Below are 72089 nucleotides of genomic sequence, written 5' to 3' on the forward strand. Positions count from 1 at the left end.
CTATTTGATCTTTAATTAAAGAGAAGGTGATACAACAATGGATTATTAATTTATTGGTGAATTGAAAAATGTGCTTGCATTACCATTTAGGCTCTTCTTTGTGTGCTTGTGAATGGTTGGTGAGTGATAGCACTTTCAACACTGTACACATCCAAAATGAACGGAATATATGCCTTCAAAATTTTCTAGCAAATTTGGTTTCAAACACCTCGTAGATTACGAGATATTTTACAGTTGGTGCACGCCCAACCGAGACAATTGAAGCAAACAGGAGAAATAAAATTTCAAATTGTGACTAGAAGCGAATACGTTCTGCCTATAAGCATGTTTAGGAATTAAGCGGCGAAGAGTTTCAAGAGGAGGGATGTCAGTGAGCTCTACTGTAAAGCATGAAAGGGCATGGTGATAGGCATATAAATATCATACAAGTGTACAACCAATCAACCATAAAAAGTTTCAGCAACCCCGTACTAAAGATATTGTGCGATTACTATGGGTACAAAGTGGGAGGCCGCAAACAATTTTTATTTTTTAGATTGACAGTCGCGATGAAGGTGGTGAGAATGCAAAGGGAGAGATTAGTGGCTTTTTCTAAGTTTAAATGAGTCAACAATGAAACAAGTCATCAAATTATTTTTATTTAAATTTCATGTTAACATTATATGGAAGGATTACTTATGAAAACCTGGAGAAAATGCTGAGCGAACACAATTTTAAAAGTAAATGTGGTCAATTCTATCTTATTTTAGAACAAGACCAGGTTAATTGAATACTTGCAAGTGGTAGATGGAGCTATTTGGCACTTCTCCCTAATCTCATCATCTCCAACTATTGGTGGGCAAAGAAATTATTTGATTGACTAAGATTTACTTCTAAATTGATTGATTATTAGATGCATTCATTGTAACAACTGGCCTGGCCTGCAGGTCTCCTATCCTAATCTTAATAATACAGGAGACTTTCGATCCCCAACTTGGAAGACTTGTACAGTTTCATCTCTATGCATGCATAAAAAAGTCATTCTGGTCTCCTTCCATTGCATGGCTGCGCTTTTCAATTTCCAGAATTCTTCTTCCAAAAGGTTGAATTCCCAACACCAAAGGCCCCCACTCCCGGGCCTGACAAAACTTCTGAGAGGATGTAAATTTATCATGGTAAATCAATTGAACACAGAGGTTAGAATTTTGCTCACTGCACACAAGGAGCCCTCACTTTGAGAGGTTTCAATTTCCACCCTGACATTACTTGTTGTCTCCTGTCTCTCACATTTATACTATTTTTAATTTATCATACAAGATCACCTTAGGCAAGATAGAATCATAATATCGTGAATCATGATTCGCAAAACAATATAAATCATATTAGAAAATTATTTTTATAATACAACAAAAAATGCAGAGACAAGGGAATAAAAAAAGAATCATATGATATCTTCATACATACATACATGCATTTATGAATTCACTATGCACGTATTACCTTGCGGCAAGATACTTTGCGGTTCTAAGTTTTCGGTTCTTACTTTGGGGTTTCAACTATGCTATTTTAGGCGAATTATTCTGAGGACTCGGGTCCACCATCCACCTTACAAATTGAACCTAGTTTAAAATACACAATTTACATACTGAATATTTACAATTTATATATTAAAGGTTCACAACTAACATTCAGTATGCAAATGAACATGGATCCAGGTCACCTTGCAAGGTGGATCCAGGTCCATGGTACATGTAACTATTGGCTATTTTAACTTTATTTTCATAAACTTAATCTAGGAGATTGTTCTAGGCAAATTATGCTATGGGCCATGTTCACAATTTTAGAACTCTATGTTCACAATTTTAGAACTCTATATTCACAATTTTAGATCTCAATATTCACAATTTTTGAACTCTATATTCACAATTTTTATTATATAAATTCAAAATTTGTGTTATACGGTTGAATATAGAGTTATGTAATTGTGAATATAGAGTTATTAAATTGTGAATATAAAATTCTGTAATTGTACTGTGAATATAGAGTTCTAAAATTGTAAACATGGAGTTCTAAAATTGTAAACATAGAGTTCTAAAATTGTGAACATGCACCCGAGTCCACCTTGCCAGATGGACCCGAGTCCATGGCATAACAACCTATTATTTTCTCTCCTCAAAATCTTGCGTAAAGTCAATTTAGGATATTCTTCTCTCTTCTCTTTTTTTTCAAACAAAATTGAATAACTTTTAATAAAATTTCCTCTAATATGAGTGTGGTACGAGCTTAAAGGTATCTCCGAGAGCATACTGAAGACACCTGGTGGACTAACAAAAAATAAAAAATAAAAAATCTTCTAAATTTAAAAATAATATTTAACTCCACAACTCCCAAAATATTATTTAAGTTTAATAACATGTTTGAAATCCCCAAACACATATATACACTTATAATAAGAGCCAATAATGTTAAATCACTAACTGGAACTAAAAAAATGTTGGTGTAATAGTCTTTTATAACATATTGTACTTTGTGTTCTTCTTATTGTGCAACCTCCAATTAAATTCCTAATATATCCTAATCCTTTATAATTTTACCAGATTCTTTCCGTTAAATATAACGGAAGTTTAACATTAAATTTTTTAGGCAATTTATTTCTTTATTGCAGTTTTCAAACAAATTGGCAATATTATATAATACAATTCTTTATAGATTCCTAACTCAAAATTAGAATATTGAAGTCTTAATAGGATTCTATAATACAACTTTGTATAGATTATTAACTAAACCACTATTTTACCCAAAACAACAGTATATAAACCCCTTCCCTTCTCACTAGTATTCATCCAAAACTAAACCTAACATCTTCTGCAACACACCATCTACTTGACATTCTATAGGTATGATTGTCAAAATATTATCATGCTAATTCTATTATTTGTATTTGTACTTATAATGATTACAATTTTTTTTATAAAAAAAATCAATATTGGTATACTCATTAATTAGTATAACTTCAATATCGTTATGTAAATATATCTATTGTATAATCTGTTCATCAATACTTGTATCCTTGTATGTAATGTTGTGGTTCTCATTATATTCCTCATTATTATTATTATTATTATTATTATTATTTTATTTTATTTTATTTTATTTTTATCATTATTAGTATTATTATTATTATGAAAATGCTCGCATTCACCACCAACATCATTGAAAATGCTATATCTAAATGCAAGGAACTCGGGTTCAATCGATAGTGTTTGATAATGACATTGGAATGTATAATATTAGTTTACAAACCAACAAATGGTACATCATTTAAAATGTCATTGTCAAACCTGTCCGGACGAACTATAAAGTACTTGATCACAAATACAATTACACATGGGTTTTAAATGGTCGGACTGGTGTTCAAACAAGTGACAATGATGACTCGCCATTTGCTCCCATGTAAGTGGTTTATTTGTTTCTACTTACTTTAGTTGCAATTTAGCTATTTACAATTTCGTTATGTTTTATTAAAATATATAAGCATCGAGACTATTTCTTTGATTTTTATTAATTTAGCATTTTTTCTCTCATTATTATATGACTACTTTAACCAATTAAGAAACACTAATTTAACAATACGCATTAGGCATTGGTATAATCGCGCAACGCGCGTGTGATAACTAGTTTACTGTATAAATCTACAACAAACCACTGATATATAAATTTAGTATTAGTATATTCATTTTTAGTGTAACACAAGTTCATCTAAAAAATATACATTCAGTCCATTAAAAATGAACACCCATTATACTAAAATGAGCATTTATTAATGATATATTATACAATGTGTGAATAATGGTCCATAGTATAATCTGCCCACAAGATAACGTAGCTTCATGTCATGTCATTAAATTTCTTTAATTAATATTTAGGTATATTACAATCCTTGCTAATTTAGTTAGTATTAACAATTGATAAATGCCAACCAATCTTGTATTTAGTGAGCCTTTTATTTTTTCTATTTGATAAATATTTTTATTATTTTATTTTGTTTTTGTACTAATGTGATATGAAAGTAGAATCACTACTTTTGATTTTTGAAATTGATTTGAAATTGCAAAAGATGTAGATAAAATAGTGAGTAAATTACACATAATAATGACAATAAAACTCACTTTTAAAAGTGAGAGTATTATAGGGTTAAACAAAGTATTATTAAATTAATAAGATAAATATATCTTTGCAATACTCTCTCATTTCAAAAATAGATTATTATGTCATATCCTTATATTTGTAATTATTTCACCTTTTTTTTTTTCTTTCACATCCCTATCATTCTATATCACTTTCAATAATAAATAAAGGGAAAATTATATTTTTTTGTCCCTAAGTTATAATATATTATAGATTTCGTTCCTAAGTGTTGGTCATGCTCAATTTTTGTACCTAAGTTATCATTAGCGTTGTACTTTTTGTCCATTTATTGACAAAATATTAGGGACGAAATTTACAACTTTAATATAACTTATTGAAAAAAAGTGAGAACAAAAAGTTAATAAAAGGACGAAAAATGCAACCCCAATGATAACTTAGGTGCGAAAAGTGAGCACAACCAACACTTAGTGATAAATTCTACAATTACCCTATAACTTATGAACGAAAATTATAATTTTCCAAATATAAATAAATAAAAGGAGCAAATTTCACTTTTAGTCCTTTACGATTGTGGCATTGAGACATTTAATCCTATTCTTTTAATTTTAATTTGTCATATTACATCCATGACTTTGAACAACTTTCACATTTAGTCCTTGACTATTGTGCATTGCCACATTTAGTCCTATTCTTTTAATTTTGTCATATTACATCCATGACTTTGAACAACTTCCACTTTTAGTCCTCAACTATTATGGCATTGACACATTTAGCCTTATTCTTTTAATTTTGTCATATTACATCCATGACTTTCTGTTAAAAATTTCATTATTTTATCATTAGAATTAACAAATAACAAAGAAAAAAAATACTTACACATATTGTAATTTATATTTTAAACACATTAGAAATATCGTAAATATTAAAGGATGTAATATCATAACTCATAGAAAGGTGTCACTTAACTGCTGCTGCCAAAAGTAACAAATGTGAATGAAAGGTTGCAAAAAATTAATACAAGTCTTTCATTTCATTTGGATTTTATCTAAAATAAATAAATAAATAAGTGACAATGGTTAATCCATGTCATAATGGAAAGAGTCAAATTGCTGGGGTAAACTTTTTCGAAATTATTAAAATAAAATGACCGAATTGAAACCTTATAATTTAGTGGGTATAACATTTTATTTAAAAGATCTCAAAATGAAACGCCATTCTCTGGTTAATGAAAACCAACAAGATAGACAGCATATCAATATACTTTGACTATCAATATACCTGAATCCTTGACTATATTGAAGTGGTGGGAAAAGATGCATTGCATGTGTTGACTGTTGAATATATACTTTGATTTCTGGGTCAAGTCATCACCACTTTGCAAAAAAGTTATAGTAAATGGAAAATGATGGGAAATTATCAAATGCTATTTGATGTGTGGACTCACTTTAATACACCAATAATGCATAACTATTTGTTTGGTGGAATAGATGCATGAGGTTGCTCGGAAGCACACTAGCTGAAGGTAGTTGGCTGGATCTTTTCTGTAGAGAGTATTAATTACTATTCTTTTCTTTTTATTTTATTGAAAAATATAAAATTAAAAATGTGAGTCAATTGTCTTAGTTAGTGGATTTTCTTCAGTTAAGATTTTGTCAATGGGCGTCATATTTTTTTTAGGAAAGTTCCTTAACAACCACCATGCCGTTGATACTCAGGTTGTTATGCTATAGTCCCAAATTTACCTTGCAATGTGGACTCATGTTCATGTTCACAATTTTAGTACTCTATGTTCACAATTTTGGAACTGTTAGCAGTTTTTAAACTCTATGTTCACAATTTTTTAACTATATATTCATGATTTTTGAACTCTATATTCACAATTACAGAACTCTATGTTCACAATTTCATAACTCTATATTTACAATTTCATAATTCTATATTCAACCGTAATATCCTAATTTGTGGACGGCTTATTGTGAGGGTGAGACTGATCATTATTTTATGAATCATAATCTACATAGTTGTGTAGACCATAAATAAAATTATGTGTCTATATAAAATATATTATTTAAAAGTATACTATTTGAATATTGAAAGTACATTATTTGAATACTGAAAATATATTATTTTGTATACTATTAAATATGTGCATAAAGTACACAAATAATGTAATTTTAATATACTAAAAATGTACCTTATATTCATGAAAAGTGCTTTATTTTATATATCAGAGTATCAAATATGAAGTAATATATATTCAATACATAAATAATATACTTTTAATATATTAAAAATATACATTGTATTTCTGGTTCACACAATGTTGATGTGACCGAAAAATTTGCCTTGTGAGACCGAGTCCATGGTTGAATATCGATCCATGTCGTTGGTCCATTGGATCACCACCGTGATCGATGACGACGGATACTTGTTTGAGGCCATGAATAATTACAACTGGTTGAGAATAATTGAAACGCCATTCTCTGGTTAATGAAAACCAACAAGATAGACAGCATATGCATGTGGGGTTGGACGACTTCTGTACTAGGACTCTAGCATCAATAATGTTTTTGCTCTTGTCTTTTTCCTTTTTATTTCTACACCAAATTACACGCACGATTGAAGTCGTCAATGAGATTACGTGTGAAAAGTTTCACCTCTAAATGAGTTTATTACCAAAATGGTCCCTCGACTATTGCAAAATTATCAATTTGGTCTTCGACAATTTTTCGTACTCAATTAAGTCTCTTAACTTTGAAAATTTTAACCAATTTGGTCCTCCGTTTATTTTGCGGTTAAAATTGGGACCAAATTGGTAATTTCTCTATAGTCAATGGACCAAATTGGTAATTTTTTTCATAGTCAAGGGACCAAATTGGTAGTTAATTTTTCACTGAAATAGTCACTTGACTATAGAAAAATTATCAATTTGGCCCCTTAACTATAACAAAATTATTAATTTAGTCCCGATTTTAACGGTAAAATAAATTGAGGACCAAATTGGTTAAAATTTTCAAAGTCGAGGGACTTAATTGGGCACGAAAAATTGTCGATAACTAAATTGATAATTTTGCAATAGTCGAGGGACCATTTTAGTAATAAACTCCCTCTAAATTATAGAAAAATAGCATTCTTTTAGCAATTTTTTTTCTCAATTACACATGACATCAATTGTTAAGTCATTCTGTAACAGTAAGTTTGGTGAATTTTGAGGTAATATGAATGTTATTCCATCCTGATGAAATAAATAAGGAAAAAATATAAATTATATGTTACAATTATATTATCTAACATAAACATAAAGAAACATATATACGAGAAACCTGACCTCATAACAGCGGAAGCTTTAGGAACATCTGATATCTGAATATCCCTAGCCATAGTTGTTGAAATTGCGGATGGTAAACCTGCATAATAATGTTTTGACTACCACTTTCTCCTAATACTAGATGGTGTGTGTATTCTGAATAAGGGAACAGTGGGAGGACTATATTGCTTAAAAACCTGCATGCCATCAATATAGACAGATATTCAATTAGCTAAACTGAATATCCTAAGTTGCCTAACTGACTAAATCACTAACTGACTTAGTCATCTACTTGCAATACAACCACTTAATAATATAATATAATATTAGAGTTAATATCAGCCAAGGTCCCTCGAGTATAGTGGTTCCGCCATCTATGGTCCTAAACTTTCAAATCAACCCTCCGTCATCCTCATTTTTTCGAATTTGACCTGCCCTAGTCCTCTGGTTAGTTTTCTCCGTTTGAGCCGTGAAGTGTGAGGGCAAATAAGACATTTTACATTTGGTATTCGCAAAATAATTATCTGTTCTTGAACTGCAGCTGCGAGAAGGTGATCGTGGAGCGTTCCTGGCCCGGAGCGGTGCGACTCGACGTGAGACAGCGACAGCTTCCTGTGTCGCCACTTGCCGGAGTGCCCTTCCGCCCTGAACCGCGACAGCTCCTATGTGCTCGTATTACCCCTAGGAGGCATATCCCAATCTACTATTTCTTGAGGGAACCCATTTCCTGTTCTTTCCTTATTCCAGTATTTCTTGAGGGTCACTTTTCCTTCTCAACCATTTTCTGTCTGTGGTAAAAACCCAGTCTTGAGTCTTGAGTCTTGACTGCTTTACAATTCCAATTTCTATTCTTCATCTCATTGCTCCGCGTCATTGCGTCTTTCTAATTTAAGTACTTTCCTTTGCCCGAAAGCAAATCATAATTTCCAGACCCAAAAAAGGTGATAACATACAGAAGATGAGGAAGAGTAAAGAAGAAGAAGAAGAAGAAGAGAGGAAGAGGAGGAAGAATAAAGAAGAAGAAGAGGAGATATGAAGCTTGTTTGGTCGCCGGAAAAGGCATCCAAAGCTTATATTGATACTGTGAAATTTGTTAGTTTTTGTAAGAAAAGAAAAAGAAATCTTTTTTTTTTGGGTTATCTTGATGATGATGGACTTTTGCTTATTTTTGGGTGTAGTTTGAGTTGTTTCATGAATTAGTGTGGCGGAGTTGGAGTTAATACCAGCCAACTTCCAGTGCCGTTGCCTGCCGAATTGGGATTGAGCCTAGCAGCAGGGGTAGTTTAAGATTTGAGCAAATTCGCACAGTCAAATCCGCAGCAGCACTCATAACTCTCAAATTAAACAGATAGATAAGCTTCCAGAGCTTCACCTGCCCAGTAACCCCTTCAAAAATGTCAGAACCGCCGGTGACGGTGAGATAATACTCATCGTAGGTGAGGTAGGGCCCCTGAACGACGATGTGGCCGTAATCCCCAAAGTAGAAACTGAAAATGGCTTCTGAAAAGGGTAAGGACACCCATTCTGATAGTCTTGTTGAAGACACAAATACATCTGCGAAGCTTTCACTTAAGAGTAGCTTAAGGAAACCAGCAAATAGCATAGCAGTTCCTGGTGGTATGGGTGAAACGAGTAATGATGCCCCTGATCATATCCTTAGAAGGAAGGTTCAGTGGACAAATACATCTGGTGGGGAGCTTTTCGAGATCCGGGAATTTTAGCTTAGCGATGAAGACGAATCAGGCGATGAGTATGGTAGCGGGAACAAAAGGAGTTGTTTGTGCAAGATTATGTAGTTTAAGGTTGCAAAGGAGGTTTCAACCAGGTTGTTTTTGGATAGAAAGACTAGGCGAAATGTGAGGCCTTGCATTCAACCATAGCCTGATGAAGAAGATGAAATCTGTTGCCATATGTTGCTGAGAGAGGTCGATTTTTGCTGGCAAATAAATGAAAAGACTATTATGCCCTTACATTTCACGGTTGAGACGGAAAATTTTAACGGAAGGACTACGACAGGTCGATTTTGAAATTCGGAGGATCACGGAGGGTCGATTTGAAAGTTTAGGACTATAGGTTGCGAAACCAGTAAACTCGGAGGACCTTGGCTGGTATTAACTCTATAATATTATATCATATTATATATGTGGAATAAACTTACATTCTCCACTTGGTGCAAGTACTGGCACAACCTTCACTAAAGAACAAAATACACGAACCATAGTAATATGTCCTCTGCTTAAGAAAGTAATATCTTCTATGTTGACATGCATTTAAATTCTCTAACTTAGGTTACTTTATGAACAAACCCTACGTTTATTCTCAGCCCCTTAATGGATGTTTCTCAAATAAAATGTATATATATGAGCAACTGAAAAAAGAAATCATCCAAATTTGCATAAGAAAATATGCACACTGTATGATCCCTAAAATCTTTAAAGCATGCCCTAAAGTAGGAATCTCTTAGCATAATGCTAATTATATTCTATGACTAGTTTATAACTCTAACATTATCTCTAATATGGCTAAGAGTTTAGAATTGACACGTCTGTCACTCCTACTCATCAAAATAACCAAAAGATAGTTTAGTCACAGAAACATTATGAATCTTAAGTTTGAACTCTTAAACATACACCATAACTTCCCAAATAATCTCAAGGTCCACCTCAAAATAAACTGGACATTATGAGTTTTATGTGTCTTGCAAAATTGTTTTGAGCTTTCACAAACCAAAGCGGCCCAGGATCAATTTTGAAAAAACTAAAGACTCTATTAATCGCTAAAGAATTTATTAATTGGCAGTGCACCACAAGTTAAATATTTTTGTTTTAATAAACTCATTATTATTGCTACAACATTTTCATAAATATGTTGTACAACCAAATGTTAATTTGAACTTATGAATTTATGTGAACAAATACAAGCTAGATTAATACTTGTGGAACCTTTTGGACTTATTGTTTGACATACAATCCAATTTGGGATGTATGAACGACAACAAAATCCATAATCTTTAGTGGAGCATCTTAATGACCTTTTTCTAAATGATCACTCCCACTGATTAAGATATTCTTCAGTTTTTCTAAATGATCACTCCCACTGATTAAGATATTCTTCAGCAAAATTAATGATATACAAATTAATTTATCATACATGTACCATAAGCCAAAAATAATATACAAATTAATTAGGGTAGTATGATAATATTAAACCACATAATTATCATTTACCAAAATTAATATGTATTTTTTTTGGTGAATGAAAGGGGCCAGGAGACCCCAAAGATTATCTAATTCTTCTAAAAGCCACTGCTATCGCATCGCGATCCAAGAGCGAAGTCAGCCCCTCTGGAGGGGAGTCAAGCACCAAGGTGCCCCAGACCGAAGATTGAGCCAAATTGGCCAGAAAATCCGCGCATTGGTTGCCTTCACGAAACACATGCATTAATTTGAAGCTCTGAAACTGAGTGATGAGATGTCTGCAGTCAGCTATCAGGGTATTAGTTACCCGTGTGGAATTCAAATCATTACCCAGAGCATTAACCGCGGCTTCTGAATCAGTTTCGAGGATGATGGAGTGGAGATCGTTTCTGAGTGCCAACCTCAGCCCGTAATATATAATATGAAATTGTAACATTTTCCATTCAAATGTGGTGCAATTATGGCCTTCAATGGTCAAAATGTGGTACCTTATTAATTAGATGTTGTAATGGTTACTGTTACAACCGTTACAAAGCCTATATTGATGGCTCTATAGGCTATATAAGCAGGGGTCCCCCACTGCTCAGGTTACTGTCTTTGGACATTACATACACCATCTATACTAAACTTGAGACCAAGTGGGAGACATTCTACTACAACAATCTACAGCATCTACAGCACATTCCAAGGCAATTTCTAAGAACAACTATGGTTGGAGATTAGTACTATTTACAATTTTCTAACATTTGGTATCAGAGACTATTAATCTCTGCCTAGTTGTCTATATTGCATGATTTGTATTTTAAAGAATATAATATGTAATATGGTTTTCTTGAAAATCTAGATGTCATGTCTGTATGAATGCATATAAATGTATATTTTCGTAGATGTATGAATTGTAATAATTTGTACACTGCAATACTTTTACATTTTGGAAATTATATACATACTTTCGCATAATATTTGTATATATATTCTATTTTTTCGACATATCAAAAAAAAAAGTGGGAGAAGGGGATTCTGACCGGCGACCGTGAAGGATTGGACAGCCGCCGGTGCGTCCCCATTTCCTTTTCCGCGACCTCGACCGCCATTACGCGGCAGTCGCTGATGCATTTTCTTTTCCGGCCACCTCCATTGGGCGGCGGTGGATCAGCGAAAACATTTTTTAAAAAATGGTTTTGTTCGTTTGGACTCCGATCTATCGATCGGGTCCGGTGAGCAACGGATGGCGGAGGGATGACAGCGGCATTGGCTCTCGCATTTGGGTAGTGAGCGGTGGCGACGCTGGTTTTCGGTGGGAAGGCAGTGGCGAGGTCAGGCTTCCTGGCCTTCGATCGCTGCTCTCTTTCTCTCTGCTTGACGATAGTGGCTGGTTGGAGATGGCGAAAGGTCAGCGGCGTTGGGTCGCGAGTGAGGGAGGCGAACGGCGGTGCTTCGGCCAACCGACTCATCTACGATGATCCTTCCCTCTTCGTTCGCGTTGATCTGGAACGACAGCACCACGGCAGCTAGGTTTTGGAATTAACTCTTTATTTATTTATTTATTTTTTGTTTTAAGTGTAAGGCTGATAAGGGTGGATTGGGTCGGGTCTAGTCTTTTGGGCCTGACCCATTTTATTGATAACAATAATAGTTTTTGGGTCTGTGTTTATTTTATTAATTCTTTGTTTATATATTGATTTGGCCTTTAATTTATTTGTTTATATGAATCCTGATTTATTATATGTTATATATATATTTGTTTAATTAATTGGGTCTATTATTTATATCATATTTTTTATTCAAATTGCAATTTGAATTTAAATTTTATTGTTTAATATGTTCATATTTTCAATTGCTATAATGTTTTATGTAATTTGTTGTTTAATATGAAATTTATATTTTTGTAATATGTGCTTTTATGTCCAATTAGCATAATATTTAGTTTTAATTATGCAATTTATATTATGCGTTAGAAAAGCACATTTAGGAATTAGTGAAATTACTTAGGATATTGGACTTTAACATATTACATAGTACATACGGTTTAGTACAACTACGATAGTGCCTGAAGGTTAGTACATTAAGTTCAAAAAGTTCACTGACAACACTTGTTTTGTATAGTGGTGGTTGTGCGTGGTATGTCAAAAGATGAAAAAGAATTAAAACGAAGAGTTTTGACTCCCCGAGTGTCGATCTCGAAGGAGGCAATGCGGGAGATTTCTTTGCTTTTATTTAAGGGAATGCGTGATGGAACATACGAGGTTGTTGATAAAAGTGTAGTGGCATTTAGCAAGTGTGTGATCAAATGAAGTAAATAAAATGAAAGTAACAAGTAATAGAAAGTAAGGGAATGAACTATGCTATCTATGTTGCCTCATGGTGTGTCATAGGTAATGGAACAGTGATTCAATCGTGTTGGCTATTCAAGAGTGTGCTCTCTTAATCCTCTTCCACATTTATGTACTAAGGTTTCTTAGGCTTAGGAGTACCATTTAGCAACCAAAAGCCCTAAGAGACATTTTATCAAACACCTAAGCTTCACACATTCCTACTATTCCCAATCATGAAATTGCATAGGATCTAAGGTTGCAAAAACTATATCCTAACTCAAATCAATATCATGATAGAGTCAAGATCTCAAACTCTCAATAGATTGGCCAAATCTACTCAAGATCTAATCACATCAACAATCAATAGACAAGAATAAATCTCCAACATCAAATGAATCAAAATCCACAATAAGAAATGAGAAATCACACTAAGCAAGCATAGATTCACACAACTCAATCCCTAGATAGAATTAGCTAAACATATTCATGTATTCAAAATCATAAATCTAATTCAATCTAAGAATATAAATTGCAAAATAGAAATAGAAATTGGAAATAAGATTCAAGATAGAAATCACCTAGTAAATGGAATTACATAACTTCAATCCAATCTTTGTTCTTCACTTCTTCCACCAAATTGGAAATCTCTAAATGTAAATCTAAGGAATTGTGTAAGAGAGAATTCTCCAATATGAAATCTAACTTCTAAAAGGAACTTTTTGGAACTCTTCTTTTGAAACCTCTTGAAAAATCCTAATTAGCTTCCTTAAATAGCCTCCCCAAAATTTCCCTACTTTAATTTCCTCCGCATGTCTCATCTATGTGCTAATCCACGCGTGGATGGGTACTAGAATTCATCCATGTTGGCTCCACGCGTTGATGGTACTCCCTAGCTATCCTTGGACTTCTTTTCTGCTCCGATTGCACGTTATGCCCATATACCTTGCCGAGTGGCTCCCGGGACCTGTAAAATGTTCTAAAACATACAAAAGGTAGCTTTGCACGCGGTTAACTTATTAATGCACAAATTATCATGGATTAGTCATAAAAAGACACTAAATCGCTATTAAACTACCCCGATATAGACCTATATAATTAGTCATCTTGGGAGCTTATCATTCACCTATCCTTAAAACCTTTTCAAGCCGTGAACATCAAAGTTTTGAATAACACCTTCAAAATAATTATGCTATAATGTGAAATTGCATGAACCGGGGAAAGTTTCTTGGGAAGAAAACTTGAAAATAGCCAATGTGCTGCAAGTTCCCTTGAAATCCTACTCTGTCTAAGGAGTTGGTTTTTAATGGGCCTTAGCCCAACCAACTTTCCTAGGAATATACTTGGGAATTGCATATCATGTTAATTGCATAATTTGTTTTGCCTTTTCAAAATCTATGTCGATGTGATAGTACAATTTTAGTTGATTAAGGAGTAGCCACAGCATCCTTAATTTAATTAATATTGTGCATCAAGTTTTTCCCAAATCGCATAAAGTTTAGGCATAAATTGTGATTAATTATACTTGATATAATGAAATTTAGCCCACAGGCAATTTTGTTTTATTTGTATGATTGATAAGGTTAAAATACCAAACTATGACCATTATTTAGCCCACAGGCAATTATGTGTCGGCATATAGTTTTTGGATTTAGCCCACAGGCAATTATGTGTCGGCATATAGTTTTTGGTAGTTGCCCACAGGCAATTATGTGTCGGCATATAGTTTTTGGTAGTTTTTTAACATTGAGAATAGAAATTCAACCTTGTACCCATCTCATTTCTATTCTAATATTCCAAGGTCCCTTTTGCGTAAAAATTTAGCCCATAGGCAATTTTTATGGCATTTGGATCTAGTACATGCATCATTTACATTGGTAATGTATGTAATTCAGTTCTATCTATGCCTCAAAATTATAAAATCCAAAGCTTTACCTTTACAGCATCTCAATCCGTTACTCACATAGATTTGAACATCGAAGTTCCAGAACTTATGGGCAACAACTATAAGATGTGGAAGGAAACCATTCTTCTTAATTTATGGTGGAAAGACTTGGACTACGCTATTCACAATGAGAAACTGTCAGTTCCAACTAAAGACAGTACCCAAGATGAAGTTGCGCTATATGAGCGATGGGATAGATCGAATCGGCTAAGCACAATGTACATCAAGGCGAAAATTTCTAATGGGATTCGGGGTTCCGTTAGTGAGAAGCATAAGGATGTCCAAGCATTGCTCAAGGCTATTAACGACCAGTTCGTCACTTCAGAAAAGGCTTTAGCAAGCACCCTCATCATGAGATTCTCTTCTCTTCGTCTCACTTCCATCAATGGTGTGCGTGGGCACATCAAGGAATTGCCATTTAAAATCTCTTACAACACACATAAGGAAAAATGGTCTATAAATGATTTAATGACCATGGGTGTTCAAGAAGAAGGTAGATTGGTGATGGAAATGGGTGAAAGTGCCATGCTGGCTACGGCACGTGAGAAGTCTAAATCTGGAAAATTTCGAGGTTCCATGCACTTCTAAGGTTAAGGGGAAAGGAAACATTCCACCTCAAGCTGACATAAAGAAGGTGCATAAGTGTTTCTTCTGTAAAAAGAAGGGACACATGAAGAAAGATTGCATCAAGTACAAGAAGTGGGTCGAGAAGAAAGGTAATCTATCCTCATTCGTTTGTTATGAATCTAATATGTCTGAAGTTAATGCTAATACTTGGTGGATTGATTATGGTTCAACAATCCACATTGCAAACTCTTTACAGGGAATGCAAGATCTGAGGAAGCCGGTGGGAAATGAACGGACCATCTTATCAGGAAACAAGATGGGGTTGCAAGTGGAAGTTATTGGAACATGCAAGCTGGTTTTAAGTAGTGGTTTTGTTTTTGTTTTGAATAAGACATTTTATGTACCAAGTTTCTCCCGAAACTTGATTTCAATTTCAAGACTTGTGCCGTTGGGTTTCTCCTTTAATTTTCAAGACAAGTGTTTTGATATTTTTAATAAATCAACTTGTGTTGGATACGGTACAATGTCTTATGGTCTTTATCGTTTGCATTTACAAGACAATACCACTTACAGTTTATTGCATGTTCATTCCGGTTCCAAAAGATCGAGTATTATTGAGAACTCCTCCATGTTATGACATCGGAGATTAGGTCATATCTCCCTTGAACGTATAAAGAGATTAGTAAATGATGGGGTATGTACTTGGTACTCTTGATTATACTGATTTCGAGACTTGTATATACTGCATTAAGGGAAAGCAGACAAACAAGTCTGAGAAAGGTGCCAAAAGGAGTTCAAGCATATTGTAAATCATACACACTGACATTTGCTGTCCAGATATGGATATGCCAGGTCAGAAGTATTTCATCACTTTCATTGATGATTACTCTCAATTTACTTATGTGTATTTAATTCATAATAAAAATGAAGCATTGGATGCCTTCAAGTCTTTTAAGGCTGAAGTTGAGAACCAATGTGGGAAACAAATACAGATAGTAAGATCCGGCAGAGGTGGTGAATACTATGGTAGGTACACTGAAAGTGGATAGGCACCTTGTCCATTTGCTAAGTTTCTTCAAGAATATGGGATTGTTGCCCAATATACCATGTTTGGTTCTCCGAACCAAAATGGTGTTGTTGAAAGAAGAAACTGAGCACTTATTGACATGGTGTGAAGTATGCTTAGCAACTCCAAACTTCCTAAGTTCTTGTGGACCAAAGCACTTAAGACGGCAACGTATATATTAAACCGCGTTCCAACCAAGGTTGTCCCAAAGACACCATTTGAGTTATTTAAAGGTTGGAAACCAGGTTTGCTACAAATGCGTGTTTGGGGATGCCCGTCTGAGGTAAGGATATATAACCCACGAGAAAAGAAGTTGGACCCAAGGACTATTAGTGGTTTCTTTATTGGATACGCACAGTCCTCCAAAGGGTATAGATTTTACTATCCATCTCATTCAACTAGGATCGTGGAATCAAGAAATGCTAAGTTTCTTGAAAATGACATGATTAGTGGGAGGGATAGATTCAATGATTTGATTTATAATCATGATCATATTGAATCATATCCTTCTAGATCATCACATAGGTTGATAATAAATTCAACNCAATGGTGTGCGTGGGCACATCAAGGAATTGCCATTTAAAATCTCTTACAACACACATAAGGAAAAATGGTCTATAAATGATTTAATGACCATGGGTGTTCAAGAAGAAGGTAGATTGGTGATGGAAATGGGTGAAAGTGCCATGCTGGCTACGGCACGTGAGAAGTCTAAATCTGGAAAATTTCGAGGTTCCATGCACTTCTAAGGTTAAGGGGAAAGGAAACATTCCACCTCAAGCTGACATAAAGAAGGTGCATAAGTGTTTCTTCTGTAAAAAGAAGGGACACATGAAGAAAGATTGCATCAAGTACAAGAAGTGGGTCGAGAAGAAAGGTAATCTATCCTCATTCGTTTGTTATGAATCTAATATGTCTGAAGTTAATGCTAATACTTGGTGGATTGATTATGGTTCAACAATCCACATTGCAAACTCTTTACAGGGAATGCAAGATCTGAGGAAGCCGGTGGGAAATGAACGGACCATCTTATCAGGAAACAAGATGGGGTTGCAAGTGGAAGTTATTGGAACATGCAAGCTGGTTTTAAGTAGTGGTTTTGTTTTTGTTTTGAATAAGACATTTTATGTACCAAGTTTCTCCCGAAACTTGATTTCAATTTCAAGACTTGTGCCGTTGGGTTTCTCCTTTAATTTTCAAGACAAGTGTTTTGATATTTTTAATAAATCAACTTGTGTTGGATACGGTACAATGTCTTATGGTCTTTATCGTTTGCATTTACAAGACAATACCACTTACAGTTTATTGCATGTTCATTCCGGTTCCAAAAGATCGAGTATTATTGAGAACTCCTCCATGTTATGACATCGGAGATTAGGTCATATCTCCCTTGAACGTATAAAGAGATTAGTAAATGATGGGGTATGTACTTGGTACTCTTGATTATACTGATTTCGAGACTTGTATATACTGCATTAAGGGAAAGCAGACAAACAAGTCTGAGAAAGGTGCCAAAAGGAGTTCAAGCATATTGTAAATCATACACACTGACATTTGCTGTCCAGATATGGATATGCCAGGTCAGAAGTATTTCATCACTTTCATTGATGATTACTCTCAATTTACTTATGTGTATTTAATTCATAATAAAAATGAAGCATTGGATGCCTTCAAGTCTTTTAAGGCTGAAGTTGAGAACCAATGTGGGAAACAAATACAGATAGTAAGATCCGGCAGAGGTGGTGAATACTATGGTAGGTACACTGAAAGTGGATAGGCACCTTGTCCATTTGCTAAGTTTCTTCAAGAATATGGGATTGTTGCCCAATATACCATGTTTGGTTCTCCGAACCAAAATGGTGTTGTTGAAAGAAGAAACTGAGCACTTATTGACATGGTGTGAAGTATGCTTAGCAACTCCAAACTTCCTAAGTTCTTGTGGACCAAAGCACTTAAGACGGCAACGTATATATTAAACCGCGTTCCAACCAAGGTTGTCCCAAAGACACCATTTGAGTTATTTAAAGGTTGGAAACCAGGTTTGCTACAAATGCGTGTTTGGGGATGCCCGTCTGAGGTAAGGATATATAACCCACGAGAAAAGAAGTTGGACCCAAGGACTATTAGTGGTTTCTTTATTGGATACGCACAGTCCTCCAAAGGGTATAGATTTTACTATCCATCTCATTCAACTAGGATCGTGGAATCAAGAAATGCTAAGTTTCTTGAAAATGACATGATTAGTGGGAGGGATAGATTCAATGATTTGATTTATAATCATGATCATATTGAATCATATCCTTCTAGATCATCACATAGGTTGATAATAAATTCAACCACCCCTCAAGATCAAACAGGTATTGAACAACCTATTGAAGAAATTCGACAAGATGCTAATATTATCTCAACAGATCAACCAATTCAGGAAATTCCTAAGGCGGTAGTTGAACCACTAACTTCTCAAGGAGATGGTAGCTCAACTTTGAGGCGATCTGTTCGAGATAAAAGATTGGCAGTTCCTAGTGATTACATAGTGTATCTGCAAGAGTCTGATGTTGGAGCCGAAAATGATCCAGAAACGTTTTCACAAGCCATAAATTGTAAAGAGTCAGATTTATAGCATGAAGCCATGAAGGAAGAAATGAATTCCATGCAGAGCAATGGGGTTTGGGACCTTGTTAAGTTGCCTAATGGGGCCAAGGCCATTGGCAGTAAATGGGTCTATAAGACTATAAAGGACTCATTAGGTAACTTCGAGCGATACAAGGCTAGGTTCGTTGCTAAAGGATTCACTCAAAAAGAAGGAATCTATTACACGGAGACCTTTTCTCCTGTATCAAAGAAAGATTCACTTCGCATGGCTTTGGTTGCACATTTCAATCTTGAATTGCAACAAATGGATGTGAAAATGGCATTCCATAATGGTGATCTAGAAGAGGTGGTTTATATGAAATAACCTGAAAGATTCTCTTATAGTGAAGGCAATCATTTGGTTTGCAAGCTCAAAAAGTCCATTTATGGTTTAAAACAAGCCTCCCGCTAGTGGTATGTCAAGTTTGACGGAGTTATTTCATCATATGGTTATGTTGAAAGTATCTTAGATCATTGCATATACCAGAAGACAAATGGGAGTAAAATTTGTTTTCTTTTTTTGTATGTGGATGATATTTTGCTTGCATCAAATGATAAGGGAATGCTGCACGAGGTTAAACAATTCCTTTCTAAGAACTTTGATATGAAAGATATGGGCGAGGCATCTTATGTCATTGGTATAAAGATCCATAGGGATAGATCCCGAGGCATTCTGGGACTATCGCAGGAAACCTATATCAACAAAGTCTTAGAAAGATTTCGGATGAAGGATTGTTCACCGAGTCCAGCTCCTATCGTGAGAGGTGATAAATTCAGTTTGGACAAGTGTCCAAAGAATGATTTTGAAAGAGAATCCATGAAGAATATTCCCTATGCTTCGGTTGTCGGTTGTCTCGGGTATGTTCAAGTTTGTACTAGGCCGGACATCGTCTTTGCTGTTAAAATGCTGGGACGATATCAAAGTGATCCGGGTTTAGACCATTGGAGAGCTGCAAAGAAGGTTTTGAGGTATCTCAAAGGTACCAAGGATTATAAGCTTGTGTTCAGGAAGATGAACACTTTGGACATTGTTGGGTACTCTGACGCAGACTTTGCCGGTTGCATTGATTCTCAGAAATCAACTTCGGGAAACATTTTCATTATGACCGGTGGAGCTATTTCACAGAGAAGTGTTTAACAAACTCTTGTCACCACTTCAACCATGGAAACCGAGTTCATTTCTTGTTTTGAGGCTACATCTCAAGGTGTATGGCTTAAGAATTTCATTTCAAGGCTTAAAATTATGGATTCTATTTCTAAGCCGTTAAAGGTTTATTGTGACAACTTAGCTGCGGCCTTCCTGACTAAGAACAATAAGAGTGGGAGTCGAAGCAAACATATCGACACCAAGTACTTAGCCATCAGGGAGCGTGTTAAAGATAAGAAATTGGTCATTGAGAACATAAGCACTGAGTTGATGATTGTTGATCCCCTGACTAAAGGCATGCCACCATTCAAGTTTAGGGATTTTGTTGAGAAAATGGGACTTGCGCCCACTTTGTAAAATTTGTATACATTAAGTTCTTATATGAAATTCTTAAAACATTCAGATATTTTCTCATTATTGTATTGTGCACATATTTTGTTGAGAAAAATATATTTTTGGACCTGGAAAAGACATAAGGTTTATCCATTAAGTTTTGATTATCACAAGAAATGCTTAGAGAACAAGTTACATTGTGATTATAATAGATGCTACTCACTTTAAGAGGACGTATCTCTATAGTTCATGTTTTTTTGTTTTCTTTGAGTTTGTAATTGCATCAAGTGGGAGAATGTAACATTTTCCATTCAAATGTGGTACAATTATGGCCTTCAATGGCCATAACGTGGTACCTTAATTAGAGGTTGTAACGGTTACCGTTACAACCGTTACAAAGCCTATATTGATGGCTCTATAGGCTATATAAGCAGGGGTCCCCCACTGCTCAGGTTACTATCTTTGGACATTACATACACCATCTATACTGAACCTGAGAACAAGTGGGAGACATTCTACTAGGACAATCTACAGCATCTACAGCACATTCCAAGACAATTTCTAAGAACAGCTATGGCCGGAGGTTAGTACTATTTACAATTTTCTACAATATGGTAATATTAATATGGCAATATTTAAACTGACATAATTACCATTTACCAAAATTAATGTTATACACACTCATAATTGATTTGACCAACTAATAAATGAACATACAATTTCCCACCATTAGTTGGGCATACTAAATAATCAATATTTGGTTTCAATTAAAGTCCAACTAAATAATGAAGATATAATTCCCCACCATAGTTGGACATGCTAAAAAACAAAATACACCTTCCAAAATCAAGTTGGAATTTGGCTCAAAATATACATTTTATTCTTGGAATCCAAAAAAGATGTATATTATATATATCATGTAACTTACTACAGTTAGTTCAAAGAACCGAGCAAGATTCGTGAAACAATTAATAAAGGTGACCGGGTGGATATCTTGGTGTAAAAATGCACTCACGCCTACCCTCGATGCATCACATTCAACCATAAATAATGTCGAAAAATCCAAAAGTCGCAACACTAGAGTGTGGTAAGCGCAATCTTAAACACATAAAAGGCCGATGTCGCTTCCTCTGTCCACAGGAAATTGTGTTTGCGAAGTAGCGACATTAAAGGAGCGACTATGACTCCAAAGTCCTTGATGAACTCACGATATAAGCCAACTAGTCCAACGAAGCAGCGTAGTTTTGGGAAGTAACTAGACACATGTTTTGCCAATGCAAACCATGAAACTTAGAATTATAATTGAACTAAATTTATAAATTCTAAGAAATTGGTACAATTATTATCTTATGGGTTGAAGAATTTATTGACATAAAACCTGCCTGTGAGCTGAAGTTTTAATTCTATTAAATTCAATGAAACCCCGATAATACTTTTATTATGAAATACATAGAAGAATCAAGTAACATTAAACTTGGTGGGCTAAAGTTTTACTCACATTAGATCCAACTGCAATTTTATGATGAAACAATTATCAAATGAGTTGAAGAATCAAGTGACATAAAACTTGCATGTGGCCTAAAGTTTTAATTCAGCTAGATTCATTACAACCATTATGATAAAAACTTAAGAAATCGTGTTCTTTTTCTTAATCCCTGTGGGCAAATTAAGAAATATGATCCAAAGTTTACACCATAAAATTAAGCTTCATGATAGGGATGGAAGTTATCTACAAATGAGCTTAAAGTAAATAAAATTCTTTGTTTCTATCATCACTGATAAAACTACTAAACTACATTCCGATACATAATTGCTTGTGGGCTAAATTATGATCATAGGCTAGTATTTCATCCTGATTAATCATACAAATATAACGAAATTGCATATGCGCTAAATTCCATCATATTACATACAATTAATCACAACCGATATGTCTAAAACTTTATGTGATCTAACAACTCAATATATAACTTTAACTTATTAAGGATGTTGTGGCTACTCCCCAACTAATTAAAATTATAAGATCACTAGACAATTATCATTGTCATCTTTATGTGATTTGAACTTTAGACAATTTTTAGTAAATTAAAGATGTTGTGGCTACTCTTTAATGAACCAAAAAAATTGTAATCACTCGACAAAAGGGAAATTTAAAGCCTAACAAACAAACAATACTGACATGTGATAAACAATTCCCAAGTATACTCCTAGGAAAGTTGGTCAAGACGAAGCTTAGTTAAATACCAACTCCTTAGACAGAGTAGTGTCTCAAGGGGACTAGTAGCAATATGGCGGTTTAAGCCATGGCCAGAGAACTAGTATTCCTCCCCAGGAAACTTCCCCGGTTCATGTGTTCTCACATTCAATGTATAGTAGTTTGAGAGTTCTAAATCAAAATAGAGGTTCACTCATGGTTTAGGCTTAAATTGGTGGACTAAATTAACGGACTAAACGTGCTTAAATTCAGGCACTACCGCAACTAATTTTATGCATAAAGTTCTAATTAATAAGGATCTAAATTCATTCTCAAACTATGCTTTCTAAAGGCATAATAAAATCGCATAATTTAAAAATAAAATATTATGCTTAGAACAGATATACATAAAATTAAATAGTAAACTCATATATCACAAATAAATTGCATAACTGAAAACAATTTTTAATATGAGCAATATCACCAAAGTATACAACTAATATTCAAAACTAGTATGACTTCAAACCAAAAGAAATCCAAATATTTGAATATGGATATATACGTTGAAAGGTCCAAGACTATAAGCCCACGCGAAAATGTTTTAATGCATAAAATCAAATTAATGAGAAATAGGTTGAACTCACAAATTCTAATTACATACTCCGTAATTAAACTTAATATTATGTACTTAATGTGATTGAATGCATAAAACAATCTAAAGAGTATAAAAAACACCAAATATTCAATTATTCATACTTACTAAATCATAATTCAAATACTAAATAAATTATGTGATAGATGTACAATAATGACAATAGTCAGTTGCCTAAAAAACATGTTTTTTCCAAAATTCTGAATTAATTCAGAATCACTCTCCAAAACTCAATTAATAGTATTGTTAATGGCATAAAATTGCAAATGATCTAAAACAAAAAAAAAAAGCAATAAATAGCCATAATAATATTATTATGTTAATTTAGAGACTAAATATGAAAAAACAATAGTTAAACCATTAAAACATTTCCAGATATATACTTTAGAATTTAATAAAACTTAAAGTCTAAAAAATATTAATGGCTAGAAAATAATAAAGTCTATAATATTTTCTTAACCGAAACAATGCCACATAAATCGATTTGGAAACAATTTTGACTTAATACCACAAAATTAATGTTATCATCAATTAAAATATTAATAGTAATAAGGAGCATTATAATCTCCATTAACATTTAATGATGACAACCATAACATGGTAATACATATCTTAATGTTCCTATATTCTTAAAGATAAAATGTGACTATTTCAAAAAACGGTTAACAACTATAACAGTAATTAGCAATAATAATAAACGGTAATTAATGATTTACGTACCTTAATGATACAAATCACATATCTCAGTAGTGTTGGCATCAATTGCGAAGAAACCTTCAAAATTCTCCACGGAAAGTTGAGTTGGCCTCGATGAATCGCCCAACGGGACGTAACAGTTTATTGGTAGGACTTAATTACCAACATTAATATTTTTTTATTTTTTTTTTATTTATAATAAATAATATTTTTAATAAATAAAAATATTTTTTTGAACTGAAATAAATAAAAAATATTTGTTTTGAAAAATAAAATTAAAAATGAAAAAGTGTCAAATTGGCCCCTAAGTTGGGTGGATAGTGCAATTTGGCCCCCTAATTGAATTTGACCTGATAAACAAGTCATTTAGGACTCAATTGCACTTTTTTACCGGTTTAGGGGGCTTGAATGGAGCTTTTTTCAGTTAGGGTGCCTAATTGCACTATCCACCCGATTTAAGGGGCCAATTTGACACTTTTCCCAAAATTAAATTAGGTAAAACAACTACTATAGTTGAAGACTAAATTGAGTATTAATAGATATGAAATTGCCAAGTTATTTTATCAGGGGACTCAATTAAGAAAAAACCATCAAAGTCAAGGACTTAATTAAACACAAAAAATCTTTTAGAATTAAATTGAAAAAAAATGACATAATCGAGGACTAAATTAAGTATAACTCAGAAAATTACAAAATTGATTTTTAAAAAGTTATTTTTTCGAGTTTCTCAATAAGCCTTAATTATTACTTCCTCTGTCACATTTTACATGTCCTATTTACTATTCAGAGGTCAAACCAATTATTTATTCATTGCTTATTTTCTTTAGTAATTTTTTATTATTTTTAAATTTAATTTTTTGTGTTTAATAGTACTTTTAATGTAGTTTTAAATATATAAATTTTATATATTAATGCTAAACTTAATATTACAAAAAATTGAATTAAAAATAATTTTAGTCAAGTCTTGTTAAACGAACTAAACAACAAAAATGGGACGAAGGTAGTATTATATAAGTAGAGACTGAATTGAGAAAAGATGAATTGCTTGCCCTCAGACTTTCGTCGTAGCAACTCAAGCTAGCCTCCTTGTACACAAAGTAGTTCTGTTAGTTCAGTAGTTGTAATCCGAATCCGAAAAGTAAAAGTAACCCATTCCAGTTCTCCTTGTTTTCATTTTGTTTTTTCTTATGAAAATCTTGTTTTGAAATTCCAGTTTTTATGTTCCTTTGTACAGGAATCCATGGAAACCAAAGTCCTATCCAGCGGAATCCGGCACACTTCCCTCCCTGAAAACTACGTCCGGCCTGAATCCGACCGGCCAAGGCTATCGGAGGTCGCCGACTGCAACAATGTTCCGGTCATCGATTTGGGCTGCGGAGAACGAAAGCTAATAGTCAAACAAATTGCGCAAGCCTGCTCCGAATATGGATTTTTCCAGGTCAATTTTCCAATTTCCGACACGCCATTTAATTTTAATTTGGACCGACAATGTCGCATTTTCTTGTACTTATCGCTAATTATTTTAAAATTAAGGTTATAAATCATGGGGTACCAAAGAAAGCGATAGAGGACATGCTAAAAGTAGCCCAAGAATTTTTCCAGTTGCCAGTAGAGGAGAAGATGAAACTCTACTCCGATGACCCATCAAAAACCATGAGACTTTCCACCAGTTTCAATGTCAAAAAAGAAACTGTTCATAACTGGAGAGACTATCTTAGACTTCACTGCCATCCATTGGAGAAATACTCACCAGAATGGCCTTCAAACCCGTCTTGTTTCAGGTCAGTTCTCTCTCTATCTTATTTTTGGTTCCAATCAAGTCCAATTTTGGGTTCCATGCAATTATTTGTGCAATTTGGTTTTAAATTAGGGTTCCTCATGCAACACATGACATGCAGTTGTTTTTTTGTCTAGACTGAAATACCTTAAAGTAATTCCATTATAGTCAAAGTTTTAAAATTTTTTATGTGTTGTGGGGACACTAATATAATTATGAAATCATTACACTATTAACATTTTTATTTTTCAATTTTAATTGCTAATTAAGGAATTAAGTAATAGATTTGTGACTTTGCTTGAGATTCCATATTAAAGTAATTGTATCAGCTGATTTCAGCACCAACTAATAACACTTTTGGACTTTTGGTTGGTGAAAAGCTTTGTCTGAATCCACCAAACTAGACCCATGAACACCCGAATATGCAGTGATTAAAGTAATCTTTTTCAAAACACTTTATACTAAAAATTTGAAAATCAAGTTAAAAATTTGGGATCCAGCCCTCCTAACTCAACCACACCACAATAAATTTTTAACTGTGTCCGTGTCATATGGTCCCCAAACATGTGACTCTTTTTGATCTGGTCGCTTATTGTTTATATTTATTTCTTGATTTGAGTACATCACAAATCTTACTTCAACACAAAAAATAGGGTAATTCTAGTCAAAATGATTAAGGATACAAATTTGTAACTACAAAGTCACGAGCTCAAATCCTAGCCTTGTCGGTTTAAGCTGATGGGCAACGTGGCTGGTTTAACTCATTGTGGACCTTTGGTGGTTAGGATCACAAGGCGTGATTTGCCTAGTATACATCTTCAGGTAGTGATTGTCGGTTCCCCTCGTCACCCAAAAAAAATAGTATATCACACCAAGTGTTTTTATCTTAACATATAATAATGATATGAAAATTCTATAATATTAAAAGGCGTTATACTATAATACTATCATAATATGCTGCATAAAAATAATTTAGATCAATAATTTGAATTTCTATTCTCACCAAAAAAAAATAAAAATTGAATCTCTATGGGGAAATTAGAATGATAAAAATTGTATTCACCAAAAAAAAAAAAAGAATGATAAAAATTGTATCGCTCTCACCAAACCGGTGATTATTTTATAAATCACGCAATTAACCTTTGTAGGTAATATTAGAATAGAGTAAATCATTATAACCAAATGGTATTTTCCGTAATTTATTAAATGGAGATTGGGAATATTTTTTTGAACAAAATGCCAACGGCGTTTGCCTGAAAGGTCGTGCCTGGCATAGGGTGTGTCAGGTCACGGCTTCTAGACATTTTCGGCAGCACGTGAATGACGCAAGCCATGAAGACAGCAGATGGCGTGGGTAGTGACGTTAGATGCCACGTAGGAAAGATAAAAACGCGTTTTTTAATTGGCCTAGGTAGTGACGTTGTGGCGGTGACGTGCTTTGAGCAGTTAAATCATGGTTGCCGTGTTTCATGACATTTCAAATTTTTAATGACATTACGAATTAAAATAAAATAACTCTCAAATTTTACTTTATGATGTAACAGACATTAATAAATTATTCCGTATTATTTTTCATGTGAGTCTCAATGTAAATGTTTACATCAAGATTTTATATATAAGAACAAACATGTTTTTATAAGATTTTTTTACACATTAAATTATATTTTGCAATATCGTGAGTTTTAATGTCATATATTTCTTAAAGTTATACCTTGTGTTTTGCCAATGATACATATAGAGAGTTAGACTTGCAATACACAAGGTACAACCTTGCAAAGTGCACTAGTACAAGCCATTATTATAAAATTTTTATGTTTTTTTTTTTAATTTTTATGTTTTAATCCTAATTTTTATATTGTTGCTAAGGAAATTTTAAGTATTGGTGCATCCATATACAGGGCTATTGTGAGGAATTATGTGAAGGAAGTTCGAGAACTTGGATTTAGAGTAGAAGAAGCCATATCAGAAAGCTTAGGCCTGGAAAAGAGTAGCATCCGCGAGGTGTTGGGCGAGCAGGGTCAGCATATGGCCGTCAACTTCTGCATTCCGTGCTGGAAACCGGAGCGCACTTACAGCTTGCCGGCGCATACTGATCCCAATGACCTCACCATTCTCCTTCAAGACACGCAGGCTTCATGCTTCCAAGTCCTCAAGGATGGCAAGTGGTTGGCTATGAAACCTCACCCAGATGCCTTTGTTATCAACCTTGGTGATCAACTGCAGGTAATTAAGAACTTCTATTGTTGTAACAATATATATAAAACCAATCTTTGTGGCAACAATTAAATCGCAGGCACTCAGGAATGGCAAGTACAAGAGCGTATGTTACAGTGCTATTGTGAACAAACATGGAGCAAGAATGTTGAACATGTCTCTCAAAATGGAAGAACCCATACCAAACCTTCAAGAAACTGAACTCAATGTCACTGCAACGCCGCAACAACGCCTAACAAATTATCCTCCGCCACCAGCATCTGATCACACTCCGCCGCCACATCAAAGGTCTCGCTTTTGGGGCAAAGTTGTTAAGATTACGAAACGTCTTACGGTTGAATTAATTTGGAGAGCACTTTTTGATGAACTTGCTGATGAGTGATGACGCGGGTATATAATATTCAGGGCCGGCCCGGGCCATGAAAGACTATAGAAATGTAAAAGCCACTTATTATCAACGGCTGATGACTATAATGTGTATTTGATAGACATGATTTTCAAGGAGAAATTTTTACATTTAGGATCATGAGGCTTTTATTTTCATCATCATGATCTCTAATTCTCTAAATAATAAGCTTCAAAATTATTTCTATAATTTTTCCTAGGATGAATACATAGAAATAAAATGTCCTATTTATAACTGTAGGATAAAGAGTTTTGATAAATTCAAATTCTTTTGATATTATCTAATTAACAAATTAAATAATATCAATATTATTCAAAATCTATTTAAATATACTAATATTAAAAAATAATAATATTTAGCAAATTTTCAGTGTCAACAATCCATAAGGTACACCTATATAAGTGTTTTCGCTACAATGGAGGTGACTGTAAAAGTCTATGTTTTCCGCAACACCCGTTTTACGGGTTTACGGGTGTCGCGGAAAGGTGATTCACTTTTTTTATTTTTTTTTTCATTAATTACTTCCCGCGGCACTCAGGGCGGGTGCCGCGGGAGGTGAATTACATAAAAAAAATATATGTATAATTATTTATATTAATCCATAAAATTAAAGAAATTACTGCCAAATCTCAAAATTAATTTTCAGGAAATTATATAGCAGAATTTATAAGAATTTACATAGCATAAAATTTTTTTAGCATTTACACTGCCAATCTCAAAATATAGCATAAAAAAATACTAAGTTTTTCAATTCACTAAATCAAAACAAAAAAAAAAATCAAAAAGAAAATTGAAGATCACAGATCAGAGACGGCAAGCCAAAATCCTATCTCCGCGCCGTCTCTGTTCCTCGCTTCGCCGCTGCACCGCCACTGTTCCTCCTTCCTCCACCGCACCACGTACTGCTACTATTCCTCCATCAGATCTGCTGGGTCCTGTTGTACAGATCTGAATGAGGAGAGTTGAAAACTAAAAAAATAAATCTTACCTAAGTAAAGGAGCGTCACAGATCTGTTGGTTGGCCACCGTGTTCCGCTCTCTCCATTATCAGTTCAACCTCTCACCTTTATGGTGTCAGTTCAACATCTCTGCCAACAGATATGAACTTCCAGACTTGGAGACGTTGGGGATCGGCCGTGTCTGGTAGTATAGCAGCTGGCGGCGGAGCAGAGTAAAAAGATGGAGATCTCGTTCGGTGCCGGGTGACGGTTGGCTGGTTGCGCTGGAGATCTCGTTCCGGCAGACTCGCTGGAAACACTTGGGGGGAGAGAGACTCGGTGGATGGGTGGATGGTTGGATGGTTGGCCGGTGAGGACAGATGGAAATGGAGAGGAGTTGCGCCGGTGAGGAGAATTCGAGATCTGAAATGATGGAAATGAAGCGTATGAAAGAAGAGAATGGGTTGTCACTTGTCAGGTTTTGTGTCCTCTCCATTTAATGGGGTTGTCATAGAGAATGGGGCTTCAGGCACGGCAATTGTGAGTATTTAAGGTGATTTGGAATTTTTTGGAAACTAAAAGAAACAAAAACCAACACTATGAGGACTAAAAAATATATATTAACTCTATTTATAAATTTGTATGAATTATTTAAATGATTAAACACGCAATATGTTTTTGGGGGTGTTTGGTTATTGGCTTATAAGTCAAATTTTAGCTTATTTGACCAAGTTTAGCTTTTTGACCAACCAATAAGCTATTTTGAAGTGTTTGGTAAATGGCTTATTGGCCTTGGCTTATTGGGTCAATAAGCTGAAAATTGAAAAGCTAATGGGCTTGTTTGGTTATTAGCGGTTAGCAGTTAGCGGTAGCGGGTTGTGTTAGCGGTTATCAAATAGCGGATTGTATTAGCGAGTTTGACCAGCAAAATGTATTAGCGGTTTGTAAAAAGATGTTTGGTAAAATTAGCTGTTTAAATTAGCGGTTAACATGTAAAATGACCAAAAGGGTATACATATAATACTACTCCGTAATAATAATAATAATAATAATAGTAATAACAATAATAATAATAATAATAATAATAATAATAATATTGTTATTATTAATAAACCAAAAAAAATAAAAAAAAAGAAACCAAAAGAAAAAAAAAAACTAAAAAGATGTGGGATCTACATCGTAAGTTGTTAAAAAAAGGGGCCTTGAGCTCCATTATAAAAGGGAGCTCAACGCCCCTTATTCTTCTCTTGCCTACCAATGAGCAAGAGAAGAGAAGAGAAGCCTGAGGCTGCTGCCTCAGGCTTCTAAATAACGTAGGAAATTTTTTTTTTTTTAATAAAATGGAGGGCGTTTTGGGGAAGAATTAATTCTTCCCCAAAACGCCAATCCCATTAGCAGCGTTTGGGATTTCAGTGGTTTGGAGCAAACCGCTACTCCAAACCGCTGTTAACCAAACGCCTTCTTTAGCGGTTTGACTTGGTCAAACCGCTAAAGTTGGTCAAAATCGCCAAAATTTGGCGGATAAGCTGTTAACCAAACACACCCAATGAATGTAGCTTTTTGTATTAGCTGGTTGGAAACAATGGTATATTGACTATTTTATCCTTTAAAATCAATGGGATTTACTTTTAAATGGGTGATGTGTTTGTTATTTTATAAAAATAATAATAATAATACCCTTAAATGTCATTTTACATTCAATCAGCTACTAATAAACAGCTAATTTACCAAACAGTTTTTTATAACCAGCTAATACAACCAGCTGGTCAAACCAGTTAACGCAATCAGCCATCAACTACTAGCCAAACCAACCAGCTATCAGCCATTTGCCAAACACCCCATTTATTCTTTAAATACATGAAATTTTGATAATGTTAAATAATTGTTTACTTTGTATTAAATAAATTATGTTAGATGTATTTTAAAACTAAATTTAAATATGTTTATTGCTAAAACAAAGTTACAAATAAGAATAAATTGAAAGTTTAAAGTTTTAATTTTTATGATTAGTCTAGTTATAATAATAATAATAATAATAATAATAATAATAATAATATTATTATTATTATTATTATTATTATTATTATAATTTTTAAATTTATTGACTTTCCGCTACACCTCCACGTAGTATGTGTAGCGAAAAGTATAAATAATTATTGACTTTTCGCTACACCCCCACGTGGCAGGTGTAGCGGAAAGTTGACACGTTTTTTTCTTTAGGGAATCCACTACACCTTTTAAACAAAGGTGTAGTGTATTCTTATGTATTTATTTACAATATTGCCACTGAATTCATTTTTTCAACTATCCACTACACCTTTTTTAAGAGTTGTAGTGTAAAGCTATGCTTATATGACCAATTTTGTAGTAGTGAGAGGAGAGAGACAATAATCACAATATTGTGCATGTCAGGTAAGGTTGGACAATATTGTGTAAAGTACTGATCCCATTGCCGTTTTAAAATTAGGGTTGCATACAAGTCGGTACTCTCATCACCGTTTAATGAGTTAGCTGAGAAAAAGTGAGAAAAAGTAATAAAAGTAAACGGTGGAGTAATGAGGAGAGAGAAAACGGTACTCCAATCACCGATTCTTTCTCCTCAATTTAATTCCCCTCTACCTACCCAAAAGCCTTCCCTCTCTGCCTACCCAAAAGCCACAGAGTACACGGCATTCAACTCCTTTTCTTTTTCCCAAATCCCAAAAATTATTTATTACCCCAATTCCCCAACCCCCAACTAGGGCTGTGCAGAATCTGAAAAAACCGACGAACCCGACCGAATCGCCGGCCGAAAAGCCACTACCGAACCGAGCCGAACCCGACCATTAAAAACCGAACCGAAGCTTGAAACGACGTCGGTTAAGCGGCTGCGGGTAGGAAGGTCCAAAATTGCAACCGACCCGTCCAAATATCCTATCAAAACTAGGGCTAGATATGCTATGTATTATACGACGTCGTTATGTGTTGTAGTATATATATCCTTAGATAAGGATTGAGACTCCCGTATCTCCTCATTTGTGCAGTCGCGACTCATCCTAGGGTTTTCTCAATTCTCTTATTTCTCTCATTTCTTTGAGACTTCTCTCACTCTCTCAGACCTCAGTCGCGAATCGCGATCCCTCTCTCTTCTCGTTCTCGACTTCTCTAAGAGTCTGAGACTCTGAGTTCTCTCGTTCTCCGTTGGGGACTTCCACAGTTCCACCCGGTGGTCGTTGGTGACTTGGTTCTGTTCGAGTTCGACTGGTGGAAGCCCGACGCCCTACTGGTGCCTGTTGGAGTGGTGGACCGTTCGGCTGTTTCATCTGGTGATATCTGTGCTAGAAGCCCTTATTCTCTGGGGTATTTGTGAGAAAGGAAGTAGGTATTCAAACCCTAGTTTAATAACTTTGATAGTTTGATTTGTTAGTGATTATGTGATATTTTGTGATATTCTGGATTTCTGGTGGGAGCACTGAGCCATTGCATACTCTTTAGCGATTTTGTGATATTTTATGAATCTGTGATATTCTGGTGGGAGCACTGACTCATTTCATGTTTATTTCAAACCCTTGTTTAATAAAATATATATCTTAGCGATTTTGTGATATTATGGTGGAAGCACTGACTATTTGCCTGTTTTTTTTTTTTTGAAATTTTAACAATTTACAAACCCTAGTTTGATAACTTAATCAGTTATCATATACTGGTGGTCAAGTGGAAGCTCATTTTATAGAAATCATGATAATGATGGACTAGGAATTGGGAAACAATAGCTGTATATTAATATTACAGTCTCTCAATCTGAAATTGAAATTTGAAAATTGAAACCCTGAATCTGGATTTCTTTGTCTAGTACTCTAGAGTCTAGACTCTAGTCAAGTTTATGGATGTATGCCCTTAAATGTATTCTCAATAAATTTCCTAATAAAATAATTAAGTGTTCTTGGAAAATGATGACACAAAGTGTGTCTGATTCTAGAACTTTATGCGTAATTGTATGGCTGACTAAGACACTGAGTGACTGTCTGTCACTCTATCCATTATTCTTGGTGATTGTATCCCAATACTGTCTGTACTGATACTTAGCTATATTTTAGATAGATAATATCAGTATACCTGGTACTCCTGGTAGTCAACCACCCAGTTCTTCAATTGTGGAACCTACAGTGGTGGAAGCCCAAACTGTTGAGGCTAATAATCAACAGAATGAGTAACCTCCTGCTACAGATTCTGGGAAGAAGAGGAAAGAGGTTGATTCCAGATCTAGAGTATGGGATCATTTTGTGAGAATAAAAGACAGTAAAAATGTTACTATACAAGCAAGGTGTGTTTATTGTGCAAAAGTGTACACGTGTCAGTCCAAGAAACATGGTACATCTTCATTAAGAGCCCATATGCTAAGCTGTTTGAAAAACCCTCACTCCAAGGATACTAGGCAGTCCTTTTTAACCTTTCAAGCATTTAATACCTCTGATTCATCTGAAACTACTGTGGGAGAAATTGGGGCCTGGGTATTTAACCAAGACTTAATTAGGAGGGCCTTGGTTGAAATGATAATCATAGATGAACTGCCTTTTAGATTTGTTGAGGGAATAGGTTTCAGGAGGTTCATTGCTGTTGCATGCCCTAGGTTTATAGTTCCATCTAGATGGACTATAAGTAGGGACATCGTAGTGGTCTATGAAGAGGAGAGACTGAAATTGAAGGCCTTTTTAAGAGAAACCAGTCATAGGGTTAGCATTACCACTGATTCTTGGACATCAATCCAAAGGATTAACTACATGGTTGTGACTGCCCATTTCATTGATTTAGAGTGGAAGTTGCATAAAAAAATCATAGCCTTTGTCCCTGTTACCTCTCACAAAGGGGAATATCTTGCAAAAGCCCTATAAACATGTTTGCTAGAGTGGGGGCTTAGGAATGTTTTTAGTGTTACTGTGGATAATGCCTCGTCTAATGACACTGCTATGGGGTTTCTTAAGAAAAAATAGTGTCTTGGGGTACATCAACTGTGAAGGCTAAGTATATTCACATGAGATGCATTGCCCATATCCTTAACTTGGTTGTTCAAGATGGCTTGAAGGAGTGTGATAGTTCTGTGAAAAAAGTTAGGGAGGTTGTTAGATATGTTAGGAATTCACCTGCCAAGCTGAAGAAGTTCAGGGACTTGGCTGATTCGTTAGGAATTGAGCAAAGGTCTTCTTTGTGTCTAGATGTTCCAACCAGATGGAACTCTACTTATTTGATGTTACAATCTGCTTTGACTTATCAAAAAGTCTTTGAATCTTGTGAAGAGTCTGATAGTTCTTTCAAATCTGACTTGGGTGATTCTGTGCCTAATTTTATGGACTGGGATTATGTGGGCAGTTTGGTGGAGTTGTTGAAATGTTTTTATGATATGACAATCAGAATTTCTGGATCTTTATATGTGACAGCTAACACATTTTTCAGTGAGATTTCTGATTTGTACTGTCTTTTAAATGGAATGGTGGAAGCTGGTGGGACAGTGAGCTTAATGGGGAGAAATATGAAAGCAAAATTTGAGAAGTATTGGGGTGATATAGACAAGATGAATCTTATGATTTTCTTTGCAAACATTCTAGACCCCAGGGATAAATTAGAGTATATGCCTACTCAAATTAATCATATGTATGGTGAGGAGAAAGGTAAACCATACTATGATAAAGTGCTTGCTGGTTTGCATGAGTTATTTGATGATTATTCTGTTCCTGCTTCTTCTTCTGTTCCTGCTTCTTCTGTGTCTGCTGCTGTTGGTAGTGCTTCTTCTGTGAGTTCTGTCAGTTCTGTGTCTGTTGGAAGGCCACAGCATTTACTCAAGTCCCAAATTAAAAAACAAAGATTGGAATCTGGGAGTAAGAAAAAAACTGAACTGGATATCTACTTGAGTGAGACAATAGTTGAGGAGGAAAACTCCTTTGATATTCTGAGATGGTGGAAGATAAATGCTGAGAGGTTTCCCATCCTTTCTAAGCTTGCTAGGGATGTCCTAGCTATTCCAATCTCAACTGTTGCCTCTGAGTCTGCCTTCAGTACATCTGGGAGAGTATTGGATCCTTTTAGGAGTTCATTAACTCCAAAAATTGTGGAAGCTTTGATGTGTACCCAGGATTGGCTTAGACTGCCCAATACTCCTCTATGTATTGAGGAAAATCTTGAAGAACTGGAGAGGTTTGAAAAAGGTAATTGTTTTACACTTCATTTCATTTAGTTGTTTTACAGTTTTATATCCATATTTTGCATTTAATAATTTACATTTCTTATTTTACAGAGTTAGTTGATGGTGGAAGTGGAAGGAATTTTGGTCCTACACTAGCTACAATTCTTGTAAAGTTATTCTTTATTATTACTTGTGTCTCCATTCTAATTAATTGTCAATTTACTCAATTGCATTCTAAAATCTAATCTCAGTTGGTATTTTTTGAGGCCATGGTAACTATGTGTTATTAGTTGCTGGCTTGAATCCTTGATTGCACTGGTTCACTGTAAGTATGTTACTCTGTAACTGTAAGAGTGTAAGGCTTGGTAACTTTTTGTAAGTTGCCGCCTTATTTAACTCTGTTACTTTATTCTGTTTGTCCCTTTTATCAGTTTATGTGGCAAATGGCAATGATGAAGCTTCCACCTATAATCTGAAAAGAAGGATTAAGTTGGCATGTTGCTCTATATTTATTGAAGCAATTTGCCCTTATTTCAAAATTGATAGGAAACAATGCTTACTGAGCCAAAATTCCAAGTATAAATTATACAATTGTGTTGTAATTGTTTTCAGTTTTCACTTTTCAGTTTTCACTAACTTGTAAGTTGTAACAATTTACAGGAAGAAGAGTAGGACTTCCAACTTTGTGGATATAAGTTAAGGAATTAGGGGCTAGGGCTGTGCACTAACTTGTTGCTGTATTCAGTGTATTATTCAAAGATTCAAATTTCAAAGTATCATCTATGATCTATTCTATTCTCTTTTGGTCTGTAATAAGTATCAAAGTATTTATGAGTTTTGCCAATTTCTCTTTTGGTCTGTAATAAGTAATAATTTGTAGTTATAACTTATAACTTAGAATCAGACAATCAGTTAATACTTAGGTCTTTTTGTCTTAATGCTTAACCTTGGTACTTAGTAAAGTTTTTATTTGTTTTTCACTTTTTTTTGCACATATTTTTTAACCGAATTCAGGTCGGATAACCGACCGAACCGAACCAATCCGAAATTACAAAAAACCGATAGGGTATAGTTCAAAATACAATCGGATGGGATATTAACAATGCCAATCCAAAATCCGATCGGAGAAGGCTGCCGTCCATCCGAACCGAACCGATCCATCCGATGCACACCCCTACCCTCAACTACTTCCCTCTCAGATATTTACTTCCAGATTTTCTCACCCTTCTTCATAAATTGTATAACCAAAAATAATTCTCTCCTCAACCTTCATAAATCCTCTCTTTCTTTCTTCATTTTTTTTTTACGTTAAGTTTTTCTAAAACTCACTCCCAACTTCTTATTCTACTTCCCTTTCCCAAGTGATTGGAGTTTCAGCAAGAATCAACAACAAAAATTTGGAAGCGGGTGACGGTGACCGACGAACAGTGAAAAAAAATTGGTCTTGTTATTTTTCGGTGAACCTGTAAAAAAACGGTAATATTATTGTAGCTTTGTCATCATCATATTTATTATTTTATTTTGTCAATGTATAATTAATTATTTAATTAGTGTGTAGGGTTTAGTTAAAATAAAATATTTTACGAGGAACTTAAAAATTTTTATGTTGTTTGGAGAGTTATGTTGTGTAAGTAAGCAATAATTCTATAGCATCCATGAACTTTAAAAACAAGTTAAACATAAAAAATGGAATGTTTGTGTGCATGCATGAACTTGAAGTTGTTAAGTAGTAGTAGTAGTAGTCGTCGAATTGTTTATTATTATTTGTAATAGTATGAGTTTTTTTTTTATTATTATTAGTATGAGTTGTTCTTTTTTTTTTTTTATCATCATCATCATCATCAAGAAGAAGGTTAATTCATTTGGCTAACTTAAATATTGTGGTATTTCATAAGAAAAAATAAAAAAGGACAATTTTTTAAAAACATAATATATTGTGTGAAGTTCAACATGAAAAATGGAATGAATACCTATTGCATTAAATGGTTATTGTTGTTTGTTTTAAAAAGTATTTTAGTAATATATATATATATATATATATATATATATATATAGGGTTGCACTCTCGTGCGAACTAGCGCCCAGGTAGGAAATGAGAATGCTCCACAACCGTCCACGTGTCCAGATCAACGAATCAGATACAATTTTAAAAAAATGACGCGGTGGCATTTTCGTAAATAACTGGAACTTTGGTGCACCTAGTTTCACTTACAAGTGCACCTATTTTTGCACCTATTTTCACTTACAAGTGCGAGTAATTTTACCTTGTTAATATTCATGCACCTATTTTTGCAAATACTTTCACTTACAAATGCAAGTAATTTACCTTGTTAATATTCATGCACATGGGTGCAACCTAGGTGCACCTAGTTATAACATAGGTTGCACCTAGTTATAACATTAGGTGCACTTAATATTGATGCTCACTGTACAATTCACTTGCACCTGTAATACATTTTACTTGCATCTGCAATACATTTTACTTGCACTTGTGCAAGTAATTTACTTTGTTAACATTCATGCACTTGGTTGCAATCTATGTGCACCTAGTTATAGCATTAGGTGCACCTAGTTATAACATTAGGTGTACTTAGTATTGATGCTCATTGTACAATTTACTTGCACTTGTAATACATTTTACTTGCACTTGTAATACATTTTACTTGCACGTGTGCACCTATTTTCACTTGTAGGTGCAAGTAATTTACCTTGTTAACATTTATGCGCTTGGGTGCACCTATGTGCACCTAGTTATAACATTACGTGCACCTAGTTATAACGTTAGGTGCAACTACATTCCGGACACGTGGCGCGTCGTGACTCGTCCGCAGTTCTCTCCTGGGCGGCTAGTACGCACCTAAACACGATCCTATATATATATATATATATATATATATATATATATATATATATATTTCAAAAGGTTGTATGAAAACAATATTAAATAACAAATTTAATGTTAGGTGTCATCATGCCATTTGTATATTCGTTACTAGTTAAGTGAAGTACATTGCGTAACTAAATAAATATCAAATATTAGCCAAAGACCTTGTGGCCTAGTGGCACCCGGTTTACACTCTCACATGAAAGGGAGTGGGTCCGAGCTTGTTAATAGTACTCAAAAATAAATTAAATAATTATATTTGGAAAGTAAATAAAATAACTACAATATTTTCACATGTAATGGATAATTAAATTGTTAATTTGTTTAGAAGGTATATCTATATATCATAGTTTATTCTAAAAAAATAATACATATACTATATTAAGTAATTGAAATCACCACCAATCATATTCAGCATTGAACAATTCAAACTATCTAATATATAATTATATGTAGTTGAATAATAATTACTTTATTCCCTTCAAAAATAATAATAATAATAATTACTTTATTTATGTTGAAACTCAAATAAATAAAAGGAAATATATTACATTTATTTTTTAACCATTAGGAGATTTGAGCTAAAAGTTGTATGTATACTAGCACTATATATAAAAATACGCAGTTAAAAATTACAATTAGAAATAAATTTCAACAAAATTCATAGAAAAGTTTTTAAAAAATTTAACAAATATTTAGGATAGATTGAAAAGATGTAGGCAAAACTAAGAAGAAAATGACAAAATTAGAAAAATATTTGTAAAGGCAACAAAAAATAAAGCTCAATGTATAAGTTATTAATGTAACCAATCGCAATAAAATAGTTTTAGTTTCAATTAATTATAACTTTGCAGTTAGATTTTACGGTGTTAAGAAAGAACATAAAAGATAAGAGGTAACATTAGAACTTATTTGTATTAATATAAGAAAAAGAATAAAAGTTACAGGCCATTAATGCAATCTATATATTACTATTATACAATTTTATTTATTATCATTATAATAACCTTAATATTATTGATTTTTATTATATTTAGTAGATATTATATATGTACCTCATTGCTAACCATAGATCAATGGTGATTGGAGCTTCTCGCTCCGACCTCTGGAGCTAGGTCAAGAGGGAAGTAGATAACAGCAAGGAGCACCACAGGAGTCACCGCCCGTTGACTTGGTCTGTCCCTCTCTCTATCAGAGTCGTCTCACAGGTGCTTTAACATACAGTACGTTTTGTCTGATGTTTACATATACTACCTCTGTCTCATTTTATGTGTCTAATTCGGTTAACGATGCTTGACTGAAGTTTTTTAATTCAAATTTTCATAATATTAAGTTTAGTATTAATATACAAAATTTATATATTTAGAAACTACACTAAAAGTACTATTAAACACAAAAAATTAAATTTAAAAATAAGTAAAAAATACTAAAGAAAATAAACCATGAAGAAAAAGTTGATTTGACCAATGAATAGTAAGTAAGGCAGATAAAATGGGATAGAGAGAGTATATGCTAACACAAAAGTAGATAACACCAAGGATAATAAATTAATAACGACATGCATGGATCGAATTGATTTTCCAATATCAAACGACTTATCATCACACTTTTAATCTCCTCCTCTAGCTCATTAGTTATGATTGTTGATAAAATGTCCACGTCAGTATGTATGTTCACATTTTTTGGATGGTAGATTAAATTTCCTTCAATTTCATGTGTTTGGTTTAGGAGGTTCGATATCAGGGAATGAAAAGTTATAGATTTTCTTTGATTGATAACTTTTTAAAACATAGGTATAAGTGTGATTATTTGATTTTCATATTTTAACGAAACACACCCTATGTATGACCTAAGTCCAACATTCAATTTCATTGTAGACTATCTAAGATACACCTAATTTTGTTGAGTACTATTGATAGTAGTTTTGATAGTGTTCAGTAACGTAAACTAAAAAATAACCCATCCCACATAGTTATACCTACAACTATCAATATTGTAACATTACAATTATTATAATATGTATGCCTACCCAGTAAAATAAATAAATGAACCTTTGAAATTTATATATCAGCTAGAACCTACAAATTCAAAGGCCGGATGTAAGATTTTTTTTTTAAAATTAATTAAGGTGTGTTTGGTTCGCACATGAAAATCGAAATCATAATGAGAATCAAATACTTGTAATAGTAATGAATTTTGGTAAAAGTATTTTGCATGTTTGGTAGTAGGGTGCAATTATAATGATTATCAATATTGTTGTTTGGTTATGTATGACCCTATAATGGGAATAAAAATTTTAAAAATATAAAAACAAAAAATCAAGGCAATTGATCCTAATATAATGACATTCAAAGCACCAATATGACAAAAAAATAAAACAAAAATCTAAAAGCACTAATTCAAACTTAAAAATCAAATTACCAATAAGATGGAATGATACTCGTTTTTAATTAGGGAATGAAATTTTTTATTTAAGGGGTAATCAAATTCTATAATTATGCTCTAAAAAATTCTCAACTAAATACTAACATTAATTTTGATTCACATTTCTGATTTGTAAGCACATGAACCAAATGCATCCTTACATATGCTTTTAAGTATAGTAACCCATTTGCATTTTTATGATATGTAAAAGGATGTATTTCTCGTATAATGTTGAGAGATGGAGACATTTTAGCTTTGTTAGTGTACAGTCGATTCTATTCTAGCGATTTATTGACATTATTAAAAAGATGGGGCGGTGGAGAGTCTAAATCAATAGAGTGACTTGGTGAGTGAGAAATACATGCATACAAAACATTTATAAATTGCTTCAGATCGAGAACATTAAAAAAAACACAAAAAAAAAACCAAAAACAACATATAGTATATATATATATATATATATATATATATATATATATATATATATATATATATATATATATATATATATTAATTTTAATTAATATCATTTTTTTCCTTGATTTATAGGTGATAGTCCACTTTCAATCCTTTTTTTTATAAGAGCATCCATCTTTAGTCCTAGTATTATCGTGACATGCCAATTTTTTGTCCCCCGTCAACAAAATCGTTAAAATGACATTAAATACAAGGACATTTTGATTTTTTTTTACAAAGTATGGTAGGTTGACCCACTATATTTTTATTTTTACGTGCTATTCTTTTTATTTAAAACAAAACTCTATTTGAAGACCGAAATATCGTTGTATTTGATAAAATTTAAACAATTTTATTGATAAAGGACAAAAAATAGTCATGCCACAATAATAATACTAGGACCAAAAGAGATGTATGTTCAGAAATAAAATTACTAAAAGTGGGATGACACCTATAAATATATGAGTAAAAATGGAATTAACTCTTTATTTATTTTATAAAACACGCAATTTTAAAGTATAGACTAAGGATTCATAAAACTATATATATATATGCAAACAAGAAAGAATTGGTTTGACCAATGAATAATAAACATGATAGAAAAAATGAGATAGAGGGAGTACTTTTTAATCAAAATGTAAAAGTTATACGTTTTTCTTCAAAAGTATTATACTTTTCCTTATAAATAAACAAACACTTCGTACTTTATTCTTAATTAGTATTACATTTTTCAGTATAAGTATTACATTTTCATCTTGACCCGACCCGTCTCACAGATCTCACGGACAATGATTTGTGAAATGGTCTGACACAAGTTTTTGTCTTAAATTATAGATATAATATTTTGAAAAAAAAAATTCTTAACTATCAATTATTATTATGTAGTGTGATGACACCTCTGTTATCATTCTAAATGAGTGATCATATGATCGAATCCCAGTGGTGATAGCATCGATTCTGTATGCTCAAAAAGACTGAGAAAATATGAAAGAGATATTATTACCTTGTAAATATTCATGAATGTTTAAAAAAAATTATTAACTATTACTTTCATAAAATTTTAGTTATATCGTAATCCAACTCCATTCAAAATAGCCATAAAATTTTAGTTATATCGTAATCCAACTCCATTCAAAATAGCTTTTCCAAGTATCATGTCCTCCACTTTTTAAGTCTTCTCGCATAGCTCTTCCAAGAATCCAAGGATGAAGTCTTCCACCTTTTAAAGTCTTCTCGCATATTACATGAGTACCGGTAAATTCTTCCATAGAATGTTCTGCGGACTATAACACAAAATATATTTTTAATATATTAAAAGTACATTAATCGTGTATTAGATTACATTATATAAAATAATGTACTTTCAGTATTCAAATAATATATATTTTTCAAATATAATATATATATATTTAATATATTAAAAATATATTATTTGTATACTGAATGTATATGATTTGATAGGCTATATGGACCATCAATAATGGTTGTGAGTACCTTATACGGCCGAGACAAATGGGCACGTGAGCAATTGTGAAACTTGACTTGACCATATTGTGCATAGTATAGAATCTTTCCAGTTTTTCACAAGATCCATTACACTGTCAACAAAGACTTATTGAATGCACAAAGAGAAAGAAGACTTGCTACTCACATACTTTTTATAAAATAAAAATAAAAATGTTGATATACTTTGATCACAAGATACTTGTGCCTTGTTGAAATAATTAATAAGGGCTAAAATTTTAAACGTTTCTTGACATAAAGCTAATAAATTTTTTTTTACCTAAGATGTCAGTTATTAGTTTAAACAGTTCAAATTTTTTAACGATTTAAAATTAAAGAAGACAAATATGTTTTCAAAAAAAAAAGAAGACAAATATATTATCATGTTTGGCATGTGATAAGTGTTCAAATGTCAATTTGATCTATTTTTTTGTTTAAATTAATTGAATTTGGTACTTAGTTCTTTATCATTTGATTTTCAAGTATTTCTAAGCAAGAATTCTAAAGCAAGACAATTTGCGACATGTTGAGAGTAATTGACCATAACCCTATCACCTGAAGTCCAATTGAGTTTATGGAAATATCAATGGAAATCAACGGAAGTCATCTACAACTTTGATGTTGCGCACTTTTAGAGATTCGGGACACATTAATATCAGAAAATCAGAAGAACCTGATGCAAATCATGCGACACATCAAAAGTGATTTAACCATATCTTCCTCATATGATGTCTAATCAACTTAATTCAAGTTTTCCATTCAAAAAAAAAAGTTAATTCAAGTATCCATGTAAAGCTAAGTGAATTCCTTACAACTTTCATGTCTAATATTTTCCAAAATTTGAAGTAGAACAAGGCCAAAAACGAGGATAAAGTTTAGCAAACCAAGGTCATGTCAGCTGGGCAGGCTTCATTTGGCAGTAAGGAACACTTGTTGGTCCCGGTAGATAAGGTGTGAGTCTAGAAGGGGGGTTGAATAGACTTACAAGAATTTTTAAAACTTTTCCGAGAATGAATCCTTAAGAAGGTTAAACTTTACCAAAGATAAACGCAACAGAAAGATAAAGCTTAATCAGATTTTAATATTACTTTGCACGATTTTGTGATTATGAAAAGTTGGGTTTGTTGTGAGTATGCAATGCAGTGCGTAAATATAAAGAGAGAGAGAGAGAGAGAGAGAGATTTTTATAGTGGTTCGGCTGTTAACGAAGCCCACTCAACTCTTCTTCACAACTTGTGAAGGTTTAATTTGCACTATTGTCTCCTTTGATAGTACAAAATTCTCTCTAAAACGCGCTCCTTTGATCACCAAGCCTGGCAGTCACGCTTTAATAGGTTTTTCAACTCCTTCAAAGTTTACTCCGGGTCTTTCTACTTCTCCTAAGCAGAGATTGGTTGAAATGGTTGAAGAGTTTCTCCAACGTGGAAATCTTGTCTTGAGCTTCTTGATTAAATGCTTGAAATGCACAAGATCTCCTTGAAAAACTAGATTGAGAGTTTTAGCGTTTGAATATTTTGCACACTGTTTTGAGCTTGCAATTGCTTTTTGCGTATGTCAACCAACAGCTCCAAATGAAAGGGAGCATAGGTATTTATAGGCGTGAATTTTAGTTCCGTTGGAGGGAAACTGAAATTCAAAAGCCTATATCCAGTGTGTAATATCCGTTGAGTAAAATGTGACCATTTGTGAATGTCAGTACTTTCTAGCCGTTTGTCTACTTTAGTGTAAAGACAATTTGTCTTTTGTCTTACACAAAAGGACATGTCATTTAATGCTCCTTGGGATCACAGCCTAGGATCCATTTGACATTCTGATCATACCCAACCTCAAGGCTATGGACAAGACAAATTTCCAGAGAATGTCTTTAGAGTCCTAGTGCCTTGGGTATTCGTGAGAATGATTGACCTTATCATTCTCTCATCATATCTTCGAATTAATCATCTTGATTATTCGGTCTTCAAGAGTTCGACCCTTCTAGTATTCGGCCTTGTACATCTTCAGTCTTCATATCTTCAAGTCTTTGGTCTTCAAGTCTTCGGCCCTCTAGGCTTCAACCTGAAGCCTTCAGTCTTGAGAGCATTCTAAGTCTTTGATTGAAATTTACTCTTGATCTGTATGGACTCGTCCAAAACGAGTTCTTGACAAGGATTCGTCCTACTAAGAAAGCAAAAAACATAAAAAAGAAAAAAGGTTTGGGGGGTCTCCTCTGGTCTTTAGTATCATCAAAATCAATGACTTGGGGTTCCTAACAACACTGCCTTGCACGGTCGTGTCAACGCCGTGTCCGATCCCAGGTCACGTCAGCTGTGGAAACATGGTTTTTAAAATCATTTTGAGATCCTTTTTAGGACTTTTTGACCCTAGGCTTCAAGAAATATTTAAAGGCAGTCTTGGAGGCAAAAACCAATCCGAGGATGATTATATCTCAGGAAGACTTGGGGTCAATATTTTTTCACAGATTAAATGAGTGTCTTCCTATGCTCTTCAATTCTTTTATTGTTTCTTTAATTTTTTTTTTTGGGTTTGCCTCCATGTTTAGAGGATAAATGTTGTAGTACTTGCTGGATTTATGGTGAACCCTAGCTTGATACCTTATTCTTGATATTTTCTTGCAAATTTATGATTCTTTTTCCTTTCATTCAATTGTATTTCTTTATTGTTCTTGAATTAATAGTTGCTAGCTTATTGGATTTTTGATTGGTGCCTGAACTTTTCAATAGAGATTCCTTAGTGATTGTAGATCTCACACAATTAGAAAGAGTGGATTGCAATCCTAGAGGTAGGATGACATCAATAATCATGTGTGTTTGAGTCAAATTGTTGAGTAGAATAATTCACAAAACGTTAATACAATCCTTAGGGAAAAATTGATTTATAATGGATTTTAATTTTAATTAATCAACCTAGGATTAGTTGTTAATACACTTGGTAAATATATTAACAAGAAATAGGAGGTCGCACGGTCTTAGAGATAAACAATTGTTATTGGCATGTATCTTTTATGGTCAATGATATCCTAGGGAATCCATATATCTAAGCACCCTTTTCTCATTAGTTGATTCCCTCATATTTGCTTGTTTTTATTTATTGCTTAGTCGTTGACTTTCTTTTAATTCCTTTTCACAATTTCTTTAGCCTACATAATAGAACAATGGATAGTACTAGTATTCGTAGTCCATGAGGGATACAACACTCGTTACTCAATCTTCTATACTAAAAAAAACGATAGGTATCGTACACTTGTCTAATCAAATTTGTATAGTTACAATTTGAGTATATATCAACGTGCTCCTTAACTTGTGAAAATTTAGATCAATTAAAAATGTGGTTATTTAAATGTTAAAAAGTTATTTCAAGTTAGGAGTAGGTGAATCCTTTTCAAATAGGTGAAAAATGTGTGTAATTTATCAAAAAAGGTTTGCCCTTTTGTTAAATTTTGTTGTTTGCATGTGACAAGAGTATATTGAAGATTAAAAAAATACTTTTCTTTATTAAGAAATAAAATTTATGTACGTATTAAAAAATAGCATTCACTCATAGACTTGCATTCGAATTTCTTATATTGTATGGTCCCTCTTTGAAGTGTGATTGGTCCTTATTATTTCGTTGCTCTAATCCATATCTATACTATTAATAAAAACAAAATAATCCATTTTAACTTCTAGCCTAAAACACTCCTATACTATTAAGGTTTGAGTAATATTTTAAAATATGATAATGCAATTTCTATTAGTACTCCCTAAAATTATACATTAAAATATGGTAATACAATTCGTAATATAATATATTTTCTCCCACTTTTCTATTCGTAAAACAATTCTAGATTAAAATTAATAATTGTAATAAACTAATAATACAGAACATATACTTCCCTGCAACGTAATCTATACTTCTATTTATATACTATACAAATAAGAGCCAAAGAGAGTTAGACCTAAAATGGGTAGAAAAAATGGCGGTCAAATTATTTAATCAAACAGATGGTTCAGATTGTTTAGATTTATATATTTCCTTGAGATTTCCCAATTTATCCTTAATTATATGATTATCCGTTAAGTTTTCCGTTAAATATTCTCTTCTCCGTTAATATTCCGTTAACTTTTAACTTACCCATTAATTTATATAAGAAGGGTCTTAGGTTCGAACCTCAACTCAATCAAATTTGACATAATTAAGTTCCTCACTTTATTTTACTCTTATTAAATTAAATAAATTAGTAGCTACAACAAAAAATAATACATATGTATTTCTTTAATTTAGAATTATGTGTCTACAATACCTTTATTTGAAAAAATTATTCATTACCAAAAAATTAAATTAAATAAGAGAAATAATTCCATTAGTTATATTGCCTTTATTCTCTCTCATGCAAAGATTCTTTACATTCAAATTTATCAATTGATATTCATTACATTGTCCATTATCTTATTTTTACAATATCATGTAATTAAATATCAAAGTTGTAATGCAAAATAATGGTATATATTTTTTACCAAGTATTTTATTAATACCATGAAAAAATAAAAAAGAATAGTTTGAAACCAATCATATTAACTACTTGGGGGATTTGTTGACAATGAAAGTACTCAAATAACTCATTACCCAGCAAATTGAAGCGAGAAACTATCTTTTAATATCTTTGGAATACATCATATTTAAAATTTTCAAAATTTTACTAATTTATTTAATCTTTTTCCTTAAACTAAGGATTTCTTTATCCACAATAACTCATTCAACAATAATGATTGAACCAAATGAACCCCGAGCAGAACACCTAAAGGAAAGTCCATAGCTCCCATATCATAATCTCATTGCATGACGTTGTCATCTATGCTACCAACAATAAACCAATTGAAAATAACACACTACCAACAAAAAGGAAGAGAACAAATATTAAAGATGAAGATAATGACAATGTTATTCAAAAGAGAATTAAGAATACTTAGAAAAATTCAAACTAAAAGTAGTATTTATTTAGACTATCATTTTTAGACCAAATATTTAGACTATCGATTTTACAAAGTTGCAAACATTTATTTTAGTGACAATTATAATGAATTTCTTATATTATCTTGGATTCATATACTTTGAGTTACATATTTAAATAAAAAAATTTGACATTCAATTGCCTATGTATAAACTTTCTCATAAGTGAGAGGTCACAGGTTTGATTCCCAATGTGGGCTTTAGCTCATTGATAAATGTAATAATTTACACTAAAAAGTTAAAAGATAAAATTAAGTTATTTTCAAATTTTTGGAGTGTGGATCTGACCAAAATTTTTATTCTTTGATTTGACCTATCAAAATTTATTTTTAATTGATCATTGATAAATGTTTTTACAATTTTTAGACTTTGAGACGGGATGTGCCAATATGTGTATTGTTTAACTCAACCCAACTAGAACCATATTTTAATTAAACTAAGCTAGTGTAGTTCACTTTTCAAAAAAAAAAAAAAGCTAGTGTAGTTCAAATAATAACGAGACATATGGTAAGCTAACCCGCCCATTTGAGACACTAAGAGAGAGAACTAAGATTGAGATAATAATCTAGAAAATGACTTTTGAGTAAAAATCTCAAAAGATATTTTCTACCAAAATAAGTTATTTTTCTTTTAACAATAAATGTTACAAAATGTGAAAGTCATATACTGAACTAAAAAAACTTGAAGATCAAATATAAAATAATCTAATACTCCAGCTATTTACTACTTATTGGTTAATTTAAGCTAATTTTTATTTCTTTGATTATTTTTAACACTTTATTATAATATTTAATTTTTTTCCTTGTGTTTAATAATCCATTATATATATAGAAATATGTTCAAATGTGGTCACACCTTCCCGTGCCGTTCACACCACTCAATGTTAGAAAATACACCACTCAATGTTAGAAAATGCACCACAATAAAAATACACAAAACTACCATAAAACAGACCACACGCAAAATAATGCACCATAATTCCCCTGCCCCTAATGGTGCATTTGCTAACACTGTGTGGTTTGTATTTACATACCTAGTGGTGTGTTTTTTGATGATGCGAACCTAAAGATGCACATTTGTGTAGTGTATTTTCTAACATTGAGTGGTGTATATTTGTATACATAGTGGTGCGACCGCACTGACCGCACGTTAAGGGGCGGCCACACCTGATCATGACCCTATATATATATATACACACACATACATACCACCAAAATGAGTTCTTTTTCTTTTAACAATAAATGTTACAAAATGTGAAAGTCATATACTGAGCTAAAAAAACTTGAAGATCAAATATAAAAATAATCTAATACTCCAGCTATCTCCTTTTACTTTTTCTATTTACTACTTATTGGTTAGTTTAAGAAATTTTTTATTTCTTTGATTATTTTTTAACACTTTATTATAATATTTTTAAGAGTTTATTACCAAAATGGTCCATCGACTATTGCGAAATTACCAATTTGGTCCTCGACAATTTTTCGTAACTAATTAAGTCCCTCGACTTTGAAAAATTTAACCAATTTGGTCCTCCGTTTATTTTTCCGTTAAACATCCGTTAAATCAGGACCAAATTGGTAATTTTGCTATAGTCAATGGACCAAATTGGTAATTAATTTTTAGGATAAACTACAAATAAGCCATCGTACTATTTGGAAACAAGCAATTAGGCCATCCAACTCAAATAACCCCCAAATAAACCATCGAACTCAAAAAATAAAGCAATTGAGCCACTAAAATCAAAAAAAGAGCAATTGACCCATTTAAAAATTTTCGGTGACAAATTCTGGCATCAACGATCATTTCCGGCAACCGGCGGCGACGCCGGTCGCCATTTCCGATGAGAGCGGCCGGAAATGGCATCGCTGCTGGTTGCTGGAAATGGTCGCCCGTGCCAGAATTTATCACCGGAAATTTTTAAAATGGGTTAATCGCTATTTTTTTAGGTTTCAGTAGCTCAATTGCTTTATTTTTCTGAGTTCGATGCCCTATTTGGGGGTTATTTGAGTTTGATGGCCTAATTGATTGCTTCCAAATAGTACGATGGCTTATTTGTAGTTTATCCCTTAATTTTTCACTGAAATGGTCCCTTGATTATAGCAAAATTACTAATTTGGTCCTGATTTAACGGATGTTAACGGAAAAATAAACGGAGGACTAAATTGGTTAAATTTTTCAAAGTCGAGGGACTTAATTAGGCACGAAAAATTGTCGAGGACTAAATTGATAATTTCACAATAGTCGGGGGACCATTTTGGTAATAAACTCTAATATTTAATTTTTTTCCTTGTGCTTAATAATCCAATATATATATATATATATATAAAAGAAACTGAGGACTAATATATATATATATATATATATATAAGAACCATCCTTAATGTAAGAAACTGAGGACTAATCTAGAGTTCTAGACCATTAAATTAGAATTATGCACGACTGAGATTAAAAGAAACAAGTCCCTATAAAATATTAGAAAGTATACCGTTAGGGTAAATTAGTCTTATTGGAAATTGTGCATTCCTACACAAAATGTCATGCATTCCTATAACATGATCAAAGGCTGAAAATCAGTCTTCTTCTGCTGCGGTGGCCTTCCCAGGTGCGGACGTGTGGACAAATATGATCCACACATCTAACATGATCAAAGGCCGAAAATCGATGAAAAGGAGAGAAACGCGGTGACATTTTTTAAATTTTCTGTAATGCTTGTGTATTTTAAAATTCTTGACGATGCATTTGGAAATATTTTGAGTGCACAGAAGGTACTACGTAATTCTTATCACATTCTTCCCCTGTACCGTTACGATTATGCATTTATAAAAGTTTGACAGAGCATTTGCCGTTACGATTATGCATTTATAAAAGTTTGACAGAGCATTTGGAAATAATTTGAGTGCACATATATATGGCGCTTTCTAATTTCCATAACCATCTTCCCATGTGTCATCACAGGAGTTTCTAAATGCACTGTCAAATATTTCTAAATGAATTGTCAAACATTTCAAAATGCACAATCGTAATTATAGAAAATTACAAAAATGTCACTACATTTTTTCTATTTTCATTAATTTTAAGCCTTTGGTCATGCTTAAATGGACAGACAATATATATATATATATATAAATAAATAAAAAATTTTAAATAATTTGAGTGAAATCACATTAATCATATCAAAGGCATGAAATTAGATGGGAAAGTAATAATTATAGGAGCTCTACTACATGTACTATCAAATCTTACTCCCTTAAATTTACTCATTGATGTGACGGGAACTGTTAGGTTATTTTTTCATGCGGACCCCTGTAAAAGTGTCTATATCAAAATTTAAGTGTGAGAGTAAAAGCTGTAAAGCCTGTGAGTAAACAATAGGAGTACATATAGTATTTTCTTAACCTTATTCTCTTAATTTTTACTCCCTAATGTGGATAAGTTATCTTTTTCATGTGGTCCTAATACAAGTGTTTACATTAAAATGTTGTGTCTGAAAATAAAAGTTGGAGCAAAAAATGAGAGTAAATATAGTGTTTTCCTTTTCCTAATTATAGGACCAAAAATCAAGTTACTTCGTACCAACTGCTATCACTTCAGTACATACATTGATTAATGTTCTAGCCCGTGTCATACGTTTGTACTAAATGCCACTATTCCAGCCAGAAGTGCATGTACGCAAATTATACAAGCATGGTAAATCATGGTCAAAAGAAATGTCGATTCTATACAAGCATGGTAAATCATGGTCAAAAGAAATGTCGATTCTTTTAATGAAAATAAACGGCATCCATTCGTGCCGTTAGGAGTAAAGTAGCTCTATTTTAATATAACATATTCAGTGTCGTCTTTTCGATATTACTACAGTTTCATTTGATATTATACGCTCAAATATGTGAAACTGATATTTAGTTTCATTTTATATACACTGCAGTTTCCTTTCAACACAATTACAGTATCATTTCGATATAACTACAGTTTCATTGGACAATATACACTCAAATATGTGAAACTGTTATTCAGTTTTATTTTATATACAATGCAGTTTCCTTTCAACACAAATACAAATTCATTTTAATATATGCAGTTTCCTTTCAACACAAATACAAATTCATTTTAATATAACTACAGTTTTATTTGATAATATAAAAATAAATGTGAGGCCGTATCATTTGAAATAAACTGTAGTTTCATTTACGGAGCTCCGTTAACATGTGACGGCAACTATTTTTTTACTTAAAGAAACGGTGTCGTTTTTGGATCTTGATCTACAAAGCTTTGTGGACCATGGTTCGCGATATAACAACTGGTGCATGTACATATGTACTGAGCCCCGCAGGCCGCAGCATATTCTTGAGCAATCTTAGGCTATTCGCAGCGGTGAAAGGAGGCCAATTGCAAAATTATGAGACCTTTTAATTTTTTATTATTATTACATTTATTATTATTTTAATTATTATTAATACTTTATTGGTAAAAATAAGTTTTTTTTAATAAGGTTACGTGATAATAGGACCATTTTTTAAAGATGAGATATAATTGTATGGATGTAGAGTAAATAGTGGATACTTGCAAATTTAGCGATGTGACATTTTGAAACTGAGAGAAAATTACATGGGTAAATATAGTCTCACTGGGTGGGTTTTTATGTGGGTCCTAACAATCGCCTTAGTATTTACTAGTTCACTTAATTTAAAAATCCAATAATTTGAGATTTTTAAATTTTTTTGGACTCACCTGAAGGATATATTAGAGGTGGATCCGGGGCAAATCGACACAAGGAGAAGCGAGGACGACTTGGAGGGTGACCTCAGCTTCGGGGCAGCCCCGGCCTAGGATGGCCTTGGCCTGGTGTGCTACACTCGCAGACGCGGTCCAAGTTGTTACAACCAACTCCCCCTTTTTTGGGCGGTGGTTAGAATGAGGTTAATATAAATTCCTACGTAATTGTCTTGTTAGAACATCATCTAATATTGTAATAGCATTACACAAAGTATCAATACAATCTTTGTCTCCATGGCATACATTCATTGTCTTTTTCATTATATTATCCATTTATCATTTACTGTATCCTTCTTCTTTTTATCAGGTTTTGTTAATTCGGGTCACTCGAGTTAAATAAATCCATCATAGGGGTGCTTTCATCGAGAGCTCAACATATAGGCTCTAGCAAGCTACCTACCAACTATAGCAAGATCGAGATCCAACTCTCACAATTCCCATGATTCTCGCAACACCTATGTCACCTCGAGCGGGAACAACCTCAATGGGACCGCTAGCCGACAACAAACCAACTCAGTGAGGTCAGCGGGGGACCTAAGGGATCGACTCAACAAAAACTTCCACGCTGGGTCGGCTCGCATCGCCCTTCCTCTGGCCCCGGGATTCCAAGAAGGGGTGGTCACGATCCAACAAGCAGCCACCTTAGCGAGGTAGGCTGAGCACCCGACTTCCCTGAGCCCTAATAGCCCAAGTTGAGGGGGAGGTCAACTCACCCTGACCGTCAGGCAGACGGGGAGGAGATGATGTTAATCAAGACAGGCATGGGCATCAAGGAGTGAATAGGGGACGACCAACCCGATCCTAGTCCGCATTGGCGCAGTTAGGCACCCGTACACTGGCCCGGGACCAACTAGAGCCAAGGCCAACTGTGAACAACCCCTCGGTGGTGGAATCATTTTCAGGAAGGTTGCCGAGCCACAGGTGGAATGATCGGGGGAAACCAGCGGCGAGACCCCGAGCTCTCAACATGATGAGATCGAGCAGGCGAATGGGTAAGCTCCAAAGGAAGATAGATCCTGGAGCACCAAGACGTGTTATCCACCCCATTCACCAAGGCGATCATGGCCAATGCTCTACCGAAGAACTTTCGTTTCCCAACAATTAAGGCATACATAGGAGCGATAGACCCACGGGCTCATCTTGCCAAAATGAGATTTACTCAGTGTGCATTCTCAGATAGTGATTCTGAATTTCTCTTGTCAAATTTTTTCTAAAATGATTTTATTGCATACATACCAATTCTTATGCCTCTAGGTTTGATGTGGAACTTGATAAAGTCTTAGACCACAAGAAGGTTTTTTGGCCTAAAAAATCTATTTTAGATTGAAATATGTAATATTAATATTCTTAATTGAATGTTATTTGTTATGTTATTATAAACATTTTACTTTAATATCCATCACCTCGCAACACATTTAACAACAAAAACTACCTTATAAGGAAACAACTTTGGAAGGCTATTTGATCTTTAATTAAAGAGAAGGTGATACAACAATGGATTATTAATTTATTGGTGAATTGAAAAATGTGCTTGCATTACCATTTAGGCTCTTCTTTGTGTGCTTGTGAATGGTTGGTGAGTGATAGCACTTTCAACACTGTACACATCCAAAATGAACGGAATATATGCCTTCAAAATTTTCTAGCAAATTTGGTTTCAAACACCTCGTAGATTACGAGATATTTTACAGTTGGTGCACGCCCAACCGAGACAATTGAAGCAAACAGGAGAAATAAAATTTCAAATTGTGACTAGAAGCGAATACGTTCTGCCTATAAGCATGTTTAGGAATTAAGCGGCGAAGAGTTTCAAGAGGAGGGATGTCAGTGAGCTCTACTGTAAAGCATGAAAGGGCATGGTGATAGGCATATAAATATCATACAAGTGTACAACCAATCAACCATAAAAAGTTTCAGCAACCCCGTACTAAAGATATTGTGCGATTACTATGGGTACAAAGTGGGAGGCCGCAAACAATTTTTATTTTTTAGATTGACAGTCGCGATGAAGGTGGTGAGAATGCAAAGGGAGAGATTAGTGGCTTTTTCTAAGTTTAAATGAGTCAACAATGAAACAAGTCATCAAATTATTTTTATTTAAATTTCATGTTAACATTATATGGAAGGATTACTTATGAAAACCTGGAGAAAATGCTGAGCGAACACAATTTTAAAAGTAAATGTGGTCAATTCTATCTTATTTTAGAACAAGACCAGGTTAATTGAATACTTGCAAGTGGTAGATGGAGCTATTTGGCACTTCTCCCTAATCTCATCATCTCCAACTATTGGTGGGCAAAGAAATTATTTGATTGACTAAGATTTACTTCTAAATTGATTGATTATTAGATGCATTCATTGTAACAACTGGCCTGGCCTGCAGGTCTCCTATCCTAATCTTAATAATACAGGAGACTTTCGATCCCCAACTTGGAAGACTTGTACAGTTTCATCTGACTTTCGATCCCCAACTTGGAAGACTTGTACAGTTTCATCTCTATGCATGCATAAAAAAGTCATTCTGGTCTCCTTCCATTGCATGGCTGCGCTTTCCAATTTCCAAAATTCTTCTTCCAAAAGGTTGAATTCCCAACACCAAAGGCCCCCACTCCCGGGCCTGACAAAACTTCTGAGAGGATGTAAATTTATCATGGTAAATCAATTGAACACAGAGGTTAGAATTTTGCTCACTGCACACAAGGAGCCCCTCACTTTGAGAGGTTTCAATTTCCACCCTGACATTACTTGTTGTCTCCTGTCTCTCACATTTATACTATTTTTAATTTATCATACAAGATCACCTTAGGCAAGATAGAATCATAATATCGTGAATCATGATTCACAAAACAATATAAATCATATTAGAAAATTATTTTTATAATACAACAAAAAATGCAGAGACAAGGGAATAAAAAAAGAATCATATGATATCTTCATACTATACATATAATCATTTTCCTATATAAGTCTTTAATCTCCCTCATTAAGCAACAAAGATAGCCATATTAAAACTTATATTATGAGATATAAGAAGATGTACAAATTAAATTCTCAAAGTTGCTGTATTAAGAATTTACTTTTAAATTGTGTAACCGAAAAATTCTATCCAAAGATATATTAATCTCAACTCTCAGACTTCTATCTCAAACTCTTTTCATTTTTCAGACCCCTCAGGTGTCTTTTCAAGAATAGATGTATATTTATATATATATATATATCCATACTCTGAAGAGAGGTTATATAGAAGTTTCATATATGTTCGTTTCGGATGCAAACTTCCATAGTATACATATATATATATATATATATATATATATATATATATATATATATATATATATATATATATATATATATATATATAGGATTTGGATCCAGTGAGATCACCTCAATTAGACGAGATTGTGAGACTAAATCGTGATCATCAATTATTTTTTATTAATGGTTCAGATTTGATTGGGGTTTTATTTTTTTTTAGTAATTATGGTAAATAGAGGGATTGTTAAGTCTTTTCGCAATTTGGTTAATTTATTACCATTATTAAATTAGGTGTTAATTGTAGTTGTTTCCTTATGGATTGTTTTACACAGCCGGATGCACACACCCCCTACTCCGGATGCACACGCCCCACATAGGAACCCACAGTAGAAACGGATTAACACAGCGTTTTTCACACGTCTCACGGATCAAATGCACACACAATAAACATAAAATTCAACAAAAAATGGAGGAAAACTTATTGCTTTTTCTTCATCCATTGATGCAATCTGTGCATTTGCACACACCACCCAGTCCGAATGCACACGGGTCACATAAAGAGTTAATCGCAGACGTTGTCCACATATGTATGGCTAAATTTTGGTGAACCATGAATGCACACAGGCGCACCTACTGCAAATACTTAAACCCTAACCCTCCATTGCCCACCTAGTTGCACACAGTTGCACACACCACCCTACATGGACGCACACGCATGAACACAGTTGCACACACCACCCTACATGGACGCACACGCATGAAATTCTAAAACGTACTATGCACCTACCTAACAGACCGCATGAAATTCTAAAACGTACTATGCACCTACCTAACAGACTTATGCACCCACCAGAAACCTACCTAACAGACTTATGCACTCACCCAAAATTATGGATGCACACCCTAACAGACTTATGCACTCACCCAAAATTATGGATGCACACACCTACAAATCAAATTATATTCAAAAGTACCGCGCGTAATAAACATTCCAACAGTTTTTGCACACGCCTATCCACATGAACGCACACACCTGCGATATCCTTTATTCTTTTTGTCCCACGGTCTTGTTGTTAACATCACACAAATAAATAAAAATATATATATAATAGTTTACCATGATTAGGATCCCTTAATATATGGAAATTATTATATTTCATTATTTCAATTTTCAAAGATCATAATCAAATTACAATTCTATCCTTTTGAATTATTTTTGTCCTAATATAGTTCATGTTTTAATATCAATCCTAACCATTCATTCCAATTTTACAGATGGTTGAGATTGGATCTCATTGATCTCATCTTATAGGGTGATCTCATTGGATCCAGCCCCTATATATATATATATATATATATCAACTATGGGGAATAAAATTAATATCTTTTCGTAAATAGGTAATTACGCATGTTAGCCTTACGCAAACCATGCACAAAATGCAAAATACAATTTTAATTACGTAAACATGCATTACCCGCAAGGTTGGCATGCATTAACAGAGGAGTTAATTGAATGCATGCATTAGCCTTTCGACTAATTTGCATGCTGCAAAGCCAAATGGCCCCATGCATGCACTTCATACATACATACATGCATTTATGAATTCACTATGCACGTATTACCTTGCGGCAAGATACTATGCGGTTCTAAGTTTTCGGTTCTTACTTTGGGGTTTCAACTATGCTATTTTAGGCGAATTATTCTGAGGACTCGGGTCCACCGTCCACCTTACAAATTGAACCTAGTTTAAAATACACAATTTACATACTGAATATTTACAATTTATATATTAAAGGTTCACAACTAACATTCAGTATGCAAATGAACATGGATCCAGGTCACCTTGCAAGGTGGATCCAGGTCCATGGTACATGTAACTATTGGCTATTTTAACTTTATTTTCATAAAGTTAATCTAAGGAGATTGTTCTAGGCAAATTATGCTATGGGCCATGTTCACAATTTTAAAACTCTATGTTCACAATTTTAGAACTCTATATTCATAATTTTAGATCTCAATATTCACAATTTTTGAACTCTATATTCACAATTTTTATTATATAAATTCAAAATTTGTGTTATACGGTTGAATATGGAGTTATGTAATTGTGAATATAGAGTTATTAAATTGTGAATNCCTACCTAACAGACTTATGCACTCACCCAAAATTATGGATGCACACACCTACAAATCAAATTATATTCAAAAGTACCGCGCGTAATAAACATTCCAACAGTTTTTGCACACGCCTATCCACATGAACGCACACACCTGCGATATCCTTTATTCTTTTTGTCCCACGGTCTTGTTGTTAACATCACACAAATAAATAAAAATATATATATAATAGTTTACCATGATTAGGATCCCTTAATATATGGAAATTATTATATTTCATTATTTCAATTTTCAAAGATCATAATCAAATTACAATTCTATCCTTTTGAATTATTTTTGTCCTAATATAGTTCATGTTTTAATATCAATCCTAACCATTCATTCCAATTTTACAGATGGTTGAGATTGGATCTCATTGATCTCATCTTATAGGGTGATCTCATTGGATCCAGCCCCTATATATATATATATATATATATCAACTATGGGGAATAAAATTAATATCTTTTCGTAAATAGGTAATTACGCATGTTAGCCTTACGCAAACCATGCACAAAATGCAAAATACAATTTTAATTACGTAAACATGCATTACCCGCAAGGTTGGCATGCATTAACAGAGGAGTTAATTGAATGCATGCATTAGCCTTTCGACTAATTTGCATGCTGCAAAGCCAAATGGCCCCATGCATGCACTTCATACATACATACATGCATTTATGAATTCACTATGCACGTATTACCTTGCGGCAAGATACTATGCGGTTCTAAGTTTTCGGTTCTTACTTTGGGGTTTCAACTATGCTATTTTAGGCGAATTATTCTGAGGACTCGGGTCCACCGTCCACCTTACAAATTGAACCTAGTTTAAAATACACAATTTACATACTGAATATTTACAATTTATATATTAAAGGTTCACAACTAACATTCAGTATGCAAATGAACATGGATCCAGGTCACCTTGCAAGGTGGATCCAGGTCCATGGTACATGTAACTATTGGCTATTTTAACTTTATTTTCATAAAGTTAATCTAAGGAGATTGTTCTAGGCAAATTATGCTATGGGCCATGTTCACAATTTTAAAACTCTATGTTCACAATTTTAGAACTCTATATTCATAATTTTAGATCTCAATATTCACAATTTTTGAACTCTATATTCACAATTTTTATTATATAAATTCAAAATTTGTGTTATACGGTTGAATATGGAGTTATGTAATTGTGAATATNAATTGTACTGTGAATATAGAGTTCTAAAATTGTAAACATGGAGTTCTAAAATTGTAAACATAGAGTTCTAAAATTGTGAACATGCACCCGAGTCCACCTTGCCAGGTGGACCCGAGTCCATGGCATAACAACCTATTATTTTCTCTCCTCAAAATCTTGCGTAAAGTCAATTTAGGATATTCTTCTCTCTTCTCTTTTTTTTTTCAAACAAAATTAAATAAATTTTAATAAAATTTCCTCTAATATGAGTGTGGTACGAGCTTAAAGGTATCTCCGAGAGCATACTGAAGACACCTGGTGGACTAACAAAAAATAAAAAATAAAAAATCTTCTAAATTTAAAAATAATATTTAACTCCACAACTCCCAAAATATTATTTAAGTTTAATAACATGTTTGAAATCCCCAAACACATATCTACACTTATAATAAGAGCCAATAATGTTAAATCACTAACTGGAACTAAAAAAATGTTGGTGTAATAGTCTTTTATAACATATTGTACTTTGTGTTCTTCTTATTGTGCAACCTCCAATTAAATTCCTAATATATCCTAATCCTTTATAATTTTACCAGATTCTTTCCGTTAAATATAACGGAAGTTTAACATTAAATTTTTTAGGCAATTTATTTCTTTATTGCAGTTTTCAAATAAATTGGCAATATTATATAATACAATTATGTATAGATTCCTAACTTAAAATTAGAATATTGAAGTCTTAATAGGATTCTATAATACAACTTTGTATAGATTATTAACTAAACCACTATTTTACCCAAAACAACAGTATATAAACCCCTTCCCTTCTCACTAGTATTCATCCAAAACTAAACCTAACATCTTCTGCAACACACCATCTACTTGACATTCTATAGGTATGATTGTCAAAATATTATCATGCTAATTCTATTATTTGTATTTGTACTTATAATGATTACAATTTTTTTTTAAAAAAAATCAATATTGGTATACTCATTAATTAGTATAACTTCAATATCGTTATGTAAATATATCTATTGTATAATCTGTTCATCAATACTTGTATCCTTGTATGTAATGTTGTGGTTCTCATTATATTCCTCATTATTATTATTATTATTATTATTATTTTATTTTATTTTATTTTATTTTATTTTATTTTATTTTTATCATTATTAGTATTATTATTATTATTATGAAAATGCTCGCATTCACCACCAACATCATTGAAAATGCTATATCTAAATGCAAGGAACTCGGGTTCAATCGGTAGTGTTTGATAATGACATTGGAATGTATAATATTACTTTACAAACCAACAAATGGTACATCATCTAAAATGTCATTGTCAAACCTGTCCGGACGAACTATAAAGTACTTGATCACAAATACAATTACACATGGGTTTTAAATGGTCGGACTGGTGTTCAAACAAGTGACAATGATGACACGCCGTTTGCTCCCATGTAAGTGGTTTATTTGTTTCTACTTACTTTAGTTGCAATTTAGCTATTTACAATTTCGTTATGTTTTATTAAAATATATAAGCATCGAGACTATTTCTTTGATTTTTATTAATTTAGCATTTTTTCTCTCATTATTATATGACTACTTTAACCAATTAAGGAACACTAATTTAACAATACGCATTAGGCATTGGTATAATCGCGCAACGCGCGTGTGATAACTAGTTTACTGTATAAATCTACAACAAACCACTGATATACAAATTTAGTATTAGTATATTCATTTTTAGTGTAACACAAGTTAATCTAAAAAATATACATTCAGTCCATTAAAAATGAACACCCATTATACTAAAATGAGCATTTATTAATGATATATTATACAATGTGTGAATAATGGTCCATAGTATAATCTGCCCACAAGATAACGTAGCTTCATGCCATGTCATTAAATTTCTTTAATTAATATTTAGGTATATTACAATCCTTGCTAATTTAGTTAGTATTAACAATTGATAAATGCCAACCAATCTTGTATTTAGTGAGCCTTTTATTTTTTCTATTTGATAAATATTTTTATTATTTTATTTTGTTTTTGTACTAATGTGATATGAAAGTAGAATCACTACTTTTGATTTTTGAAATTGATTTGAAATTGCAAAAGATGTAGATAAAATAGTGAGTAAATTACACATAATAATGACAATAAAACTCACTTTTAAAAGTGAGAGTATTATAGGGTTAAACAAAGTATTATTAAATTACTAAGATAAATATATCTTTGCAATACTCTCTCATTTCAAAAATAGATTATTATGTCATATCCTTATATTTGTAATTATTTCACCTTTTTTTTTTCTTTCACATCCCTATCATTCTATATCACTTTCAATAATAAATAAAGGGAAAATTATATTTTTTTGTCCCTAAGTTATAATATATTATAGATTTCGTTCCTAAGTGTTGGTCATGCTCAATTTTTGTACCTAAGTTATCATTAGCGTTGTACTTTTTGTCCATTTATTGACAAAATATTAGGGACGAAATTTACAACTTTAATATAACTTATTGAAAAAAAGTGAGAACAAAAAGTTAATAAAAGGACGAAAAATGCAACCCCAATGATAACTTAGGTGCGAAAAGTGAGTACAACCAACACTTAGTGATAAATTCTACAATTACCCTATAACTTATGAACGAAAATTATAATTTTCCAAAAATAAATAAATAAAAGGAGCAAATTTCACTTTTAGTCCTTTACGATTGTGGCATTGAGTCATTTAATCATATTCTTTTAATTTTAATTTGTCATATTACATCCATGACTTTGAACAACTTTCACATTTAGTCCTTGACTATTGTGCATTGCCACATTTAGTCCTATTCTTTTAATTTTGTCATATTACATCCATGACTTTGAACANTGCTCGCATTCACCACCAACATCATTGAAAATGCTATATCTAAATGCAAGGAACTCGGGTTCAATCGGTAGTGTTTGATAATGACATTGGAATGTATAATATTACTTTACAAACCAACAAATGGTACATCATCTAAAATGTCATTGTCAAACCTGTCCGGACGAACTATAAAGTACTTGATCACAAATACAATTACACATGGGTTTTAAATGGTCGGACTGGTGTTCAAACAAGTGACAATGATGACTCGCCATTTGCTCCCATGTAAGTGGTTTATTTGTTTCTACTTACTTTAGTTGCAATTTAGCTATTTACAATTTCGTTATGTTTTATTAAAATATATAAGCATCGAGACTATTTCTTTGATTTTTATTAATTTAGCATTTTTTCTCTCATTATTATATGACTACTTTAACCAATTAAGGAACACTAATTTAACAATACGCATTAGGCATTGGTATAATCGCGCAACGCGCGTGTGATAACTAGTTTACTGTATAAATCTACAACAAACCACTGATATACAAATTTAGTATTAGTATATTCATTTTTAGTGTAACACAAGTTAATCTAAAAAATATACATTCAGTCCATTAAAAATGAACACCCATTATACTAAAATGAGCATTTATTAATGATATATTATACAATGTGTGAATAATGGTCCATAGTATAATCTGCCCACAAGATAACGTAGCTTCATGCCATGTCATTAAATTTCTTTAATTAATATTTAGGTATATTACAATCCTTGCTAATTTAGTTAGTATTAACAATTGATAAATGCCAACCAATCTTGTATTTAGTGAGCCTTTTATTTTTTCTATTTGATAAATATTTTTATTATTTTATTTTGTTTTTGTACTAATGTGATATGAAAGTAGAATCACTACTTTTGATTTTTGAAATTGATTTGAAATTGCAAAAGATGTAGATAAAATAGTGAGTAAATTACACATAATAATGACAATAAAACTCACTTTTAAAAGTGAGAGTATTATAGGGTTAAACAAAGTATTATTAAATTACTAAGATAAATATATCTTTGCAATACTCTCTCATTTCAAAAATAGATTATTATGTCATATCCTTATATTTGTAATTATTTCACCTTTTTTTTTTCTTTCACATCCCTATCATTCTATATCACTTTCAATAATAAATAAAGGGAAAATTATATTTTTTTGTCCCTAAGTTATAATATATTATAGATTTCGTTCCTAAGTGTTGGTCATGCTCAATTTTTGTACCTAAGTTATCATTAGCGTTGTACTTTTTGTCCATTTATTGACAAAATATTAGGGACGAAATTTACAACTTTAATATAACTTATTGAAAAAAAGTGAGAACAAAAAGTTAATAAAAGGACGAAAAATGCAACCCCAATGATAACTTAGGTGCGAAAAGTGAGTACAACCAACACTTAGTGATAAATTCTACAATTACCCTATAACTTATGAACGAAAATTATAATTTTCCAAAAATAAATAAATAAAAGGAGCAAATTTCACTTTTAGTCCTTTACGATTGTGGCATTGAGTCATTTAATCATATTCTTTTAATTTTAATTTGTCATATTACATCCATGACTTTGAACAACTTTCACATTTAGTCCTTGACTATTGTGCATTGCCACATTTAGTCCTATTCTTTTAATTTTGTCATATTACATCCATGACTTTCTGTTAAAAATTTCATTATTTTATCATTAGAATTAACAAATAACAAAGAAAAAAAAATACTTACACATATTGTAACTTATATTTTAAACACATTAGAAATATCGTAAATATTAAAGGATGTAATATCATAACTCATAGAAAGGTGTGACTTAACTGCTGCTGCCAAAAGTAACAAATGTGAATGAAAGGTTGCAAAAAATTAATACAAGTCTTTCATTTCATTTGGATTTTATCTAAAATAAATAAATAAATAAGTGACAATGGTTAATCCATGTCATAATGGAAAGAGTCAAATTGCTGGGGTAAACTTTTTCGAAATTATTAAAATAAAATGACCGAATTGAAACCTTATAATTTAGTGGGTATAACATTTTATTTAAAAGATCTCAAAATGTTTCATATTATTTCATTTGACTTAGTCTAAAAGTATCCCAAATAGTTTAATTGTTATGTAGATCTTGACAGGGGCAGGTCTTGCCTCTATCACCTTAAAATCTAATCATTTAAATGAAATTGTCAAGAACCGTAATATCCTAATTTGTGGATGGCTTATTGTGAGGGTGAGACTGATCATTATTTTATGAATCATAATCTACATAGCTGTGTAGACCATAAATAAAATTATGTGTCTATATAAAATATATTATTTAAAAGTATAATATTTGAATATTGAAAGTACATTATTTGAATACTGAAAATATATTATTTTGTATACTATTAAATATGTGCATAAAGTACACAAATAATGTAATTTTAATATATTAAAAATGTATTTTATATTCATGAAAAGTGCTTTATTTTATATATCAGAGTATCAAATATGAAGTAATATATATTCAATACATAAATAATATACTTTTAATATATTAAAAATATACATTGTATTCCTGGTTCACACAGTGTTGATGTGACCGAAAAATTTGCCTGTGAGACCGAGTCCATGGTTGAATATCGATCCATGTCGTTGGTCCATTGGATCACCACCGTGATCGATGACGACGGATACTTGTTTGAGGCCATGAATAATTACAACTGGTTGAGAATAATTGAAACGCCATTCTCTGGTTAATGAAAACCAACAAGATAGACAGCATATGCATGTGGGGTTGGACGACTTCTGTACTAGGACTCTAGCATCAATAATGTTTTTGCTCTTGTCTTTTTCCTTTTTATTTCTACACCAAATTACACGCACGATTGAAGTCGTCAATGAGATTACGTGTGAAAAGTTTCACCTCTAAATGAGTTTATTACCAAAATGGTCCCTCGACTATTGCGAAATTACCAATTTGGTTCTCGATAATTTTTCGTACCCAATTAAGTCTCTCGACTTTGAAAATTTTAACCAATTTTGTCCTCCGTTTATTTTGCCGTTAAAATTGGGACCAAATTGGTAATTTCTCTATAGTCAATGGACCAAATTGGTAATTTTTTCATAGTCAAGGGACCAAATTGGTAGTTAATTTTTCACTAAAATAGTCACTTGACTATAGAAAAATTATCAATTTGGTCCCTTAACTATAACAAAATTATCAATTTAGTCCCGATTTTAACGGTAAAATAAATTGAGGACCAAATTAGTTAAAATTTTCAAAGTCGAGGGACTTAATTGGGCACGAAAAATTGTCGAGGACTAAATTGATAATTTTGCAATAGTCGAGGGACCATTTTGGTAATAAACTCCCTCTAAATTATAGAAAAATAGCATTCTTTTAGCAATTTTTTTTTCTCAATTACACCTGACATCAATTGTTAAGTCATTTTGTAACAGTAAGTTTGGTGAATTTTGAGGTAATATAAATGTTATTCCATCCTGATGAAATAAATAAGGAAAAAATATAAATTATATGTTACAATTATATTATCTAAGATAAACATAAAGAAACATATATACGAGAAACCTGACCTCATAACAGCGGAAGCTTTAGGAACATCTGATATCTGAATATCCCTAGGCATAGTTGTTGAAATTGCGGATGGTAAACCTGCATAATAATGTTTTGACTACCACTTTCTCCTAATACTAGATGGTGTGTGTATTTTGAATAAGGGCACAGTGGGAGGACTATATTGCTTAAAAACCTGCATGCCATCAATATAGACAGATATTCAATTAGCTAAACTGAATATCCTAAGTTGCCTAACTGACTAAATCACTAACTGACTTAGTCATCTACTTGCAACACAACCACTTAATAATATAATATAATATTATATCATATTATATATGTGGAATAAACTTACATTCTCCACTTGGTGCAAGTACTGGCACAACCTTCACTAAAGAACAAAATACACGAACCATAGTAATATGTCCTCTGCTTAAGAAAGTAATATCTTCTATGTTGACATGCATTTAGATTCTCTAACTTAGGTTACTTTATGAACAAACCCTACGTTTATTCTCAGCCCCTTAATGGATGTTTCTCAAATAAAATGTATATATATGAGCAACTGAAAAAAGAAATCATCCAAATTTGCATAAGAAAATATGCACACTCACGATCCCTAAAATCTTTAAAGCATGCCTGAAGTAGGAATCTCTTAGCATAATGCTAATTATATTCTATGACTAGTTTATAACTCTAACATTATCTCTAATATGGCTAAGAGTTTAGAATTGACACGTCTGTCACTCCTACTCATCAAAATAACCAAAAGATAGTTTAGTCACAGAAACATTATGAATCTTAAGTTTGAACTCTTAAACATACACCATAACTTCCCAAATAATCTCAAGGTCCACCTCAAAATAAACTGGACATTATGAGTTTTATATGTCTTGCAAAATTGTTTTGAGCTTTCACAAACCAAAGCGGCCCAGGATCAATTTTGAAAAAACTAAAGACTCTATTAATCGCTAAAGAATTTATTAATTGGCAGTGCACCACAAGTTAAATATTTTTGTTTTAATAAACTCATTATTATTGCTACAACATTTTCATAAATATGTTGTACAACCAAATGTTAATTTGAACTTATGAATTTATGTGAACAAATACAAGCTAGATTAATACTTGTGGAACCTTTTGGACTTATTGTTTGACATACAATCCAATTTGGGATGTATGAACGACAACAAAATCCATAATCTTTAGTGGAGCATCTTAATGACCTTTTTCTAAATGATCACTCCCACTGATTAAGATATTCTTCAGCAAAATTAATGATATACAAATTAATTTATCATACATGTACCATAAGCCAAAAATAGTATACAAATTAATTAGGGTAGTATGATAATATTAAACCACATAATTATCATGTACCAAAATTAATATGTATTTTTTTTGGTGAATGAAAGGGGCTACCAAAATTAATATGTATTTTTTTTGGTGAATGAAAGGGGCCAGGAGACCCCAAAGATTATCTAATTCTTCTAAAAGCCACTGCTATCGCATCCAAAGATTATCTAATTCTTCTAAAAGCCACTGCTATCGCATCGCGATCCAAGAGCGAAGTCAGCCCCTCTGGAGGGGAGTCAAGCACCAAGGTGCCCTAGACCGAAGATTGAGCCAAATTGGCCAGAAAATCCGCGCATTGGTTGCCTTCACGAAACACATGCATTAATTTGAAGCTCTGAAACTGAGTGATGAGATGTCTGCAGTCAGCTATCAGGGTGTTAGTTACCCGTGTGGAATTCAAATCATTACCCAGAGCATTAACCGCGGCTTCTAAATCAGTTTCGAGGATGATGGAGTGGAGATCGTTTCTGAGTGCCAACCTCAGCCCGTAATATATAATATGAAATTGTAACATTTTCCATTCAAATGTGGTGCAATTATGGCCTTCAATGGTCAAAATGTGGTACCTTATTAATTAGATGTTGTAATGGTTACTGTTACAACCGTTACAAAGCCTATATTGATGGCTTTATAGGCTATATAAGCAGGGGTCCCACACTGCTCAGGTTACTGTCTTTGGACATTACATACACCATCTATACTGAACCTGAGACCAAGTGGGAGACATTCTACTACGACAATCTACAACATCTACAGCACATTCCAAGGCAATTTCTAAGAACAACTATGGTCGGAGGTTAGTACTATTTACAATTTTCTAACATTTGGTATCAGAGCCTGTTAATCTCTGCCTAGTTGTCTATATTGCATGATTTGTATTTTAAAGAATATAATATGTAATATGGTTTTCTTGAAAATCTAGATGTCATGTCTGTATGAATTTATATAAATGTATATTTTCGTAGATGTATGAATCGTGATAATTTGTACACTGCAATACTTTTACATTTTGGAAATTATATACATACTTTCGCATAATATTTGTATATATATTCTATTTTCTCGACATATCAAAAAAAAAGTGGGAGAAGGGGATTCTGATCGGCGACCGTGAAGGATTGGACAGCCGCCGGTGCGTCCCCGTTTCCTTTTCCGCGACCTCGACCACCATTGTGCGGCGGTCGCTGATGCATTTTCTTTTCCGGCCACCTCCATTGGGCGGCGGTGGATCAGCGAAAACATTTTTAAAAACATGGTTTTGTTCGTTTGGACTCCGATCTGTCGATCGGGTCCGGTGAGCGACGGATGGCGGAGGGATGACAGCGGCATTGGCTCTCGCGTTTGGGTAGCGAGCGGTGGCGACGCTGGTTTTCGGTGGGAAGGCGGTGGCGAGGTCAGACTTCCTGGCCTTCGATCGCCGCTCTCCTTCTCTCTGCTTGACGATAGTGACTGGTTAGAGATGGCGAAGGGTCAGCGGCGTTGGGTCGTGAGTGAGGGAGGCGAACGACGGTGCTTCGGCCAACCGACTCATCTACGATGATCCCTCCCTCTTCGTTCGCATTGATCTGGAACGACAGCACCACGGCAGCTAGGTTTTGGAATTAACTCTTTATTTTTTTTTATTTTTTTTTGTTTTAAGTGTAAGGCTGATAAGGGTGGATTGGGTCGGGTCTAGTCTTTTGGGCCTGACCCATTTTATTGATAACAATAATAGTTTTTGGGTCTGTGTTTATTTTATTAATTCTTTGTTTATATATTGATTTGGCCTTTAATTTATTTGTTTATATGAATCATAATTTATTATATGTTATATATATATTTGTTTAATTAATTGGGTCTATTATTTATATTATATTTTTTATTCAAATTGCAATTTGAATTTAAATTTTATTGTTTAATATGTTCATATTTTCAATTGCTATAATGTTTTATGTAATTTGTTGTTTAATATGAAATTTATATTTTTGTAATATGCGCTTTTATGTCCAATCAGCATAATATTTAGTTTTAATTATGCAATTTATATTATGCGTTAGAAAAGCACATTTAGGAATTAGTGAAATTCCTTAGGATATTGGACTTTAACATATTACATAGTACATACGGTTTAGTACAACTACGGTAGTGCCTGAAGGTTAGTACATTAAGTTCAAAAAGTTCACTGACAACACTTGTTTTGTATAGTGGTGGTTGTGCGTGGTATGTCAAAAGATGAAAAAGAATTAAAACGAAGAGTTTTGACTCCCCGAGTGTCGGTCTCGAAGGAGGCAATGCGGGAGATTTCTTTGCTTTTATTTAAGGGAATGTGTGATGGAACATACGAGGTTGTTGATGAAAGTGTAGTGGCATTTAGCAAGTGTGTGATCAAATGAAGTAAATAAAATGAAAGTAACAAGTAATAGAAAGTAAGGGAATGAACTATGCTATCTATGTTGCCTCATGGTGTGTCATAGGTAATGGAATAGTGATTCAATCGTGTTGGCTATTCAAGAGTGTGCTATCTTAATCCTCTTCCACATTTATGTACTAAGGTTTCTTAGGCTTAGGAGTACCATTTAGCAACTAAAAGCCCTAAGAGACATTTTATCAAACACCTAAGCTTCACACATTCCTACTATTCCCAATCATGAAATTGCATAGGATCTAAGGTTGCAAAAATTATATCCTAACTCAAATCAATATCATGATAGAGTCAAGATCTCAAACTCTCAATAGATTGGCCAAATCTACTCAAGATCTAATCACATCAACAATCAATAGACAAGAATAAATCTCCAACATCAAAAGAATCAAAATCCACAATAAGAAATGAGAAATCACACTAAGCAAGCATAGATTCACACAACTCAATCCCTAGATAGAATTAGCTAAACATATTCATGTATTCAAAATCATAAATCTAATTCAATCTAAGAATATAAATTGCAAAATAGAAATAGAAATTGGAAATAAGATTCAAGATAGAAATCACCTAGTAAATGGAATTACATAACTTCAATCCAATCTTTGTTCTTCACTTCTTCCACCAAATTGGAAATCTCTAAATGTAAATCTAAGGAATTGTGTAAGAGAGAATTCTCCAATATGAAATCTAACTTCTAAAAGGAACTTTTTGGAACTCTTCTTTTGAAACCTCTTGAAAAATCCTAATTAGCTTCCTTAAATAGCCTCCCCAAAATTTCCCTACTTTAATTTCCTCCGCATGTCTCATCTATGTGCTAATCCACGCGTGGATGGGTACTAGAATTCATCCATGTTGGCTCCACGCGTTGATGGTACTCCCTAGCTATCCTGGGACTTTTTTTCTGCTCCGATTGCACGTTATGCCCATATACCTTGCCGAGTGGCTCCTGGGACCTGTAAAATGTTCTAAAACATACAAAAGGTAGCTTTGCACGCGGTTAACTTATTAATGCACAAATTATCATGGATTAGTCATAAAAAGACACTAAATCGCGATTAAACTACCCCGATATAGACCTATATAATTAGTCATCTTGGGAGCTTATCATTCACCTATCCTTAAAACCTTTTCAAGCCGTGAACATCAAAGTTTTGAATAACACCTTCAGAATAATTATGCTATAATGTGAAATTGCATGAACCGGGGAAAGTTTCTTGGGAAGAAAACTTGAAAATAGCCAATGTGCTGCAAGTTCCCTTGAAATCCTACTCTGTCTAAGGAGTTGGTTTTTAATGGGCCTTAGCCCAACCAACTTTCCTAGGAGTATACTTGGGAATTGCATATCATGTTAATTGCATAATTTGTTTTGCCTTTCCAAAATCTATGTCGATGTGATAGTACAATTTTAGTTGATTAAGGAGTAGCCACAGCATCCTTAATTTAATTAATATTGTGCATCCAGTTTTTCCCAAATCGCATAAAGTTTAGGCATAAATTGTGATTAATTATACTTGATATAATGAAATTTAGCCCACAGGCAATTTTGTTTTATTTGTATGATTGATAAGGTTAAAATACCAAACTATGACCATTATTTAGCCCACATGCAATTATGTGTCGGCATATAGTTTTTGGTAGTTTTTTAACATTGAGAATAGAAATTCAACCTTGTACCCATCTCATTTCTATTCTAATATTCCAAGGTCCCTTTTGCGTAAAAATTTAGCCCATAGGCAATTTTTATGGCATTTGGATCTAGGACATGCATCATTTACATTGGTAATGTATGTAATTCAGTTCTATCTATGCCTCAAAATTATAATCCAAAGCTTTACCTTTACAGCATCTCAATCCGTTACTCACATAGATTTGAACATCGAAGTTCCAGAACTTATGGGCAACAACTATAAGATGTGGAAGGAAACCATTCTTCTTAATTTATGGTGGAAAGACTTGGACTACGCTATTCACAATGAGAAACTGTCAGTTCCAACTAAAGACAGTACCCAAGATGAAGTTGCGCTATATGAGCGATGGGATAGATCGAATCGGCTAAGCACAATGTACATCAAGGCGAAAATTTCTAATGGGATTCGGGGTTCCGTTAGTGAGAAGCATAAGGATGTCCAAACATTGCTCAAGGCTATTGACGACCAGTTCGTCACTTCAGAAAAGGCTTTAGCAAGCACCCTCATCATGAGATTCTCCTCTCTTCGTCTCACTTCCATCAATGGTGTGCATGGGCACATCAAGGAATTGCCATTTAAAATCTCTTACAACACACATAAGGAAAAATGGTCTATAAATGATTTAATGACCATGTGTGTTTAAGAAGAAGGTAGATTGGTGATGGAAATGGGTGAAAGTGCCATGCTGGCTACGGCACGTGAGAAGTCTAAATCTGGAAAATCTCGAGGTTCCATGCACTTCTAAGGTTAAGGGGAAAGGAAACATTCCACCTCAAGCTGACATAAAGAAGGTGCATAAGTGTTTCTTCTGTAAAAAGAAGGGACACATGAAGAAAGATTGCATCAAGTACAAGAAGTGGGTCGAGAAAAAAGGTAATCTATCCTCATTCGTTT

At 33.2% G+C, this 72089-nt stretch overlaps 3 protein-coding genes and 1 long non-coding RNA gene across 5 annotated transcripts; 2 read left to right on the plus strand and 2 right to left on the minus strand.

The window, feature by feature from the left end:
• Positions 1–10717: 10717 nt before the first annotated feature.
• Positions 10718–12086, minus strand: LOC116013088. The gene is made up of 2 exons (XM_031252747.1): positions 11665–12086; positions 10718–11021 (listed from the first exon to the last, which is right to left on the minus strand). The coding sequence occupies exons 1-2, from the start codon at positions 12084–12086 to the stop codon at positions 10718–10720; spliced, it is 726 nt and encodes a 241-aa protein (XP_031108607.1).
• Positions 12087–25215: 13129 nt separating this feature from the next.
• LOC116014383 (protein DOWNY MILDEW RESISTANCE 6-like) lies at positions 25216–28692 on the plus strand. Of its 2 annotated transcripts, none has more exons than XM_031254430.1 (5): positions 25216–25313; positions 25410–25613; positions 25709–25956; positions 27851–28175; positions 28246–28692. In XM_031254430.1, exons 2-5 carry the CDS (start codon positions 25416–25418, stop codon positions 28546–28548), a joined length of 1074 nt encoding a protein of 357 aa, XP_031110290.1. In that variant the 5' UTR covers positions 25216–25313; positions 25410–25415; the 3' UTR covers positions 28549–28692. The 2 variants fall into 2 exon arrangements, with proteins under 2 accessions (XP_031110290.1, XP_031110291.1); XM_031254431.1 differs by having other exon boundaries at positions 25250–25319.
• A 496-nt stretch (positions 28693–29188) lies between these two features.
• LOC116014385 lies at positions 29189–30064 on the minus strand. The gene is made up of 2 exons (XR_004097384.1): positions 29637–30064; positions 29189–29507 (listed from the first exon to the last, which is right to left on the minus strand). It is a non-coding gene; the product is annotated as an uncharacterized LOC116014385 (long non-coding RNA).
• Positions 30065–34521: 4457 nt separating this feature from the next.
• On the plus strand, positions 34522–36367 carry LOC116013090 (zinc finger BED domain-containing protein RICESLEEPER 2-like). Its single transcript, XM_031252748.1, has 5 exons — positions 34522–35689; positions 35779–35839; positions 35958–35992; positions 36099–36243; positions 36328–36367. The coding sequence occupies exons 1-5, from the start codon at positions 34522–34524 to the stop codon at positions 36365–36367; spliced, it is 1449 nt and encodes a 482-aa protein (XP_031108608.1).
• The last annotated feature ends 35722 nt before the right edge of the window (positions 36368–72089 follow it).

Source organism: Ipomoea triloba, chromosome 3, assembly GCF_003576645.1.
Source record: "Ipomoea triloba cultivar NCNSP0323 chromosome 3, ASM357664v1".
Lineage (NCBI taxonomy): Eukaryota > Viridiplantae > Streptophyta > Magnoliopsida > Solanales > Convolvulaceae > Ipomoea > Ipomoea triloba.

Coding starts and splice junctions, on each gene's coding strand:
- LOC116013088 (XM_031252747.1), bottom strand. CDS start 12,086: ATGAGTCGGTTGGCCGAAGCACCGCCGTTCGCCTCCCTCACTCGCGAC. Junction 11,022..11,664: donor CGGCTGTCCAATCCTTCACG/GTCGCCGGTCAG, acceptor GTTGGCACTCAG/AAACGATCTCCACTCCATCA.
- LOC116014383 (XM_031254430.1), top strand. CDS start 25,416: ATGGAAACCAAAGTCCTATCCAGCGGAATCCGGCACACTTCCCTCCCT. Junction 25,614..25,708: donor CCGAATATGGATTTTTCCAG/GTCAATTTTCCA, acceptor TTTAAAATTAAG/GTTATAAATCATGGGGTACC. Junction 25,957..27,850: donor TCAAACCCGTCTTGTTTCAG/GTCAGTTCTCTC, acceptor ATCCATATACAG/GGCTATTGTGAGGAATTATG.
- LOC116013090 (XM_031252748.1), top strand. CDS start 34,522: ATGAGATGCATTGCCCATATCCTTAACTTGGTTGTTCAAGATGGCTTG. Junction 35,840..35,957: donor CTAGCTACAATTCTTGTAAA/GTTATTCTTTAT, acceptor ATGTGTTATTAG/TTGCTGGCTTGAATCCTTGA. Junction 36,244..36,327: donor TTACTGAGCCAAAATTCCAA/GTATAAATTATA, acceptor AACAATTTACAG/GAAGAAGAGTAGGACTTCCA.